The sequence below is a fragment of the Sorghum bicolor genome, chromosome 9, assembly GCF_000003195.3.
Source record: "Sorghum bicolor cultivar BTx623 chromosome 9, Sorghum_bicolor_NCBIv3, whole genome shotgun sequence".
NCBI lineage: Eukaryota > Viridiplantae > Streptophyta > Magnoliopsida > Poales > Poaceae > Sorghum > Sorghum bicolor.
The window spans coordinates 42,976,298-43,048,386 of NC_012878.2; the positions used below are offsets into that span (position 1 = coordinate 42,976,298).

The window sequence follows — 72,089 nt, forward strand, 5'->3', positions numbered from 1 at the left end:
GAACAACCTTGGCTCGATTCTTCCGCAGATTCCTCGAATTCCTCAACCTCCCAAACGGACATCTCCACTTTAATCGCCCATCGGCAACATTACCGTTACAAGGAACTGCCGATGGACTGACTAGGAAATCCCGCACAATGAAATATCTCAACCTCCCAAACGGACATCCTCACTTTATTCGCCCACCGGCAATATTACCGTTACAAGGCACTGCCGATGGACCGACCAGGAAATCCCACACAGTGAAATATCTCTAGATTATGACCGCTTCCTGTCAAATCACCTGCGCAATCTCTTGATCACCGTGCGAACAGTTACCATATCCACCTGTGTACTCTCGGTTTGCACGGATACGGCGAAGAGATAAGTCAGATTTACCCTTGCCTGTTTTGTCCTATAAATAGTCCCTTCTCGGGTACTCCTTCTCCATCTCATCATTCTACAGCCCCAACTCTACTTTTCTGGCGGCGGCGCTGTTCGAGAGCTCCAAGAATTCTGACGAAGACCTTTCTCCACCAACCTTAAAACCCTCGATCATCTTCCATGCGAGGAAATGGCCATCAACTTCACTGTTCCCGAGGTAAGTTTATCACCCTACCTTTTGTGTTTTTACCATACCCTTGTTCATCCGCCATTTATTTTACTGAACATTCCTCTCTTTTTTCTTTTTTTTCTTTTTACCCCAAAAACCATTAGGATCTGTCCAATAAAATTGTCATCCCTACCGATCAGCCACACCTCCAATGTCTCGGTCCGTTAGGGAACCCAGATCCCACCGATCTGATCAACGCGGAAACAAACAGAATCCCCTTTAGAGCCGAGAACTTTTCTCTAGATCTGTGGAAAGATACCTTCCGTTCCTGGCCCAATCCTACCATGGGATGGAACGATTGGTTCTTGAGAGTCAGCCATTCGAATGAGATTCAGTGGGGCGAACAAAAACTGGACCAGTGCATTAGGCTATCTCTTGCCGATATGCATTGGAATGAATCACTGCTGATTGCTGCATCATATTTCTGGTCAGACACACTTAATGCTTTTGTCTTCGGTCATGGCCCTGCTTCTCCCACTCTTGCCGATGTGCTTATGCTCACCGGTTTAGATGTATCACTGCCGATAGTAGTCACATATTTGACACCACACCTAGCGCTAAGGTGGAAACCCGCTCTATCGGCGGCTGGTCTGGGTATATTCAGAAGTACCGTAAAATAGGGCCTGTCAACATAAAAGAACAAACCACCTTTCTGAACATGTGGCTGGACAAATTTGTGTTCTGTGGTCGATCGGCAGGACCAACCTCTGTCTACCTATCGGCAGCAGAGAGATTAGCTAACGGTGGCCGATTTCCCCTCGGCCGATACCTGCTTGGCTCTGCCTACCATCTTCTCCACCAAGTAGTCAGAAAGCTTCTACTCGGCCAACCCATCGGCAACTTAGGGGGTCCCTGGTGGTTCATCAATATGTGGCTTGGCCTCCACATGCATAAGTGTCTTGAATTCGATCTCTTCGCACAGCGCTTCCCCAGGGATATAGCCGAGGATTATGAATTGGATGAAGAAGAATCGGCAACTCGCCCTCCTCTGAACTTTGGCGAGGCTGTCATAGTCCTACCTGGTACAGGTGGCAATGCAGACCAGGTCAGCCGATTCTTCCAGACTCTGTACGAAGGCCTGACCAGAGAACAACGAGCATGGATGCCCTATGAAAATCCAGACACCATGTTCCCCTTGGTCTTTCACCCGTTCAATGACGCCCTCAACAAGGATCACGACGTGATGATGGCACTGATCACCCCCAGGGCTATACCAGTAAACTTCTTTGGCAGTGGGAAAGCCTCCAACTAGACTTATGAGTTTTATAATCCATCAGCACTAGCCCGTCAACTAGCTTTCGGTCAGCTGCCGATTGCACTCTGTTATGCCGATGTGATAAAACCCAGGGAAACCATCACTAGTCTCCTCGAGTGGACCCGAGTAGCCCAACTGCCACCAAATGCTGATACAGATGCAGATCTATCAGAGTGGATTCCGGCCCTCTTCATTACGCAGGCGTACAAACGATGGTGGGAAGAATGGAAGGAACATTTATTCTGCAAATCGGTTCTTACGTACCGCGGCATGATCGACCCCCAGTACAAAGTTCTCGATAACACTGTAAGTATTTCCAAACCGATGCCTCAATCCTTTGACTTTTATTTCCATTGGTAACTCACTTTCTGTGTTATATTACAGGTTGATAACATTCCCCCATCGGTCAGTAGGAGTGGCAAGCTGATCGATCTTTTTCCATCAGGTCCAATCTCTTCGATCGGCACTAACGCTCCCACCTTGGCTGCTATAATGCATCGGGGTGTACGTCTCAAGAAAGTCACTACCAAGCGGGCAAAAACATCTCCATCGGTAGCTGCCTCTGCTTTGGCACAAGCCTTCAAGGTAAATCTTCAAATTTCTTTACTGACTTCATTCTTACATCTATTACACTTGTACTCACGAATTCTCATTCTTGGTACAGCACACCGGCGCATCGGCAAGAACCAGAAGCACAGGTGCCGATGCCCCCCAGTCCAGCCAGGTGAAGAGGAAAGGCTCCAAGAGCACCAGATCACCAGCAAAGCGTCAGAGGACAGCAACACCTCCCCCTCCCCTAGTGTCTCCAATTCCAGTGGAATCTTCTCCTTCCTCTCCAGAAGTCCAGATGCAACAAGCACCATCTCCTCCCTAGCCGCAGGAAGAAGCTCACGCAGAAGAACTCCAGCTAGAGGGACCTCAGCCAGAAGATACATCGGCTGACATACACGAGCAAACTACCGATCCAGCAAGTTCAATCATAGCATCGGTAGTCTCCTCCATCCAAACAAATACTGCTCCCCCTCAAGGTAATATACCTTTTATGAAATTATTGCCGATGAACTTATTTTTCCTGTCCTATAATTACTTCAGTTAATCTTTCAGCTGACATAGTTCCATCGGTAGCCTCAACCGATCAGCCCGTGGTTCCATCGGCACTATCTAGTCAGAGGCGAGAGATTGCCCTGAAACAAGTAAGTTACCCAATCTTCATCTGTATTCATCAATACCGGACCATAGAATAACTTATTCCATTTCCTTTTCAGGAACAGGACTCTCCTGACAGTTTGTTCTCCTTTGGCATCGACATCTCTGAAGATGAAGGTGAGGAGGCAAGCTCTTCTCGAGCAGTTGGAGTCACATCGGCAGAAATCAGGGCGAAGTTGGAAGAATTATCGGCCCTCCTTCATCAAGACACAGCCCAATTGGTTGATGATTCCGATCCGACCAAGGCTTTGTTCAGGACCCTCAGAGGCCAAATTCCTACCGATGCTGAAGAAGTTCTTTTTCAAGCTGCACATCTAGAGAGCCGTCAACTGCAGTACCAGAGGGCTGCCCAACGTCTTGCCGATAGAACAGCTCATGCTCTGCTCTCTGAGGAGATGATGAAGGTAAAACTCCTTGCCGATGAGAAACACAAGAGCATCGGCATCCTGACATCCTTAGGAGATGTATTGAAACAAAAGATTTCTGATCTATCGGCGAGAAGAGAAGTTCTGTTGGCAGAACTCAAACAGGTAGAAGAAGCCTTGTCCCAAGCCCGACAAGAAGAAAACCAACTGCCTGAGACAATCAAGCTTCTTGAGCAAGATCGAAATATCCAAGCCCAAACGGCACTGCAGATGAAGAAGAAGCTGAAGCCAGTGGAAGGCTTTGCCGATGATGATGTGAAATTAATAGAAGAAGCCAACCAGATCCGTCTGCATGCTATATCGGCGATCCAGGCGCTGTTAAACATGTGAACTCTTCATCGGCAACATAATTGATCCTCTCTTTTGAACACTCCTAATGTGTTGGTCTAGCCGATAGGATTGTTATCGGCACCTTTTAAAACATTAAGCCTGCCCCCAGATACATTTTGATCCAGCCGATAGGAATGTTATCGGCACTTAACTCTTATGCATCGACCCATATGCTTGGGTAATACTTCTTTAGATATTTGCCATTCAATGCTTTGGGAAATTCAACTCCTTCAAGAGTTTCTAAAATATAGGCGTTCCCAGGAGCCGATCGACTTATCCGATAGGGACCCTCCCAATTGGGAGACCACTTCCCAAATTTTGCACTGTTAGTCCCGATTGGTAAGATTAGTTTCCATACTAAGTCTCCATCGGCAAACTCCTTAGCCTTCACTTTCTTATCATACCATCTGGCTACTCTCTTCTTATTCTCTTCTATATTCATTAAGGCCCTTAGCCGATGCCCTGCTAGATCATCCAACTCATCTGTCATCAAAGTAGCATAATCATCGGCAGCCAATTGATCTTGAAAAGATAATCGCCTAGACCCAGTCTTAATTTCCCAAGGTAACACTGCATCATGACCATATACCAACTGATAGGGTGAAACCTTAGTCGATCCATGACAAGCCATCCGGTATGACCATAAAGCCTCATTTAACAATGTGTGCCACCTCCTAGGGTTTTTTTCAATCTTCCGCTTAATAAGCTTGATAATTCCTTTATTAGATGTCTCGGCCTGCCCATTAGCTTGAGCATAATAATGAGAAGAGTTTAATACTTTAATTCCCATACCGATTGCAAATTCATCAAACTCCCCTGATGTGAACATAGTACCCTGATCGGTAGTAATTGTTTGAGGAATTCCAAATCGGTAAATAATATGCTCTTTCACAAAATCAATTATATTGGCCGATGTAACTTTCTTCAAAGGAATAGCTTCAACCCACTTAGTAAAATAATCGGTGGCAACCAAGATGAATTTATGTCATTTGCTGGATGGCAGATAAATCTGGCCGATCAAGTCAATAGCCCATCCTCGGAACGGCCAAGGTTTGATGATAGGATTCATGGCCGATGCGGGTGCTCTTTGAACATTGCCAAATTTCTGACATCCTTGACACCCTTTGAAATACTTAAAGCAATCCTCCAGTATAGTCGGCCAATAATTCCCATTTCTTCTAATCATCCACTTCATCTTAAAGGCCGACTGATGTGCTCCACACACTCCTTCATGGATTTCTCCCATCAAATTTCTAGCCTCATCATCACCTAAACACTTGAGAAGAATTCCATCAATGGTTCGATAATATAATTCATCTTCGAGGAGCACATACTTGGTGGCTTGAAACCGAACACGCCTCTCTACTTTCTTGGATGGATCCCTTAAATAATCAATGATTTCTTTCCTCCAATCATCGGCACCGATCGCCGATATTGCATTTATCATGGGCTGATATCCCGAGGCATGCTGAGCCAACCGATTGGCCTCTTCATTATGCAATCGAGAAACATGCTCTAATCAGAAATCCTTGAATTCCTTTAACAGTTGCATACTCCTTTCGTGATAAGTTATGAGGACTTCACTTCGGCATTCATAGCTTCCAGCCAATTGATTTATAACTAGCATAGAATCCCCGAAGATTTCAACAGCATCAGCATGAACTTCCCTTAGTAATTCCAACCCATTTATCAGAGCTTGATACTCAGCTTGATTATTTGTCAACGTGGCAACAATCGGCAAGAAGAATTCATACTTCCTTCCCTGAGGGGAAATTAACACGATGCCGATCCCTGCCCCCCGGTCACACGTGGATCCATCAAAGAAGAGCGTCCAAGGTACAATTTACAAAGCCTCCACTGAACCGCAATGTTGAGTTACAAAATCGGCCATAATTTGTCCCTTAACCGCCTTAGCCGATTCATAACGCAAATCGAACTCTGACAGTGCCAAAATCCATTTGCCGATTCTACCACTCATAATCGGCATAGACAGCATATATCGGACCACATCATCTTTGCATATGACAGTGCATTCGGCCGATAACAAATAATGTCTCAACTTAATACATGAGAAATAGAGACATAAACATAACTTTTCAATGGCCGAATACCTGGTCTCAGCATCTATCAATCTCCTACTTAAATAGTAAATCACACGTTCTTTCCCTTCAAATTCTTGAATTAAAGCCGAACCGATGACCATCCCATCGGTAGATAAATACAACCTGAAGGGTTTCCCTTGCTGAGGTGGAATCAGAACTGGAGGATTTACCAAATAATTCTTGATTTCATCCAATGCCAATTGCTACTCTTTCCCCTAGACAAACCCTTGATCGGCTTTCAACTTAAGTAAAGGACTGAAAGCACGAATTTTACCAGATAAATTAGATATAAATCTCCTGATAAAATTTACCTTGCCGATCAAGGATTGGAGCTCAGTCTTGTTGGTAGGGGCAACTATCTTGTTGATAGCATCAATGGATCTCCGACTAATTTCAATTTCTCTTTGATGCACCATGAAACCAAGAAATTGCCCTGCCGATACACCAAATGCACACTTGTTGGGATTCATCTTTAAACCATGCTTCCTTGTGCATTCCAATACTTTTCGCAAATCGGCAAGATGTCTTGCAAAATCTCCAGACTTGACCACCACATCATCAATATAAATTTCTACCAACTTGCCGATGAACTCGTGAAAGATAAAATTCATAGCCCTTTGATAAGTAGCACCAGCATTCTTCAAGCCAAAGGTCATGACTATCCATTCAAACAGTCCAACATGACCAGGACATCTAAATGCAGTCTTTGGAATATCCTCTTCAGCCATGAATATTTGATTGTACCCTGCATTACATCCATGAAACTGATGATCTGATGCCCAGCCGCAGCGTCAACCAGCAGATCGGCAACTGGCATTGGGTAGCCATTCATCGGTGTAGCTTTATTAAGATTTCTGAAATCAATGCAAACCCGAAGCTTCCCATTTTTCTTATAGACTGGAACAACATTGGAAATCCATTCGGCATACTAACACTGCCGAATAAATTTAGCCTCGATAAGTTTAGTTATTTCGGCCTTAATGTCAGGAAGAATATTAGGATTACATCGGCGAGCTGGTTGTTGATGTGGCCGAAATCCAGACTTGATAGGCAACCGATGTTCAACAATTGATCGGTCTAAACCAGGCATCTCAGTATAATCCCAAGCAAAGCAATCTTTATATTCCTTTAACAGATCAGTCAACTGTTGCTTACACTCAGAATTCAACTTAGCACTAATAAAAGTAGGTCTAGGTTTATCACCACTACCTATATCTACTTCTACTAAATCATCGGCCGATGTGAATCCCTGGCCTAATATCCATCATCGGCGAACCTATCCATTAAAAACCTTCATCAGAACCGACTGCTTGGATCGGTGGAATTTCATAATCGGCAACTTTGAGAAAATCCTTTTCCCAAACTTCTCCTGAAATACACCTAGTCCTTTCATAGGTGTCTTCTTCTGCCGATGCAATGACATATGAAGAATCCCCCGGGACACTCTCAATCTTGTCCCATACCCACTGGACCAAGCACTGGTGCATTGTAGACGGGATGCAACAATTGGCATGAATCCAATCTCTTCCTAACAACAAGTTATAAGCACCTTTTTCACTGGTCACGAAGAAGGTTGTCGGCAAGGTTTTGCTGCCGATGGTCAACTCAACGCATATCGCTCCCTTAACCGAAGACACGTTGCCTTAGAAGTCTTTTAACATCATATCGGTCTTGGTCAAATCTTGATCCCCTTTTCCAAGCTTCCGATACACTGCATATGGCATGATGTTGATAGCAGCTCCACCATCAATTAGAATCTTGGTCATTGGCTGACCATCCACTTTTCCTTTGACAAACAGAGCCTTGAGATGTTGCCTTTCATCATCGGTGGGCTTTTCAAAGATGGCTGTCATCGGGTCCAGAGCCAACTGAGCTATCTGGTCGGAAAACTCCAACTCATCGTCACTGGACGGCGCAAGGAATTCCATCGGCAACATAAATACCATGTTAACATCTGTCGATGGCCCTTTCCCTTTAGGATCTCATTGTTGTTGATTCTCAGATTGGCCAGAGTTCTCGCCCTTGCTCAACTCTTCCCGTCTCTCGCGCTGCAGCCTCCTTTTCTGTGTAATAGTCAACCCCTCTAGACACCATGGAGGAAGCTGTTGCTGCCTTACCGATAGACGACGATTTTCCCTTGACTCCACCCGATAAGTATTGGCGTCCCTGCAAAATATGAACTCATTGGGAACCCGTGCATTAGCCATCTCCTCCAGTTCTTCTTGGTTCCTGGGAAAGTATTCAACACGGTCACCAAGCCTATCATGCATGCTGAGCCTGCCCCCCAGCCGATCATGAACCGACGCTCTCCCCCTAATCGGCCCATCAAACCGGCGGTTATTGTTCTGATACCGCCGATTTGATCTGTCATACCGATCATAACCATTACATTCTGGGCAGTCTCTGACAGTAGGGAGCTTGATATTTTCCTCCCAACAATGAATCAAGAACGGACAATTCCAGTGATCCCTATGCCGATTCCACTCTTGTCGGCGTCTTTCTTCTTCCCGACGATAGTCTTCTTGCTGGCGCCGATACTGATCCTCACGTTGCTGCCAAGTTTCCCGAGGTCTTCTGTGAGTTATTACAATACCAGCTCGGGGAGGCCTTCCTGAGTTAGTTCCCTCCTGGATCAAGCCTTTTCCTTTTGCATCAGCAGTAGTGATCTGATGCTGAGGATCTACCGATGCACTTCTTTCAGCTGCTTCCGATGTTAAGACCTTGGCCTTTCCCTTAGCATCTAGAATGTTTGTTGGGAAATGATGTTGATCAATCTTCATTGGCTTCTGAGCTTTGGAACTGTCAAATTTAATTCTTCCAGATTCTATAGCCGATTGCAGCTGTTGTCTAAAAACTTTGCACTCATTGGTGTTATGAGAAGTCGCATTGTGCCATTTGCAGTACTTCATCTTTTTCAACTCTTCAGCCGATGGGATTACATGATTGGGTGACAATTTGATCTGACCTTCCTGATGTAGAAAGTCAAATATCCTATCGGCTTTAGTGATATCAAATGCGAACTTCTCCGGTTCTTTGTGCCCAAAAGGACAAGACATCGGCTTCCTATCCTTTACCCACTCTGCCAAACCGATGACAGGTTCCTCATTAGAGTCCGAGCTTGCTGCTTCATCCACAAATGATACCTTTTTGTTCCATGCTCTCTTGGGCTCAAAAGGCTTGATATCTTGATCAGAAATCCTCGGCACCAAATGACTTAAGCTTCCAAACTCTTGAGATGCATACTTGTCCCTGATATGTGGCAACAAACCCTAGAAAGCCAAATCGGCTAGCTGCCGATCATCCAAAACCAGGCTATAGCATTTGTTCTTGACTTCCCGTATTCTCTGCACGAAACTTTCAACCGATTCATTATTGCGTTGCTTCAATTTGACCAAATCGGTGATCTTCTTCTCATGGATTCCAGAAAAGAAATATTTGTGAAACTGCTTTTCTAGATCGGCCCAAGTAATCACTGAATTAGGAGGTAATGATATAAACCAGGTGAATGCCGATCCATACAATGACGATGAGAACAACCGAACCCTTAACTCGTCCCTGTTAGCAGCTTCTCCACACTGAATGATTAACCTGTTAACATGCTCCATGGTCGATGTATCATCCTGCCCAGAAAATTTAGTAAAATCTGGCACTTTGTACCGATTTGGAAGTGGGATTAAATCATACGCAGGAGGATACGGTGTCCGATAAGAGTAAGTACTGACTTTGGGTTTTATTCCAAATTGGTCTCTCATGACTTCAGCAATCTTATCGGCCCAATAAGCATCGACATCTTGCCGATGAGGCGGTTATGGCTGTGGCACCTGCTGATAGGCTTCCACGTGTCTGTGCGGTGCGCGGTCTGCATGGAACATTAGGTTAATCATCTGGCCACCAACATGCTGACCGCCAATCTGTTGACCATCAAACTGCTGACCACCGATCTGCTGACCATCGACCTGTTGACCGAGATTCATCGGCTGATTGACCAACCCCTGATTCTGGAATCCAGGATAGATCTGGCCTTGTTGAAACCCTATAGTCTGATGATTCTGTTGGGGCATTTGTGGAAAGACTTGCTGCTTAGGCCATCCACTATTAGGATTCATCGGCATAGGTCTTGCCGATGTCTGGTAATTGGGCATCATCATTGAATTGACATACCCTGACTGAGTCATAAACCTTTGTTGCATCGGCATTGAATCTGCCGATACGTTAGGCATCTGGAACGTTGGAACTTGAGAATTCCCAGTGTAAGGTCTTGCAGTAGTAGTTGTCGTATACTGGGGACTCTGATTCATCGGCATATTTGGAGGTGCCGATGCCATAGGAGCCTTGCCTCTCACATCAGCCGTCTGGGATGTACTAGGTGTCTTCAATGTCAGCTCTGGGGGCATACCATAACCCCACCAGTTAGGAGGAGGGACTGATCCCGACATTGCCGATGCCAACAGATCTGTAGCCAGCTTAATCTGCCCATCTGAAGTTGATGGATTGTTCATCATCGGCGTAGATTGCGCGTTATTGACTCCTAACGTGCTTGGAGGAACGGTAGTTTCTGTACCCGCAGCGGCTGTAACAGCCGATAGAGCTGTGACCACCGGTGATCCTGGCTGATGATGAGCAGGGCCCATATAATTGGGTGGCAATGGTCCTTCCTTGAAAGTTCTAGCCACGGCATTGAAAATCGTATTGGACAGCACACCAGCTTGATTGATCAAAGCACGGTTAATAGCATTATCAACCATGTCTTGAAGTTTACCAGGATTGGCGTCAAAAGTAACCTGCCGAGGCATCGGCAGTGCTTCCTTCTGGATCACCTCACCACTCCTGTTTATGCTGAAGGATCTCAATCATTGTTGCTTGTAGTCTTCCATGGCTTTCGCAATAGCTTGCTTCTGCTCATCCTTGAGATTGGCTTCCGTCACGGGGATGACGTTCTCCTGATCGAACTCAGTAGTCGACATGTCGATCTTGATACTGATTTCAGGGTCCCACTGGGCGTGCCAAAAGATGTGTTGATGCAAAAGCTGGATCTGCAAACACAAAGGGCTAATACCCGATCTAAACGTTAAGGCGTGCCACCCGATTTGACCTTACTATCGGCGAAGGTGATAACTCGAATACTTTGGTCCCGACAACAGCGATGCGCCTGGATGCCACGGCCAAGAGGTATTGACGCGGAACTTGAGAATACGCCGAGCTTAAGTCGACGAACTCCTAAGAACTCGTAGCGAAAAGGAAAAAGTATGACGAAGACATCGAAAAAAATAAATGCTGGAATATGAGTAAAAACTTATGTTTGATTGATTGATAGATAGATCTTACAAAGCCCCAGGGTCTACATTTATACCCTGCTCAAAGAGCTACAATCAGACACGACTTAGAACTTGAATTCCAAATTAAACAGAATACGTATACAAAACGATTTAAATAACTAAGGAAAACATAAAACTATCCTCCCGTGACAAACTGGGACACCACCACGGGCTGATCGGCAACCTTCAGGTTCTTCTTCCTAATCATCGGCAGACCCCTCATCGTAGCCATCGGTACAGGTTAATGCTGATCATCGGCATAAACACATCACCACCCATGGACTTAGTCACATTCAGCTGCCCCTTCATCGGCAACCACCCTCATCGGCAACTCTCCTGCAGATCAGTTACTGTTGCCTTATCTTACCGATATACACTCTACCGATCCTGGGTACGTGTCCAAAAACGGTGTCAACATATAGATTAAAAGGGCATTTAGTTAGACATTAATCATTTTATATTTATGGTGAAAACCTAAATGGTCACACGAGGCAACTATTATTACTAAGGCATAGTTTACATCGATACGAACCTAACGCGATAAGAACGGGCTCAATCGGAGTTAAAAACTATGTCAGTGGCAAAACTGTGAATAAGCAGGATTATTTTTCGTATTTTAAATAATTAAAACTGATTTTTAAAATCATTTTGGACTTAATCTTTAAATACCGACGGCTACAGGAGTTAAACTGCTAAAATCAAGACCTAAATCTAAATACTTTTGAACTGACGTGGACTGTGGGTTGATTTCATCAAAACACAAGGGCTTTTCTGCAAAGTTGCCAAGGTCAACGGGGGCGACCGGCTCGGCCGGCCACGCGGCGCAGCGGGGTTGGCCAGGTCCACGGCCCGCGCGGTGGACCGAGGGGCAGGGCGCGGTCCACCGGTCCATGGTGGACCGGGCCGGGACATCGGGTGCGCGCGGCGGCAGCACGCTAGGCCGCGGCGGCGCGCCATGGCCGGCTCCTGTGAGCTCGCCGCGGCGGCACTACAAGGCACGGGAAGCCATGCCGAGGGCACGGGCGTGGTCGGTGCGTCGAGGCGAATGCAGCGCAAGCATCGGCCGCGGCGGGGAAAGGCCGGAGCGAGGAGGTCACACGACGACGGCGGCGAGCACCTCCGACGAGGCCTTGCGACGCGCAGGGAGGGCGAGAGATCAAACCGGAAGCACCTATGAGTTCGTCGCACCTTCACGAGTTCAGAGAGTGCCTCACCTTGGCGGATGAGGCAGTGGTGGGGCGAGCTCGTCGACAGCCGGATTCGCGGACGGAGTGGCGGGGCTTCAAGCTCGGTCCAGGGCTTCTTGGCGGCGTTTGGAGGCGACTAGGGTTCCTAGGGAGGCGCACGGCGGCTGCAGGGTGCTATATATAGGGGGCAGGGATCTTGGGAAGGCGCACTCGGCTCGGAAGCCGAGGCGGAGCGGCGGTGGACTCTCCCATCCGAATCGGCGGGAGGTTGGGGGTGACCCCTGACGGGTGGGCCCCGCGTGTCGGTGGAAAAACGCGGGCACAGGGGCAGGTGGAGCTGGGTGTTGACGGTCCTTAATGCTCACATTTAACCGTCAACTAATCATGAAAAAGGATCCAAATGCAACTGACACCTAGACTTAGGGTTTCATCTGACAGATTTCCACGAGTTTTGGTGTTTGTCTATTTCTGCAGGGGGTTATCAGGAAATACGAAGGAAAGGCCCACACGTCGGGTTTACATAGAGAATTAATGTGTGCGGTAATTTTCCATAATCAGGAAGACTCTAGAAGCAACTCGACCGAAGCGGAGCCGAGACGGGCTTGGGACCAGGGCACCCGCCCTTGATCCTTGGGCGCCCGCCCTGGTACAAGCACCAATCACAGAATGGAGTACACCATTACAAAGATCTCGTCGAGCTGATCGAAATGCATATATTATTTGCTATATTTGGAGTTCGGAATCAAGAGATATTAATAAAAGAAGGACTCCATATAAAAGAACTGCGGGATTAATTAGACCCAAATCAGATTTTTGTCCATTAAGGCCTATGTGCATTTTAATGAGATATGGTGGAAAGTTTAGTACCACATCGCCTGCTGAACCAAAAATGCACAAAGGAGGAGGACTATATAAGCAAGGCCCCTGGCCCCTGGAGGAGAACATATCATTATAGAGTTGAGAGGTGCCCTCGAAGGATAACCTTTCCTCTATAGAGAATTAGGGCTAGACATTCCAATGTAGTAGATTAGTCCTAGTCGGGAGTTAGGGAGAGCGGAGCTGTGCTTCGGTTCTGGAAAAGTCTTCAGAGTTTTGGTATGTCTTTATATTTATTGTAAGACTTATGCTTTAATATATTTATCTTCTCTATTTACTTTTATGTCTTTATTATTATCGAGTAGTGTAGTTGTTATATTTTGGCATAGGATCTCCGTTCGAATCGAGTGCTCTAGTTATTCATGGTAATTAGAGTAGTAATCGTTAGTGTAGACGTGGTGTCTATACTAGAGGTTACCTGAGGTTGCACCTAGTCCTGCGGATTGTTGTGGTAGCCCTAGGGTAGTGACAGCCCTAACGGTCGACGTATTCCACCTCGTTCGGATCGGTGTTTGTAGGACCGTAGTAAGAGCTTTCCAGTCCCCTTCTCATCTCTTTCTGTGGTTGGTGTTCTGATATCCCAAAGTGCTAATATGTTATTGCTATATCTATTCATTCTTTGTTATCATAGAACTGAAGTAATAGAGAAGTATACAGGAACCTAGATCTCTCCCGTTGTCCTCCCGCAATGGCTATCTACGCATTTATCATAGAATTCTCACCTTTATATTATTACCTATCATATATCATTTACCTCTACTTTAGTCTAGTTGGTTTATTAAATTAGTAGATGCATGATAGTAAGTTATCAGTTTCTTTGACCTTAGCTTCCCAGTGGTAAAATATAAATAACGATACTTGGAATACTCCCGGTAAAATGCTATACGATAATGTTCTGTGCGCTTGCGGAATTTTTCTTATTCTTATTGCACCTAACGAATGTCAACACTGGGCTCGGCCTGCTGCGGTGCGGGGGTGCGGGATGGGCCGCGGCCCACGCGGGCCGCTGCACGCGAGAGGGGGGGAGTTGGGCCAGTTGCTGCGCGTTGCTGGGCCAGAAAGAAATGGTGCAAGCCCAAGAGAAAGGAAAAGTCTTTTTTTTATTCAAAAGGGTTTAAACCAAATTTGTCAACATCTTTATAAACCAAAATTTAATTTCTTAATTTAAGATTATCTTTAGGACTTATTTTCTTCACTACCTTTGGAAACAAAACATATTTTCTTAATAACGCATTTTTAAATTGTTTTTCAACTTAAATATAAATTAGTTTTTTTGAATATGACTTGGAGTTTTATTTTTTGAAAACCGAAAGGACCTAAACGTGCTCTAGAAATTTTGAAATTCATTTTTCATACACAAGCCAAACAAAGCTAGGGCACAAAGCATATAACAAAACAAAACACCCTTCACTTAACTTTAATAAAAGTTTTAAAATTCCACATTTTTCTCTCCTTTTGAATTCAATAATTAAATAAATCTTGGAATATTTTAGAAAAATTTTAAATTCTTATTTAATTTAGTGTTTTCTAATAACAATCCAAAATTAAAAAATTTGGAGTGTTATATTCGTAAAGCTCAATCAAATCATCTTTTTTTTGGTTTGGGAGATCATATCATTGAGCAAGGCATTGTTGTCTTACAGTATGCTGATGATACTATTATTTGCCTAAAACATGATACTATGGGAGCCAGAAATATGAAATTACTGCTTTACTTGTATGAATTGATGGCTGGTTTAAAAATAAACTTTTCCAAGAGTGAAGTTATAACAATCAATGATGAAGATAACTAGGATAGAAAATATGCAGATATTTTTAACTGTTAGGTGGGGACTTTTCCTATTAAGTATCTAGGTGTACCTGTCAGACCCAGTATACTTCATGTCAGTGACTGGATGCCCCTCATTGATAAGAGCATGAAAAAATTGGACATATGGAAAGGAAATATGTCCATTGCGGGCAGGTCCACATTGATTAGCTCGAGTTTGAATAATGCACCAATATATCATATGTCAATTTACTTGTTGCCAAAATATGTTATAGGTAGATTAGATAAGATTCATAGAACTTTCTTTTGGCAAGGTGGGAGTACTAAACGAAAGTGTCATCTGATTAAATGGATAAAGATTTGTAGAAGTAAGAAGAAAGGAGGCATTGGATTAAGGATATCAGAAAAATGAATGTAAGTTTACTGGTTAAATGGTGGTGGAAATTAGATAATGAAGAAGATGTGTGGCAAAAAATTATCAAGCACAAATATCTTAAATCTGATTCAATTCTTGATGTGTCTCATAAACAATCTGACTCTGCTATTTGGGCTGATCTCTTAAAGGTTAAAGATATATACTTACAGGGAAGGAAAAAGGTGGTAAGGGATGGTAAGACTACTTTTTTGGAAGGATAATTGGCTTTATGAGAAGCCTCTTTGCATTCTATACCCTGTTGTTGACGGTCCTTAAGTATCAAATTTAATTATCAAATAAATAAAGAAAATGATCCAAATGAAATCAACATCTAGACTTCGGGTTTTATCTGACAGAATTCCACGAGTTTTGGTGTTTGTCTATTTCTACAGGGGGTTATCAGGAAATACGGAAGAAAGGCCCACACGTCGGGATTACATAGAGATATTAACGTGCCGCGCAATTATCTTACATCTAGAAGACGCCAGAAGCCACGGGAAGAAAGCGGAGGCCGAACGGGGCCAGAGGCAGGGCGCCCGCCCTCCTTCCCTGGGCGCCCGCCCTGACTTGGAGTCCAATCAGGACTCTGTTTCGTGGGAGATCTCCACCGACCTAAAGGATCAAGGATAACCGTTCAATCAATGTCGGTTTGATCCAACGGCCCATATTCACTTGAAGGGACTATAAAACCAGACCCCCTGGCCCATGGAGGAGAGAGCCTCTCAACCCTAATTCATTATTCCTCAAGGGAGAAGAAGCCCCTGATCAAGATTAGAGCCACCACATCAATTAGACATCTAGATTAGCATAGCTACATAGGATTAGAACTAGAAGGAGTCAATCTTCGATTGGTTTCCGGATCGGTCAAGAGGATTCTTGGTAATTCTCTAATTGTGCTTCTAATTGCTTTCTAATCATCTTTGTTCTTCAATATTATGAATATGACTTTGTTCTACTTCAATATATTGTTTATGACTTTGCTCTACTTGTTTATATTCAAGATTATATTGTTCTTAGTTTATCATAGTTATGTACTTGGCTTAGTTAGATTGGATCTATATACATGCTTAGGATCGTATAGCGTTTATCCATCGGATCCATGGGTAAATGATAGATATTGTGTAGGCGTGGTGCTTATACCGTATTTATCTGCGATTGTACCCAATATGCCAGATCGTGGGGTAGTTCGTGATAGTGACAGCTTCATTGATTCTTATATAGTCCCCCTCTCGTGTATTGGGCTGGCAGAGCAATATTATTACAGGGGAGTGATTGCTATGTTTCTCATTTACCTTGCTAATATCACTATACATGGGCGTAGTCTTGTCTCGCAATGATTGCTAAGTATGCTTGCACTAACTATGATAATGCTAGACTATATAGTTGAGAATAACTTAGAAAATATTCTTGTAGTTCGTTCTAATTCCATGCTAATGACTTTCTAGAGTATCTAATTGAGGTGCTTATCATATTTATTATGTGGCTAGTTATGATCAGATTAATTATCTTTGTCACTATTCATTACTTCATATATCTTTTATGTGACACTTATCCCTGTATGAAAGAGTTAGATAAATGTTCTCAATTATACATGCAATGATAGATACTCAATCTCATATTCTATTCTGTAATCAATATTGATGGTTACTAATCCCTTCCCAGTGGTAAAAATATAAATAACGATACCTGGAATACTTCCCGGTTAAAATGCTACATCGGTATTAATCTGTGCGCTTGCAGATCCCATTCATTATTTATTTAGAAGAGCAATTGCATATTTCAATACCGCGTCTCTCATGTCATGCTGGGGATGACAACTTGGCTTAAGTGGTATGAGGGATAGGTTTGGCATTTTTGGCACCGTTGCTAGAATTAGAAAACTGTCTACTTTTGGTAATGATGTTAAGAATACCCAACACCTGTGTTGTTCAAATTTTGTCAACAGCAAAATATTCTGGTGAACCAGGTTAGAGACAATTATTAGAATATCTCTTTTACTAGGTTGTTGATAGATGATTTGCTATATGATTGGCAAAAAATCTTGAGTGATATGAGGAAAGTTAATTTTACTCCTGATCATGATTAAGTTTTTTGAAAAGTTGGAATTGTTGGGCGTTTCAGTGTGAAATCAGTTTATAATGCTATGACATCTAATGACTGTGGCCCTTCTCATAGTAAAATTTGGAAAAGCAAAATACCTGCTAAAATCAAGATTTTCCTCTGGCTTCTTCTTAATGATGCGATTTTAACGAAGGATAACTTGATAAAAAGAAAATGGGTTGGTGACCCAACATGTTACTTTTGTAATCAGGATGAAAGTGTTTCTCATTTTTTTTCCACTGTAGTATAGCTAAGGCAGTGTGGGCTATTGTTGCTCATTGCATTGGTGCTAACAATATACCTAATTCTCTTAACCAATGCTGGACTTGGTGTGAGCGTTGGTTACCTTTTAGCAAGCAGTTTCATACTATGGGCATTGTTGCCATTTGCTGGGCAATTTGGAAAACTAGAAACAAATGTTGTTTTGAAGGAAAGAAAAAATTCTGCTGAGATTATTTGTTATGCATGTGCCCTCATGACATATTGGGCAGGTTTGTTCCCGGAGATGGACAAGGAGACGCTTCAAGCTGGAGTGACCACAATGTTGCAGATCGCCAAGCTGATGATCAGGTCGAAGCAGGGAGATGGTAACCTATTCGTGAAGGAGAGATCGGATGACAATTCTTAGAACTGAGTTGTTTTGATGTTCGAAAGATTGTTACCATAATTGTGTGTGATACCTTCTTTTGGAGTCTGTATGTTATGGATGTTTGCTTGGCTGTCTTTAGATACGTGGTTTCAGGGTAAACTTTCTTAGGTTAAGCAGAAGTTGTGAGTGGCCTTGTTCTGGTTTTATCTAGCTCTCTTGTGTTCCTGCAACAGTCTTGAATGAACTGATGTATTTCTGTTGCACTTAATGGAAATGGGGGTTACCTCCGGTTCGAAAAATTAATTCATCATTAGCATATGTATTATTTTAGCAATTAGTGTCTAATTATAGACTAATTAGACTTAAAAATGTCTCGCAAATTACTCTCTAGCTATATTTTTTGTTTTATAAATAATCTATATTTAATACTTCATGGTTATGGCCAAACATTCGATGTGATATAGGTACTAAAGTTTAACAGATGGAACCAAACAAAACAGGACCTTAGCTGCATTCGTATGGCTATTAGCTGATATTAGCTGCAGTGACTAGTCCAGTTAGGCTGAAGTGAAGAAATAATGTCCGGGAGCGGGTCCATCTATTAGCTGCTATTAGCTGCATTCGTTCAACTAGTAAGATATTGGCTATTTGAGCATTTAGCTAACAATTAGCTAGTATGTTATCTACAATGGTTTAGATTTAAAAAGATAATTATTAGCAGATGACTAATATCTCCAGGATCAAACAGGACCACACCAGTTTGTATCATCAACACGTAATTACTCTGGACTGCAGTGACTTGTAACTGATCTGGCCCCAGCCATCGGTCCGATCTGTCGTGGAGCGGAGTCGCGCCGAATTCAAACCCAGGAGGCGAAAACAAAAACAAGAACGAAATCTATCGCGCCGGATGTGTCGAGTCATCCGAGTCACGGACCTCACTCCTCCCCATAAAACGCGATCCTTTTTATCGGGGCGCCCGGGCGGGCGTCTTTTGGCACATCCGGCGAGCGCGAGCGGCGCGGATCGTGACCCCCCGGGTCCAATCGATCGATGGACGGTCACGCGGCCGTCCATGAGCCGCTGCTCCCGTCGCCGCCGCTGCAGGGCAAGGCGGCGTCGGCGGAGTCGAAGCGGCTGATGCGGCTGGCGGGGCCGATCGTCGCCAGCTGCGTGCTGCAGAACGTCGTCAACATGGCCTCCGTCATGTTCGTTGGCCACCTCGGCGAGCTCCCCCTCGCCGGCGCTTCCCTCGCCACCTCCCTCGCCAATGTCACGGGCTACAGCCTTCTCGTACGCCACGCCGATCGATCCCATATTTTTTTTCTTGGGTTTCCCTTCTCCTCTCTCCCTGTCCCCATCTACTAATTCTGATCGACATGATGGCTGGCTGGCGGGCGACCGCACGCGCAGACCGGCATGGCGACGGCGCTGGACACGCTGTGCGGCCAGGCGTTCGGCGCGCGGCAGCACCGCCTCCTCGGCGTCTACAAGCAGCGCGCGATGGTCGTGCTCGGGCTCGCCTGCGTCCCCATCGCGCTCGTCTGGGCGTGCGCCGGCCGGATCCTGCTCTTCCTCGGCCAGGACCCGGAGATCGCCGCGGAGGCCGGCGCGTACGCGCGCTGGCTCATCCCGTCGCTCGCCGCCTACGTGCCGCTGCAGTGCCACGTCCGATTCCTGCAGACGCAGAGCGTCGTCCTGCCCGTCACGGCCAGCTCCGGCGCCACGGCGCTCTGCCACTTGCTCGTCTGCTGGGCGCTGGTGTACAGGGCCGGCATGGGCAGCAAGGGCGCCGCGCTCAGCAACGCCGTCTCCTACGCCATCAACCTCGTCATACTGGCGCTCTATGTGAGGCTGTCGGACGCGTGCAAGGAGACATGGAATGGCTTCTCATGGGAGGCGTTCAAGGACCTGTGGAGGTTCACCGAGCTTGCCTGGCCGTCTGCCATCATGATCTGGTTTGTTTGAAAAACTTGTTACTTTAATTAAGGTTATTTAATTAATACTTTACTGGTTCCAGTTATACCATTTCATAGAAATACTATGATACTCTTCCTTGCTGCAGCTTGGAGTGGTGGTCGTTTGAAGTCCTTGTGCTGCTGTCCGGTCTTCTGCCAAATCCTCAGCTGGAAACTTCAGTCCTGTCAATTTGGTATGCACGGTGCTCTAATCATGTGTGTAGCTTCGCAAATGACAAGATTTTGCAGTTTGCACTTCATATACACCTTTTCCCTACTTTGCTGTTTCTATTCTCTAATTATTTTTTTTAATTTCCCTATTCTACAGCCTAAACACAGGGGCTCTGCTCTACATGATACCATTGGGGCTCACTTATTCCATAAGGTGCCCTTCCTCACATAGCAATTCACAATCGCTTTTTTTTCCTTGTGGTCTTGTCCACGTTCTTTCCTGTCGACATAATAACAATTGACAGATTCTAATGCTTCTTTTCCACAGTACACGTGTCTCCAACGAGCTTGGCGCCGGGCAGCCTCAGGCAGCAAAAATGGCAACAAAGGTAGTCATGTACATGGCCTTATCTGAAGGATTGGTTATATCCTTGACCATGACCCTGCTGCGCAATATATGGGGATATATGTACAGCAATGAGAAGGAAATTGTGACGTACATCGCTAAAATGTTGCCGATCCTCGGGATATCTTTCTTCATAGATGGGCTTCATAGCTCTCTTTCAGGTGGGTTTCACTGATCAACTCATATTGTGAATCTAAATTCTGCAAAGCACAATGTGTAACTCTGAACTTGTGTTGTGAGTGCTAATATGAATGACTGCTCTGGACTTGCCAGGGGTGCTCACAGGCTGCGGAAAGCAAAAGATTGGCGCAGCCGTTAATCTCGGCGCGTTCTACTTGTTAGGCATCCCAATGTCTGTACTGCTTGCATTCATCTTCCATCTGAATGGAATGGTACTACAATAACATCTCTGCTAAGCTTTCTCTCTGCTAACTTGCACATAACTTCAGTGAAAACCTCCACGTGACATCTCTGAACTCTAAAACTGATGTTCTGTCACTAGGGCCTCTGGCTTGGCATCGTCTGCGGTAGCGTCACCAAGCTGGTTTTTCTTTTGTTTGTAACATGTTCCATCGACTGGGATAATGAGGTAAGCAAGAGGCCAAACTCTACCAGGATGATTGCTCAAACTTTTTTACTTTTTTTTTTTTGCAGTTTACTCCAGAGTGATATGTATATCCTTTTTGGTCCTTTCATATTTCAGGCAGTCAAGGCGAAGTACAGAGTGCTAAGCTCATCTCTCCCATTAGTATGAAAAATGATAGTGTTACATGGAAATTTGAAGGCTGTTGACCACAACTCAGCAAAAGAAGTGTGGATCGGATCTGTGTGGAAAACTTTCTACAGTTCGGAAAACTGACCGACATCTCAAAGTCATCAAACTATGGGAAGACAAGAAGAACCAGATCCAGTAACTTTGGATTCATCTTCATTGGCAACAAGTGATAGGACAGAGCACTCTCTATGTAGGGAGTGTTAAGTTTTGTAACACTGTAATGGTTTTCCGGAAATATACTTAGCTTGATTGAGTCAAATGACAGTGGTGCATGATAGTTTTTCACGTTCTGACAAAAGATATGTGATAGCTACGAATGGTCCAATTGGAGTTTTGTGTGTATACTAAACGTCATCATTCATCTTATGGTGTCAGATATGACGTCAGAGTTTATGGCACTAGATAGAACTATTTTTGACATGTAAAAATCCAATTCAGAAGCTGAAAATTATTTTAATAGCTTGAGAAATCTAAGTGTACAGAAAAATGAGGAAAACATTGGAAAATTGGAAATGAATCAAGATATTAAATTACAATAATGATTTTGAGAAGTTACAGTGTTTAAGCAGTGGAACCTCTATGATGAATAGAGACACAATCATATCATATCCCTGATGATAAGGATATTTAATAACAGGATCTTTTTACTAGCTAACATGTTACGTTAGAGAACATATAAGAACCCTAATGTCTCTCAATTGGGAAGGTAGTGTAGCAGAAGTCGTGGTGGTGTTATGTCCAGTTGCACATAACTCTATCATGCTATGGGAAGAGTTGAACTGAACACTGTTTCTTTTGCCTTGATTGCCTGAAAAAAAAAAATTGTTGAAAAACAAGATTAAGCATCACATATTCACATTTGACTGTCCAAATAAAATATTCTGATACTTTCATAGTATACTTTACCTCTTTCTCCCAGTTTATCCGCAGTGTGATCCACAACAGCAGCACAAGCTTGGTGAGGCTGCCACAAACAATGCCAAGCCACAGACCCTAGTAGCAAACAAAAGGAACAACACCTTTTTCAGTCTTTAAGGAGGTATATATTTGCTTACATGCTGATTTCGCTGCAAATTTGTCAAAATTGTTCAGAGGGTTCCCAAGAATTTACCATTCCATTCAGATGGAGGACAAATGCAAGGAACACGGCCATGGGAATGCCGGCCAAGTAGTACGCACTGAGATTAACGCGTGCACCGATCTTCTGCTCACCACACCCAGTCACCACTCCTGAATAGTTTTACAGAATCATCAATCATGCAACATTGTGCCACTTCATTTAGTTTTCTTAACTGCTTATAAACTGAAGAGAGTGAATTATTCAGATGTAAGATGATGAGGCTAACCTGATAGACAACTATGGAGCCCATCTGTGAAGAACGATATCGCAAGAACTGGTATCATTCTAGCAATGTATGTGACAACTTCAGGTTCGTTGCTGTACATGTAACCCAGAAATTGCGTAGCAGAATCATGGTAGAGCCGAGCAGCAAGCCTGTAGACAAGGCGATACACATGACCACTCGAGTTGCTAGCTTCGCTGCTTGTGGCTCACCGGCACCAAGTTCATTTGAAACACGTGTGCTGCAGAGGGGGATAAAAAGCAAATATGAATACACCAATAATATACAAGAAGGAAGAACATATTTAGGAAAATATGTCTCTATTCATATATATAACCTCGTACCTTATGGCTGTACAAAGACCAAATGGTACCATGAACAGCAAAGCACCAGTGTTTAGACTGCAGAATTCATGAACAAAGTAATGATCAGAAACATGAAGAAGGTAAATAAGGTTCATTGGAGAATTGACATTTAGTAATTACCATATTGACAGTACTGAGGTTTCAAGCTTAGGATTGGGCAGCAGACCAGAGAGAAGCACAAGCAGTTCAAAGGACCACCACTCCAAGCTGCATGCGCAGAAGGGAACAGGTCAATCAATATGGAATGGAAGACTGAATTTCTGAAATAAAAAAAATGAGAAAGATGTAGGAGCTAGTTGTCTCACCAGACCATCATCGCCGATGGGATGGCGAGTTCAGTGAACCGGTGTAGATCTTTGAAAGCCTCCGTGGAGAATCCAGTCCATGTCCTCTTGCACGCGCTGGAGAACCTCACGTAGAGAGCTAGCATGGCCAGGTTGAAGGAGTAGGAAATGGCAATGCTCAGCGCGGCGCCTTTGCTGCCCATGCCGGCCTTGAACACCAGCGCCCAGCACACCACGGCGTGGCCCAGCGCGGTGACGCCGGAGCTGACCATGACCGGCACGACGACGCTCTGCGTCTGCAGGAACCGGATGTGGCACGCGAGCGGGACGTAGGGGACGAGGCCCAGTATGAGCCACCGGGAGTAGGCGCCGGCCTCCGCGGCGATGTCGCGGTCCTGGCCGAGGAGCACGAGGATCCGGCCGGCGTTGGCCCAGACGACGGCGATCGGGAGGCAGGCGAGCGCGAGCACCAGCATGGCGCGCTGCTTGTAGACACCAAGGAGGCCGTACTGCCTCGCCCCGAAGGCCTGCCCGCACAGCGTGTCCAGCGCGCTCGCCATGCCGGCGAGCAGGCTGAAGCCGGTGACGTTGGCGAGCGAGCTGGCCAGGGAGGCACCGGCGAGGGGCAGCTCGCCGAGGTGGCCGACGAACATGACGGACACGAGCTGGACCACGTTCTGCAGGATGCAGCTGGCCACCAGCGGCCCCGCCAGGCTCAGCAGCCGCTTGGCCTCCGACGTGGCCGTGTGCTCGGGCCGCGGCACGAGCAGGGGCTCCTCCGTAGCTGCCTTGTTGTCCATGATGATCAGGGTTCACAAGCTTGTGATCCGAATTCCGAAGGGATAAATAAATATGGGGAGCAGAGTGCAGAGAAGCAAGGATGAGTGGAGGATTTATATACATGATGTATGAGCAAGATCATACATATAGACAAGTTAGACCCCTTTTTTATTAAATTATTATGCATGGAGGGAGCCCGTTTAGTTATGCAGGTGCCGTGGCTGCCAAGAACTAGTATTATTAGAAGCAGTCACCGGTCAAAGTATAGCTTATGTAATAGGCACATGCTGATTACAGGTAAACAAATTAAAACCCCAAACAAACACAAGGGCTATCACACGAAGCTCAGTGCAATATGGTACTCCAATTTTTTTTCTTTTTGATATATGTTAAGGCTTTATTTAGATGCGCATATATTAGTTCCCACCAAAATTCAAAAAGTTTTCAAGATTTCTCGTTACATCGAATCTTGCGCATGAAGCACTAAATATAGACGAAAACAAAAATTAATTACACAGTTTGCCTATAAATCGTGAGACGAATCTTTCGACCCTAGTTAGTCTATGATTGGATAATATTTGCCACAAACAAACAAAAGTGCTACAGTAGCGAAATCCAAAAAAATTTCACATCTAAACAAGGCCTTGTTAGAATGGATTCGAAAATTAACTTCAACATATATGGATTGAAGTAAATACATATGTATCAAACAAGACCTAAGAGTGTGCGGAACATGTACTGTGTGGATAAGAGTTTGCTTGGTGAAATTTGGTCCTCTCCTTCCGTATAAAATTTTCACACATGAGACCGACAACGTATGAACTTCTTTATCAAGACTGACCGGATAGTGTGTGATGCAGAAATGAATTCATTTCTGATTCTATGTATTGGAAATGAATCCGTATTAACCTTATGCAAACAACATATTTAGTATTAAATATAGATGAAAATAAAAACTAAGTGCACATTTTAGTCGGAATTGACGAGACAAATCTTTTAAGTCTAATTAGTCCATAGTTAGACAATAATTACAATAAACAAACAAAAGTGCTACAGTGTCACGAAAATTTTTCTTAAGAAACTAAACACGGCCTAACTAAAATCCAAAAACATCATGTGTTTGCTTATTAAATAGCGGCAGCAGTTGCAGCTTTTGCTTTTTCTTTCCCTCTAGTAGCAGCGGCTGCTAGCTGCAGCAGCCGGCTGCCGAACACCCTCGCATCAACGGGATAATTAATTGCAAGGATACAAAACACAGTACTTCCTCCATCTCAAATTAATTATTATTTTTTATTTTTTATCATAAATTTAACTTGATTTATAAAAATATGTATAATACTTATATCTTAAAATAAATTTGTTAAAAACTAGATTTAAAGATCTTTCCAATAATATTAATTATGCAACATAAATATTAATATTTTTTAATATATATATTTAATTAAAAATTATTTCTAAAAAAATAAGGATGACAGGTATTTTAGGACCAAGGGAGTTTGCTGCTAGGCCTCCTTTCCAATCAACTTCTCAAAGTGATTGAGGCCTTGTTTAATTTGCAAAATTTTTTAGGTTTGGCTATTTAGCGCTTTCATTTGTATTTAATAATTATTGTATAACCATGAACTAACTAGAATCAAAAGATTCGTCTCGCAAATTACAAACAAACTATACAATTAAATATTGTTTATCTATATTTAATATTTTATGCATGCGTCCAAAGATTTGATGTGATGAAAATTTTTTAAAAATTTTAGAAACTAAACAAGGCTTGAATCCTCCACTCAAAACTATGGATAGAGACCGCTGACTCTGTGAAAGGAGTAGATAGAAGAGAGAAAAAGAACTCATGTAAATAGTGAATGCGTTATAGATGCTAAAGCTGGTGGAAGCTCTGACAAACAGGCCTACAACATGGCCTTGTTTAGTTCACCCTAAAAACCAAAAAGTTTTCAAGATTTCCCGTCACATCGAATCTTGTGGCACATGCATGAAACATTAAATATAGACGAAAACAAAAACTAATTACACAGTTTAGCTGTAAATCACGAGACGAATCTTTTGATCCTAGTTAGTCCATAATTAAATAATATTTGTCACAAACAAACAAAAATGCTACAGTACCGAAAACTTTTTACTTTTCGGAACTAAACAAGGCCTTGGCATTCAAGTGCTTCTCCGGTGGAAGCTCATCTTTAGCGTCTGGCCAGCTAGGATGGAGACGGATGGGATTCACATGGAAATGGATTTGGATATTATCTTTTACCATATTTTAATTCAAATAGAAAATAGATTCAGATATTTTTTAATACGAATACAAAATGGATTTTTCGGATTCGGATTTCTATTCAAATATTTACTCAAGTTAACTCAATATATATATTGTTAAATTTAACATGCATGAATAAAATTTAAATACTAAGTACATCGTTAACCAAAGGAAACTAAAAGAAAGTACACTTCTAATAACCTACAATATCGAAGTAAATAAAATTATAATGGATACTATTGAATAAAATAGTAGATCAAAAGAACAAATTCAAATAAAAATGGTAGAAAACAAATAGCCATTATATTTTATCAATAGTATTATAATTACAAAATCATCACACAAGTAGAGATTAAAGCATTTGTGTGTACAACATAAACAAAAATATCACATAAAATAATATAGTTATCAATAAATATTTAATAATTAGATATATCATTTAATCAATTAATATTATATTTTATAAATATTTATCATGAAACTATAAAATTTATATAAAATAATTTTTGTTATGTTAAGGGTTACTATGTGGATAAGAGTTTGTTCGGTGCAATTTGATCCTTTCCTTTCCTTAATATAAAATTTTCACACATGAGAAGACACTGGATGAAGTTCTTTATCAAGACTGACTGGATAGCGTGTGATGCAGAAATAAATTCAGTTCTTATTCGTCTATGTATTGGAAATGAATCCGTGCTAACCTTGTGCGCACAACAGATGAATGCACTACATAGAAAAGTTCAACCTCAATCGTGTTAATTAAGGTTTCGTTTGGAACGGTTTCTTCACTAGCTCCTAAAGCTATTTGGAGCCATTTTATACCAGATGGGTTAAAATCAAATAGCTTTACTCAAAATGTTTCTTAAATTGTACTCTCGCAAAGGATACGTGGAGAGTGGAGCTGAATATAGTAGCTTCACCTAGCTTCACTCGTCCTGATGGGTTCTGCATGTGATTCTCTAAGAGCAAGTTTTAAAAATCTCTATATGTAAAGTTCTTTTACCAAACTGTTCACCAAAACATTTCTAGCTTTACCGATAAAGCTATTCACGGAGTTTTAAAAAAACTTTAGTGATGAAGTGATGCCAAATGGGACCCGATAGAGAGGTTATGTATAAGGAAAAAACTTAGATTAAACTGAGGTAAAGTGTGCCATTTGTACTGCTTGTCAGCCACCGTAGGCTGGCGGCATAAAAATAAACAAAACAAAAAGACAGCATCAACTAGATAGTTAAACGCAAGGATACACAACCAGTTGCGAGGGCCCTTTCCTGTCATCTTCCCGAACCCGTCCACGTCACAACCCTCCACTCAGAATTGGTACAGTAAATTTTATATGCGGATGCGGCTACATAGCCGTTGTCCCATTGAGAAATTGAGTTCCGGACTTGCAGTCCAAGGAACAAAGACTGTTTTAGATTCCTTCGTTCAAGTTCAAAATTGCTAACTGGCTTCTGACCAAATTAGACCTTGAGGTGCACATATTAGAAAAACACTAGTAAATATATGCCCGTGCGTTGCAACGGGAGAAAAACATCAAATGACCTTAGAAAGTGATGTATAATGTTACATATCTATTTATATTTATCCTTTTTATAAAATTTAAAGTCCATAATTTATTTTATTGATAACCATAACATCTATGGTATTAGATAGTTAATATTTATAATATATGTAGCTTGAAGACATATTTATTTAATAATAAAAATAAAAAATAGTTAAACCTTATCTCACTCTAATATTACCTCTTAATATACCTCAGTATTATATTAAAACATGAGAAGTTTGATGCTAGCATTATTTTTTATTTAGATTAGGATTGCTATGAAATATGAATCAAGCATCACATTAAATAGGCTACTATAAATTTTTTATAATAATTGGAGCAAGATAAATACAATTTTAATTTTACACTAAAAAGCATAGGCAAGTATTTCCAACAAAAAAGTGTACTAAAATTTGTGATTGTGATACCCGATTTAAAGGACAAAACCAGATATGCACCATATGTGAGTTTTAGAAGTCAAATCTCACATATAGCTACAAATAAGGGGTAATATCAAAAGACAATGCATAAATTATATAACATACTTAGTATAAAAGAAATAACCTTTGATAGCAAACAGCGGATAGACAACTCCAAATTCGGGTATTAACTTCTCTCTACAGGATCCAACTGACTGGTTGATCACAAGCCCAAAACTTCTCCTCAGGTGTGGGGGAAATTGCAAGAGTGAGCACATATCGTACTCAACAAGTAAAACCAGGGGTTCAGGCTCAAATAGCTGACACTAGTTTGACTGCATTTAGCTTTTAATAGTGGATAACATGTTTAATCATTGGATAGCAAATATCAAGGTAGCATAAATAATCCCATAACCACATGATCAATTGTATACAAGAATTAAGAATAACACATATAAACAACATAATAAACCATCATTTATCATCATTAATCATGTTACAAGATCATGGATTATAATCAAGCACTAGCAAGAACTACCCAAATGCATATCCAAAATAGGTAACAAGGAATTCAGGATAACAATCATCTATGATTTTGCTAAGGTCATCAAGGTGGACACATGCATATGATATATATGTGTAGTTATAAGTAAATAGGTAACAAGGATGATCCCAAGTTATACTTGTCTTGATCAAAGCTCTCTTGAGCCTACTGCTGATCTTCAAAAGCTTGACCTTGATCACCAACGTATCGCTCACCGTCTATATCCGATCAACAATCAACAACACACAATCCAATATAGGCAATCATACACGAAGCAAACAAGCTGTAATTAGAACAATACACCAAACAATGGTAAAACAAATATAAAAGTTTATGAAAATATTCTACGCAGCGCTACGATCACACAAACGTAAAGATCACGAAAATCGGAATTAAAACGGAGAAGTTATGAATTTTCTAAGATTTCATATAGAAAAATAATTAATTAAATAATATCACGAAAATAACAAGTTTCAAAACAGTGAGGTAATATTTTTAACATGTAGAGCTCGTAAATACGAACCTAACGAAATTTGAATGGACCAAATCGGAATTAAAATAAGCATGTTATAAGCAATTTAAATCTGGTGGCAAAACTGTAAATACTGAAAAGCGTATTTTGAACTCAGCCGGGTCGTTTTACGTTTTCAGAATCGAGAAGACGTTTTCTAGGCTTTACGCAAAGGACTGCGGGTTACATAATGAAAAAGGTCGGGGTTTCTTTAGCAAAACTGCCAGGCCGAAGGGGTATCGGCCTCTATGGGCCATCGGATTAGAAACGGATGGCGCAGATTAGATCGGGAAGGGAGAGAGAGAGAGCTCCGGCCGGCTACAGTGACCCCGGCATCCTCGCCGGAGTTAGCGAAATCAGCGATTCTTGGCACCCTAGGGCAAAAGGAAACCACTGGGAGGAAGAGACGACAAACGCAAACTCACCTATGCCGAAAATAAAGTCGAGGAAGACGCGGGGGCGATGTAGCGCTCGGTATGGCGGCGATGGAGCTCCTGCTCCACTCCGGCGGCGGCTATGACTCCAAAGAGACCGGTAGAGAGCAAAGACAACGGCTCGGTGGCTTCGTAGAGGTGATGCGAAGCTCGGCACGTGTTTGTAGGCGAGAATTGAGCACTCCGGAGCATAAACCACGGCGGCGGCTTCCCTAACCTCTCGGCGAGATCCGAAATAGGGCCCGGCGTTCTCGCGATGACCGAGAGAGCAAAAATAAACGGGAAGGGGAGACTGGGGAACTTTATAGAGGCAAGGGAGATCTTCTCGCAGGGATAATCCCGTGGGAATCGGGATTCGGCTCCCGTTCGCTCGGGCCGTGTCCTGCTTGGACACGCGAAGAAGAAGAAGAAGGGAAAGGGGAAGGAGTCACTGACGTCTTGGCCCCACTGGTCAGCGACACAAGGAGTGGGGTCGGCCTGTCGGTGGGAAGGGCGCTGGCTGCCTGCTGCGGCGCATGGGCCGGGTGCTAACTGGGCCGCACGTGGGGGAGAGGGGGAAAGGAAGGGCGTGGGCTGGGGAGTTGGAGAGAGGGGGAGAAAGTTTGGTTGGGCCTCTAGGGCCAAAACAGATGGAGAGAGAGTTTTTGTTCTTCCTTTTTCTTTTCTTTTCTTTTCTTTTGTTTTCTTTTGTTTCTTTTTATTTAAAAAGCCATTTGAAACTCATTAAAAATCCTTTTGAGATACTTTTGAACTTTACTCAAGGTCACACAGTACAAAAATATAAATGCTCCAGCATGAGTGCACATACATGTTTCTAAATCCTATATTGAATTTTAATTTAATGAAAATATTATTTTCCTATGATTCATGAGCACCAAAATACAAAATTAAATCATTTTTCGCCTATTTCAAAAGTTGTAAATTTTTGGGTGTTACAGTGATATTTTTTGTTTACTGCATGGATATACATATGTGGAGCTGAAAAAATTTTGTTTTATAATTTTTAGATTTTTCTATGAATTTGGAGCAAGATAACTACAATTTTAATTTTATACTAAGAAGCATAAGCAAGCATTTCCAACAAAAAAAAGTATACTAAAATTTGTGATATTTTTTATTTACTGCATAGATCTACGTATGTGGAGCTGAACAAAATTTGTTTATAATTTTTAGATTTTTCTATGAATTAATATGTATTTATCAATTTTCAGCCGATTTAAAAGATAAAAGAAAAGTAAATTAAAGATTTTACATTGAGACCCTAGAAAAATTTTTATTCTTTTTTCTCTCTTCCTACCGATTCCGGAGGGGCTGTCTGCGCCGACAGACAACAGAGGCTATGGGAAAAGTAAATGGATATTTTACATTGAGAATCCTAGAATGTTTTTTATTTTGTTTTTACCCTTCTACAAAGGTTGGACGGAGAAGGCGACAGATTAGGCAAACCGAACGTGAACCGGAGCAAACGAAAGAAAATATATAGGAGACTGAAATTTTGGCTCTTTATAAATAGGTATAGATATAACTATAGGTTGCGTGCTAGATAAAAATTACCAAGTTTAACCAAATTTTTAGTAAATAATTTATTTAATGTTAAAAGTATTTATAGATTTTTATCTACAATAATTAGTCAAAGATGATATATTAATAAAATATGATAATATGGTGAATTGTAGGTTATCCTGAACGAAGGAAATACGCGGCCGAGGCCGAGGCCGGCGCGTACGCGCGGTGGCTGATACCGTCGCTCGCCGCGTTCGTGCCACTGACCTGCCACACACCAGGTTCCTGCAGGCGCAGAGCGTCGTGGTGCCGGTCATGGCCAGCTCCGCCGTCACGGCGCTCGCCCATGTCCCCCGTGTGCTACGCGCTCTCGTGTACAGGGTGGGCATGGGGAGCAAGGGCGCCGCGCTCAGCGCCGCCGTCTCCTACGGCGTCAACTTGACCATACTTGCGCTTTACGTCAGGCTGTCCGGCGCTTGCAATGCGACGTGGACAGGGTTCTCCACTGACGCCTTGCCTCTCTCTGGCCTCCGGGAATTCGATTCGCAAAGCTCGCCGTCCCGTCGGCGATGATGGTTTGGTAAGCAACTCCTCTTTAATTTAATAATTTGTCATTTGTTAAAAGGAAGATTAGAATGCCTATTGTTAACTACTGACGGCTGCGATGTCCGGGATAGGGTCATGCTTGTTTAGTAGGCTGACGACTGGTGCGTGCCTTCATTCTTTAAACTCGACCTCCGTCTTGTCAATTTGGTAATGATGATAATTGGACAAAGATAATCTGTTACTCTACTTTTCAAGATATATATTGCTTAACTAACTGCTGAATTCGTAGCATCAAAACCGCTACTCCGCTGTATATGGTACCGCTTGGCCTTGGCACTTCTACAAGGTGTTCTCTTTTCATCCTCTCTCTCTCTCTCTCTCTCCTCCAGATAGCATTTGCTGTAATGTAGTTATGCAGTTTATCTTTTCATTTGCTAACTGATTTGGTACATATACTTGTTTTCTCCTATCTATCTAGTACATGCGTCTCCAATGAACTCGGTGCAGGGCAGCCTGGAGCAGCGAGGCTGGCAGCGCGAGTCGTGGTGGTGTGTATGACCTTGTCTCAAGGGGTGGTGTTGGCAACCATCATGATTCTCCTGCGCAACGTTTGGGGATACGCGTACAGCAGCGACACAAGGAGGTGGTGACATACATTGCGAGAATGCTTCCCATCCTTGCTCTTTCCTTCTTGGTCGATGGCCTTAACGGTTCTCTTTCAGGTAAATTAAAGCTCTTGTCTGAAAACGAATTCAATGGTTGATGATATCTTTGGAGACATCATCTAATACTGTACTTCTCCGGTCAAAAAAGATTGTCGTTTAGGACACAGTTTCGTCAAATCCTAGAAACAACTAATATCAACGACTCCTACTACACCATACAATTTAAACCAGTGTTTTTTCCTAAACTTTAAATGGTACCTATAGTTTAACTATAGTTTTTCGAACTAAACAGCCATTTAAAAAGGCTACAGAATTTTGTGGCGAGTTCTTTTTTAAAATTTTTTGTAAGATTCTATGGTTCATTCTTTTTTTCTAGCATGAGTAAGATCATTTAATCAGAAACTTTAGAGAAATATATGAATTTATGAGTATTATTAATTTTTTGGTAACTTCCCAGGGGTAATCACAGGATGTGGCAAACAGAAAATTGGTGCTCTCGGATTAAGGCTAGCTGCTCTCGGATCTCTTCAGTCTTGGAACCCTAATACTTGGTCATGCAGATCCTATCAGGTAGAGTAATTCTGTAGTTACGAATTCAGAAAGTAGATATATCTATAGAAATGCAAAACATTAATTTTTTTTGTTTCATATCAACTTAATACTGGAGTATGACCACTATGGCAAAAATAATTTACTACTTATTCGCCTGAGCTTATTTACCAAATTTATCCATCATTCACAGCCAAACGATCAGGCTGTGTTGGATATGCAAGAAATTTCAGATGGAATGTTCAGAAGTGGAGCAGCCAATGGGCCTGAATCAGCCGAAACTAGTTACTATTTGGGCTACAAATGGCCTAAATTAGTTGGAGCTATCTAGATAGCTACTAAGGCCCTGTTTAGATTGGAGATGAAATTTTTTGGATGTCACATCAGATGTGTCGGAAGAATGTCGGGAGGGATTTTTAGAAAACTAATAAAAAAACAAATTATATAGCCCGTTTGGAAACTGCAAGACAAATCTATTAAGCATAATTAATCTGTCATTAGTACATGTGGGTTACTGTAGCACTTAAGACTAATCATAGACTAACTAGGCTTAAAAGATTTATCTCGTGATTATCAACCAAACTGTGTAATTAGTTTATTTTTTTATCTATATTTAATGTTCCATGCATGTGTCCAAAGATTCGATGGGATGGATGAAAATTTTTTAGGTGGGACCTAATAAGACCTAATAACTAGTTAAGCTTGGCTAAAAAATTAGCTCATTTATTAGCTCTTCTATTTGGATACGCTAGAGAAAATTTTAGCTAAATTTTAGCTAACTAAGAGCATCTTTAGGAGCTTGATATAATTTACATGCTAAACTAATCAATTTATAACAAGTTAACGAAAAAATACAACATTGATTTTTATTTTCTACAACAGTCTCGTGTAACCTCTATATCTCCATCTCTCCAACAACTAAAAAGACTAGAAGATGGACTTTTTCTTCGTGCGGCGATAGCTTTCGTCCGTCTGCCGTCTGAGCCGTGCGTCCGCGCGTCTGCGTACCCAGTCTGGCCCCCGTGATTCCCTCCCCGATCCCCTCCCCCTTTCCTATCGCATCCGCGCGAGTGCCACCGATCCACGCGCTCCAATCCGTTCGCGAGAGCGCCCCAATCCGTCAGCGAGGGCGTCCGCGCGAGCGCCCCGATCGCCTCCTCCTCTCTCGCGGTCATCCCGTGCGTCGGATTCGTCGCCATCCAGGCGCTGCTCCATCCTCCCCCACCGATGCCGCCCTGTCCCTGCAGTGCCTCTCCTTCCCTCCTATGACACCGCCAACTACGACGGCGAGGATCGAGATGGCGGCAGGGATCCATGCCGCGCAGTTTCCAGCGAAGCCCGACTCCCCTTACGGCACGGTGCAGCCGAGCACCTCCGGTGGCCGCGGCCGCAACTGCCCGCCCAGCGCCGCTCGCGCCTCGCCTCTACCGAGGTCACCACGCCGCTGCCACGTGCGACGATGGCCGCCGCCCCGTTCCCCATCAAGGTCGCGAGGCACGCAGATCCGTGCTTCATCCACGAAATCTGGGCAGTACATATTTCTTTTTGCATTTCATTTGTTTCGATCATTTGCTTTAGAAGTCACCAATTGAATCTAGGCTATCAATTTTGATGCACGTTATATGATTGGATGAGATCTTGGCAAAATTCTACTTCATTCCCGTACATGAACTCAACTGAGACAGCCTAAGGTAAGGGAGGTGGAAGAAAGAAAGGGACTGTTGCAAAAAATAGTTTTCCATTCTATGATTGAAGGGTTAACCATTTGCATTTAGTTTTGTGGTTTTTGTCAACCTGTGAGTTAGTAGAAATTATGGAAGGACCACTTTTGTAGTGTTAGAAGAGAATTTCAGACACCTACATGCTTTATTTACATGCTGTGTTTGTTATGTAAAGCTTTAAGATTAGGTACTTTATCATATATAGATTTTGCTCGTGTCATGTAAAAATGCAAAATAATAACAATAATATTATTGTGCTTTTTAGTTGTAGGAGATTTTGTATTAACTTTGTGATGTGAATAACCTTCTACAAAAATAAAGGTTATAAGGATCAGTTGCTTATTAACACGCCATCACCACTCCTACTGGGAGAAGTTAGTAGGTAAGTCATACATGTCAGAATTCTTCCACTATGCAAGTTTCTCATATGTTTTATCTACTGTCTTTGTGTGCTGAAAAAATTGTCTCAGTTCTACATTGCTGATTTTTCAATTTCGTATGAGTATGCAAAGAATTGGATGAACAAGATTTGCAATTATTAATCACATAGGATTAGATAGCTTTTAGGATGATGATGAACCAAAGCAAGTGGAAGAGCACTCAGAGGAGACAATTTTGATTTTACATAGTGACGAGGAAGAGCCGATGCAAGTGGATCCACTTTGTTTATTGTACCTTTGAGCAGTCTGCAGTACAAAATCCACTTCTGCAGAAATGTATATATATCTTTTTTATTGCTGCAGAGGTGCATGTACAAATATCAACAGTTGTAGTTTTTGTTATTTGCATTATGCTAATTAAACCCCTGTGAATTTCATCCACTTTTCAGATAACAAATGAGCTTCTGTTGAATTCTTTTCTCAAAGCATATGGGTTCTTGGAGTGTGCTATCCAGCATGGTATTCCTAGGATATTTCCAGAAAATAGGTGAGTACAGGACTACATGTACCATGTTAATCCATGTGAATGGTTTATACAGGATGCTTATTAACTTGCTTGTGACATGGGTATATTCCCTAGCTCATAGATTGCAACAGGTCAATTGCCATCTCAGCTGTATAATTAAACATAACACTTAACATTATTCAAGCTTAGCAATAATTAAACATAACACTTAACATTATTCAAGCTTAGCACCTAGACTTTATATGCACAACTTGTTGTTAGCCTGACGGTTTTTACTGCTAATGAGGATCACGTTGGGCTTGTGAAGCATAATCACTATCCTCTGATTTTGGAATCTCAGGCGCGGCAAGCTGCTGACTTTTTTCTAGGATGGATCTGTTATTTTACTCGAGAAATGTAAACGACCAGTTTCTGGAGTGCTAAGTGCTAACTGCTGATGAGTGCACTCCTACAGGCACACACATTTTGCTTAATACTGACAATCCTTTTTGCAAAACTACTAAATATGAAAGGGGCAGCATTTTCATGAAACATATTGGGTGGCTTAAGGGTGCTCTCTAGGGTGCAATTACTACTTAAGTGCGAATAGTATCAGTTTCCTGAAAAAAGGAAGGAATTTCAAGCTCTTCTCATCCTGTTCTGTCATTCTCTTATGCCATTGTGTACATCACCTTTTTCATATCCTAGCTGTCTAATGATCTTGTGGTACAATTGTAAGTAACATTATGTGTAACATTATGTGTGCCTGATCCTATTTTGAAGGAATTATTCAGAAGACAAGGACAATCATGGAGTGTTTGCACCGGATTATAGTACAGATAAATCAATGTGGCTTGGGTATGGTTCCATAAGTTCAATGGTTTAGGGTTGGTTGGCATATACAAATTAATTGGTGACTGACTACGCCTAAGAAACACTTACTGCAGTTTTGATGCTCTCCTGTACTTAGGCTGCTACTTTTTTTACAATTTCATTATTTTCATTCTGCTTATAACAACTAGATGTAGAATTGCATTTTAATCGATGTGCTGTGTTTTTCATGTTACATTTCATTCGTCAAACAACTACACAACCGCTTCTGAGGAGAGACTTGGGCAGCTCATTCAGAAGTTGAAAAAGGAAGATGTTAATACTAAGTAGTGGAGACATGGATATCACCCAAATGTATATTCCCCCACATTTGTGTTCATAGTTCTTGAGTCATGACTGTTACTATTTTCTGTATTTCACAAGACACTGATTGTCATAAAAGAGTAAACAATAAAGCATTTCATTCTGTAGACACTAAACTGTGGATGTAGGTACTCTTCACAAAAAGTTAGGGATCATAGACAAATAAATACCTGAATCTTAGCCCTATTCCTTTCACAGTGACTATTATCCATAATTGTTTTTTTTTGTGTTTGCAGTCCCGTTTAAGCTAGAACATTACTGAGATCAGGTTTTCTGATAACCAATCTTTCTTTGTAGCATATGCGAGAGGAGCCACCTTTATTACTGTAAGCATCATGCCTTTGACGATAAATATGTATCCTATGCTTTATATGAGAATAATCAAGTTAATAAACCCTTCATATTCTATATTCTGTGAGCTACTGCACCGACAGCGAGAAAATTAAAAAATAAAATATTCTGATGGATTGCATAACTACTAACTAATTTGGTTGGCCACATTTACTACAACAGTAGTGTTCAATTTATGTTTAAATTCGCACAAGGTAGTCACCAGATAAGTGACAGTTTGGTTTGTACTCCGCATTGCACAAGGAGTGGGCAGCTCAGTGCTAGATAGAAAACTGCATGCTATTGGAGTTCTAAAGAATATTGTGAGCTCAACATAAGTTCATTCTGTCTAGCATTTTTTCTGATCCAGTAATTTTTTTGTAATGATTTTGTTGTTAGCATGCTCTGATCCTAAACATTCTTTCTAAACCTGAATATTTGGAGACATGCTTTGTTGTTTTGTCGAACTAGCCTTTTAGGACACCGAATCCTATTATTCTAGCATAGCTGACATAATTCATATGCCTGAACCAGGTGATTACCAGTACAGAGAGCTGAGTTCAGGACCTCAGTTCAGGCAAGCACATCGGCACCAGTATTGCATCAGTTGAACATGTAAGTACCTAATCAGCTAGCCTATATCTTCTTTGTTCAAGTTGCAGTAAATAGATCAGTACTGGTTCTCCCTTGGTGTTAATTCATCACCTAGATAAAGGCGCGAGTCCCTTGGTGTCAATACCTATGAGTTTATTCACCCATAGTTGTAGCAGTAATAGTTCTTGATGGGTTGGATCTTATCTCTAAAGAATATAAGAGATGTGTATAGTTGCAGCATCTCTTTGTGAGTACAAGGAAGGTCAGCTGCTGGCTTGTGTGAATTTATATCTTAGCAGTAATAGTTGCCGAGTTGTCATGTGACCTGAAAAATACCGGCCAGTGATTTCCGGCTGGTTCAAACATGGAAAATGTTTTAGTCAGGATCAAACATCACTGCAGACATTAGAAGTTCAGTGTGTCAGTGACATTGATATGGTGTAAGCAACTAGCCAAAGAGTGATGACGTCTTCCATTTTCTATTATTATGTTTTATGTCTTTAATAGCTAAAGGGAGGACCGAAATAATTACTTAAATTTGTATATCTGGTGTTTCCCTTAGATGCTACTGCAATTTTGGAACGGAGTCTTGTGGTCTGACATAAATATCCCCCCTCCCCAATTATTCAAATATATAATGAGAGTTTGTCCAATTCTTTTAATATAATGGCATGTTTCTCGGCCTCAATGGGGAAAATGGTATGCTTTACTGTTATAGTTACATTCAAACTGTCCATGCTAAATCAGCTTATATCTATGCACGTCTTCATAGAACCTGTAAATTTTTTTCTTTTCTGTTCCTTATTTCTTACTCGCTTGCTCAATAAGCATGGTATCATTGGAAACAACTTTGCCAGTTCTGTAAATCCCAGGAGTTGAAGTCCAAGTAAATGATCTAAAAATGCATTATTAAAATTAAATAAATCACTGAATCTGGAAGGGATCAAATCACTGAATCACAGCATGACCTGCTGTTGCATTTGTGTGGATTGATATGCATGTTTTCGTTGTTCCTTGAGGTTGTGAAAGCCCTAATGTGTAAGCCTTTTGAATAATGCCACTGTAATTCGAGGATGACTGTGGCATGGTTTCGAATTTGACTGGTATTTTTAGGGTGCTTCATTCACTCATGATGTAAGTTAGACCTAAATTCTATGGCATGTCCATTATTGATGCAGTGAAAGTTAAAATCTGGGAAAAATATATGGTCTCATGATGTAAGTTTTTTTTTGAAACTCTCATGATGCAAGTTAGTCCATCCTAGGAGTTATTGGTTTATGTTTAACTCGGTTGCAACATCTATGTTGGTTGCAATAAAAGTTTGTCTCGTCATTTTTTAAAAAAAATTGTTCATATGTTCTGATGGAGACTTGAAAATATCAGGTGCAGGCCATATCAATTTGTTCGAATTTTTATTTTTCCCTTGCTATGAAGTAATTCACAAGCCACTGACTTTTTGGGTTTCCAAACATATTTCCTGGCTTTGTTCTGCATGATTTGTATTGCTTTATTTAATTTATTCATTCTCTGATTGGCAATGTTTTCTCTTCTATGCATGTTTGAATTACATGTTTCCACATAGTTGCATTGCATCATGCAGTCCAGCTATATTCAGAAATTTCTGATTTACAGCATCACTCATTGTCACACTCATCAAAGGTTATGGTGACAGTGGCTATTGAGAAGGACAGCCATGCTGCTGAGATGGGATCCACGGAGAGAGCTACGGGCGATGAGAGAAAAGTGACAGAGAATGGTGCTTGATATTTTCAGCTCTCACCCGAATGCTCGCATTGGTCGAGAATCATGAAGCGAAGGGTTACAACAGATTATACTTTTAGGAATGAAAAAATGTGGAATTTGTTTTTATCTCTTGATTATAGTCAGATGCTTTCTCTTGGGAGAAATGGTGCGCATTGTATATTGTTTTGTTATATATATATATATATATATATATATATATATATATATATATTCGACTTGTGTAAGGATAGTATAGAGATATGATATGAAATTATTTGTGGATTTATTGACGTACGAACGAAATAGATATCAGAGATTTCTTCTTGGTGGTATAAAACATTATCTTAACCGCATCACAGAAAAGATCTATATAATAGAGTTTGTGAGCCTATGATGTCTCGCTCTTCGTAATTGCGTTATTTCACAAACTTTGCCTTTAGGATCTGTAACTGGGTCTAAAAAATCACTTTAACTTTAATATTTAACTAAGTAAATGTCCGTGCGTTGCTACGGGGATCTTAAAATTTTCAACATAATTTTACACAATAAAAATAAGAAAAAATAGCAGGTTACGAGCTCAAAGTTTCAACACAGTAAGAGTATCAAAAAGTAGTGGGTTGAAATGAAGACAAATAAATTTTAACTTGGCTTAACAACATAATGTTTCGAGCCATATTCAAATAAATAAGCGTCAAATTTAGTAACAATATCAAAATAAGTGCATGAAAGATAAGTCCTCCACGACTATCTCTTTCATTATCTTATGCCCGTGATGCGGCTAAGATATTCTCGTGTGAATAGAGGAATCATACAACACCGTGAATTCACATCATATACCAATAGATCGATCACAAATTTTTTCCGTAGTCTTTGACCATCCTGAGCACAAGACAAACATAAATTATAAGTTCAAGACACGGTGTGTGTGTGTCTTGTCTTGTGCTCAGGATGGTCAAAGACTACAGAAAAAATTTGTGATCGATCTATTGGCGTATGATGGGAATTCACGGTGTGTGTCTATATATATATATAATTTATATTTTTAATATATTACTAAAATGCCACTATTATATTATATACAATAAGTATAACCACATACTCTATGTATACATGCATACTTAACATATATATCACCCTAGATGGTCTAGTACGATTATATACTTTGTCTATATACATTTTGTTCGGTTATATACACTTTAAATCTAGAGATATAGACATGAGTAACTACACTCGTGTGTAGAAAAAGCGCGTCCTATATAGAAAAAATTATATATGACCACGCACATAAAAGAATTGTGGTCACCGTGGAGATTGTTATGAGTTTTCCATTGTTCCATGCAGACATGAATTGCAGAAAGACGAAGGCATCTAAATCACTATTGCACAATAAATGATTAATTTATTTACAAAAAATAAACATTGACAACTTCGGCGATGTAGTTGTTCATGAGAGCACGCATCAGGGTCACATCACGGGCGAGCACGTCGAGTATACGTAACAGGCCTCGCGCACGTTCCCTTGCCGCTCGTGACTGCCGGGACGCCTGAGCGCCAGTGCAGGGCGGCTCGACGAAGCCACGCGCGGCCACCGCTACACCCGAGCTCTGGCGAGTGGCCTGGAGGCAGGCGTGGGTCAGCTTGCCATGCAAAGTCCCATCAGTGGGAAGACACGATACACTAAAGCACTCTTTGGGTTGTAATTGACAACCCATATATTAAAAAAAAAATACATCTGAAATTGTTCGCGCAATTGCAATTTCACTTAACGGTTCTCACAGATTAGCCTACATAAATGTTTGTAGTCGAAACTACAATGCAGCAGACTGCAAGGGTCAATATTGCCACCTCGGACATATTAGTTCGCTAAACGTTTCATACGAGTTCCCAAAGGCCAAAGCAATCTCATCAGCTCATCACATAGTCTAAATTTGCCTAGATATCCTGCTCGAACTTAAAAGCTACAATGTACAAGTGGAAATGTGGGAATGGAAAAAGGAGGTTGCAGATCTGAACACGTAAACATTTCCATCTCCAAAGAAAAGATATGAACATGTATTCATCTAATCATCTCCAAGAAGCAATTAGAAGAATGGTGACCTACTGCCAGCTAAAAAAACTCTGTTAGATCACTAAAAAACAGTAAGTAACTACAAGTGTGCAGCTGCTAGCTTTGGGTGCTGATGTCCAATAATAGCTCAAATATTTTTCACATTTCCTAATAAACTATGTCACAGAACATACTTGATTTTTGTATAAGCAAAGCAGAATAATGGAGTCATGCGTTGTGTTCTGCAACCACAGAATATGACTATTCATTAAGCTTCATTTTTTAGAAAATAATAGCTACTATGCATAAGAGAATAATACTTGGGCGCTGCACAAGTTGTGTTATGGGGAACTTGTCGTCGCTGGCCTGCTGTTTCGATTCGGGTCTTTAGGTCCTGAGAGCAGCCGCATTGCTGTAGGATCAGGATGGGCGATGTCCTTGTTGCGGCCTCTGACGGTAGCAATCCTGAGAACACGACAAAACTTTGCTTAAAAAGGACCAAATCAATAATTTACAAAGCACAGTGCCTTTAACCAGTATTCAATCAATAATAGTATGAAAAGTAGGCTGCATGCTTCTAACATCTGATATTGTCATAACATGGTCTGCACAGTGGGGATGTACACTGCCTTTAACTTACTAATCTGTCAACTACTTCTATTTTTATTATCAAGAATTTTAGAAAATATAGCCATGGTCAAAGCTAACTTAAACAGGAGCATGTGGGAGCAAGGAAAGTAGGTAACTACACCATAATTAAAATCGTTGCTGCATGTCTAAAAAATTTCATCAACCTAGATTGGTGCTACAAAAATATGAAGTTGCAGATATCTTTAATCAAGTTTGCTACACATTCAAGTCTGCAGATATCTTTTATTTGCAAGGTACTGATGCAGTTTAGATTAAATAATGATTGTGCTCATTTATATGCCGGCTCAATAAAAACAGGACACTCTCCTTTGCTGCACCAACAAACAAACAGCGGGAGGAGCTCAAACAGCAGGAAATCTGAATGTAAATGACTCAACAATATCAAAGCATTTTCTTAAAGCATTCCACAGATGGAAGAACATCTGCAAGACTCGATGAATAGTCCATGTGGCACAGGTTGTTCCTCTTATCAAGAATATGGATTCCTCAAGAACATTGATATAGGATGCTTTACAGTCAAAACCTGTCTCGTGTTTGTGCCATAGACAGGCCTCATTTGGCATCTAGCTCTATTCAACCATGCAATGGAAGCTGCCCTTTTCCCTGTATTCCTTTATTCTCTCCTCCTATAGGGCTTTCTGAATATCTTTAAAATACTTTCCAAATTATTTGCCTGATGACCCTTATTATAGAAAAAAATATCCAGGTCACAGTCCCTAGAGGTGGTACTTGAAAGAATGGTGTAGGTGACCTCGTTAGCTTCCCAGGAACTCATGCAAAATTCATTTTGAGTAAACACAAAATTCATATTAGACAGGAGAACTATCAAATATTTCTCATGTGAGGGCTTATGACTGAATGTATACTAAGATGTTGGGTAACTTGGCACTCATCAGATTGTTCAGAATTGTACGAACTGAAACCTATGACTTATGGGAATCATGCCTGCAGTTTTTATAACCACAGTTTATTACATAGTAATGCTTATTTTGCATGAATTTTATCTTTTCTGGACTTCAGTTTGGTGCTATTCAAGATTTGCCAAGCTGATTCATTGGTGCTATTCAAGAGCTATAACCAACCAAATTAACGTACATGTATAGTCAGTGTCCTATCTAACATTTATACCCATACCGTGATTCTTAATTTCTATGCTCATGATGCCAGCCTTACATATGGAGGTTTTTGGCATTCTGAATCAAATGTTAGGATTGTAGGACATGGATGTGTCTATTACACTGAAGCACATGTAATGATGCAAACTTAAATTATTATGGTAAGTTAAAGGACCAAGGTGCATCATACCACTGGGTTACCAACTATGCCGCTGTGCAAACGTGCATATTCTCTAGCTGACCATGAGTCCTATAACCATCTATTCTGCTTTGCTATTTTCATGAAAATAGCTTGTGTTTAATTAATGTGTGATTATTAATTGATTTCTACCTTTGTGTAGTAATGCTGCAGGATGTAATCATATTTGTTCTGTTAAATTAGTTGCGCCCTTCTAATATATCTGTTGTGATTAACTTACATGAATTCCAACGACACTCCAAAAATAACATAAGCAAACATTATTTCTCCAGCTGTTGTGGTTTCAGAAACTTTTAAGTTTTAAGCTAATAAAAACATTCCACGGAATTAATATTGTAAGAGGTTGTGCTTTTGATAATGCTTTATGATTTCGAGAGTAGCAAAAAAATATATTATGTAACATTTTAGCCAGCAATATTTCCTTACTGAAAATTATAAATGTTTTGAGAGAAATTCACATTATTATGTTAGTGAACTTTCTAGCGGAAAGCCACTGCAAGCAGGGTTGGGCCCAAAGGATATGCCAGGACATTCTCTGTGGCAGCTCAGCGCTCACTCATCATGGTAGTATAATAACAAATGAACAAATTTGCATCTATACTCAAAGTTCACTGATTTGCATCCCAGTCGCCCAATCACGGTAGCTTTAGTACAACAACGCGAGGCTGGCACATGGATTGACATATTTGCATCCTATTTATCGTTTCACACTCGTAGTGACATTCCCACAAACACCACCCATGCACCCTCCCTGCCCACACCCCTACAGGATAGTAAGTCTATCCACTACGTGTGCTGGAGGGAAAGCGGGGACACTACGTACCAGCTTGACTCGCGGGTCGACGGAATGAAGGAAGGTGCGCGGGTCCTGGCGACGTAGTCCTCAGGCAGATGCAGAGGGCGAAGCGTCGAGCTGGATGTACGAGGCGTCCTCCGGTTGCTGCTGCTGCTCGACGGGATGCGGCTGCTCCTCGTCGGCCAACCTTGGACGAAGGATGAGCGGGCCCTAGGGTTCCGGCCAAGGCCCGAGGCTTCGTGGGCGGTGGCCGCCCACGGTTCGGCGGTGGCTCGCTGGCTGGGGCAGGGACGGAGGTGGGCGTCGACGGCGGCACAGGGCGTGCACGGGCAACGGCGGCGCAGGGCGTTGCAACGGGAGATGCTCGGCCCCTCCCGCTCAACCGGCGGCGGCGGCACACACAATACCCTCCCTCTACGGTGGGGCTGCTAGCAGCGAGTGCTCGGTCATCTCTCGGATGGCACTCGTCTCCTCAACCCTGATGGAGTTGCTCGAACCATGGCTCCCAGTCAACAGCAAAGGAGATGACCGAGCTGTGGGGATGAGGACAGGCACGAGCTGGAGAACGGGAGGTAGGAAAGCTCTGATTGGAGAGGGCAAGCACCACCAGATCGATGATGCGGGCCAAGGATTGGGCAAGGAGATAGGCGCGGTATGACCAGCAGAACTGCAGAACTGCAGACACAGGGAAGTGGGGGCGAGCCTAGATCGCTGCTGCAGACACAGGGTACAGGCGGCGAGTGCTTCACCACGGTTTCATCCTGAAATGGTAGACGGGTCCTGGTGACGTTTTTTTTAGTAGGAGAGATTGTCTTATCATACGATCCATGTATTTTTAAAGTTTAGCTGTTCCGAAAAACAATCATTCACAAGACTCTCCTCGCTCCGCATCAGCGGCCACCCTTGACTCCCCTCGCCAAAACAAGCCGCGTGCTCCCCACCCTCCTGGCCAACGAACCTACCACCCAGCGTTGCCGAACGCCCTCGACACCGCCGCCTGGACGCCAGACCTCGAGCCTCGCAAGGAACACTAGGTCCCGCTCTAGGGGTGGACGGCGAGGAGCGGCCGCATCCCAGAGTGAAGCATGAACCAGAGCAGGGAGGGTGTACCGGCCGGCCGGCACGCGGCGGCGTAGCTCCCCTGCTCGGTTTCCCCCCACGCGGCAGCGCGGCGAGGCCACCGACCGGCCGGCACGCGGCGGCGTGGCTCCACTGCTCCCCACACGAAAGCGCGGTGAGCCCACCAACCCCCTCCATGCGGCGGCGCAGTCGGCAGGTGCTGCCTCTTCTTCTCCTCCACCGAACGCGCTCCCCCGCCCACTGGATCCCAGCGCGGCGCCCAGTCCCTTGCAGCAGCCATCGCCGCCTCGCGTCCATCCGCTGGTGATAGATCGGTGTTGAGTGGAGCAAGAATTGGACTAGACTCAGGTCAAATTCGTGCTCACCTTCTCGTTTTTGCTGGTAATGATCTCCAAAACGTTGCATGCTGTTGAGTTCCCTGTTCGACTTGGGGCTTCTGCGGTTTCCAAATTCTTTGCCGGAGTAGGTGATCTGACCCATCGACTCCAGATCGTTATATTGTTGATCTATTTAGTTCAGGATAAGTTCTTGTGTTCTAAATATTTGGATGTGCAGTCACAACTCACAAGTACAATTTTGGCAATGTAATTGCACTTCCACTCATCTCATTATATAGGGAAAAAACACACTTGTCAAAAAAAAACACACTTGCAGACCTGTGCTAACACCCATATAAAAATCACACAAGCATTCTCTAAAAATAAATAAAACAAATTCTCATAAGTATTGCTTGGTGCCATATAGGAAGTGAGTTCATGCAGTAAAACATTTGCATACCCAAATGTGAATAGAACTATTGAGAAACATCTGCCAGAAAGGAAAATCTAACTGATAGAGAATACTCACATAAAGCTACATGTAACAGCACAAGACATACAAAGATGGCTACTATAGAAATCTGTGTTGTTAGAGAATATACACACCCATACAAAGATTCCATGTGAGAGCCTAAAGTGACATGCCTCTTATGTAACTACATCTCAATGTTCAGTTAACTATTTAGGCACCTCATAAATAGTTGAACTATCTGTGCTCAGTGAACTCTGTTCGGTGAACTCAATGCCTCAATGCTTTCTTAATTGGCATCAGCTTTCATCATGAATATTCAATATATCTGACAAAAAAATTCTGACTAACTGAAAATTTAGTGAATCATTCTGACTAATTAGATTAAGTAAATCATCTATCCTTTATTGTGGGAGTCAGAGAGGGAGACAATGTTGGGGAGATCAAAACACTGCTAGAGTTGTGGGGCTTGTCTTGACTAACTGTGAGGCTCTGATTTTTTTTCCTCACACGCAGGAGAAATATTTGTGTATCCAATTAGCCTGCAGATGCATAAAGTTTGCTTTCAGTAGGTCGATTTATGAATTTGTGATGAGCCAATGAAATTTATGTATAAGATAGATGACAAAAGCTCTTTTTTAATAGTAGGTCAACCCAAATAGCTTGTGCCCTTATTACATGTTAGTTTTGTTTTACGATTTTGGTCAAGGGTGCCAGCCTTCAGTTAATGACTTATCTGTTTATCTTCAATCAAAACGATCAGACTCCTAAGTGGTATTAGTACGTAGTTAGCAGCAAATGCAGGAGCATGCACTTGAGATTGCAATGCACAACTTATTTGTATTCAGATCCAACTACAGTGTGACCGCTGCTTATTAGATAGCTTGTTTAGTGAGAAAGTTTGTAGATTTCCCTTTCACTTATTTGACTACAACTTCTCTGAAAACTCAGTCAGGTCTGCACATAGCTAAATTCTTATTTTTGGCTTGTCAGTTACTATTTATACATTTGCACATGTAGGTTTCAATGATTGGTTGCATACCTTACTTTGGCAAGGCATTATGCATCTGCAGAGCTATACTATATTTTTCCTCCTAGCAGTTATATGATCAATTGAAGCATATAAGTTTTTAGGCTTCAACATCAGATAGGCTATCTGCCGTCGTCCACAGCTATCATCTTCAGACTTCAATCAGATAAAGATATGCAGTGTCGTTGCCAAGCCTATGTGGGACAATGTCATTGCCAAAGCTACGAAAGAAAGTTCAGAATTGTCTGGCGTGAAATACATTATGAGTTCTGTGAGATTCTTGTCTACTGAGTTATGAAGAAGATATTTAGCCATAACTTGGAATTTTAGTTTCAAAAGAACAACTTGTTTATTCATATTGCAGTTTTAAGCATTCACTTCGTAACAGAAGATTATAACCTGAATATAGTTCAGCACTGCAGAAGTGAGAAGACATCTATGATCTAACTGGTATAGATATGTTGCAGCTTTGGATTGATAAATTGTTCAGCTCTGCAGAGAAGACACCTAAGTATTGTAGGATTATCTGCACTATGGATTTCAGTGAACCTTAGTCAGGTACATTCCAAAAGATATGTTGTTGCTTTCAATCCTAATAGAAGAGCATTTTTCCACAAAGCCATATGAGATTAAGGGCTCTTTTGGTTCATTACTTGGTTTGCCAAGCCGCAGTTACGGTTGCGCCGCAAGTCTGGTGCTGGATTTGCTTGCCACAAGTTAGGCAAGAAAAATGCATGCAAAGCAGTAGCAGATGGCATGCCGAAACTGTGGAAGTGAATCAAACCATAGCCTAAGTGAGTGAACATGCTGAACTTTAGGTTTGGTGAGTTCTAGCTATGAGCCAAACGTGCCCTAACATGTTCATGTTTCAGTTCCTATAGTTTGTATCATAATTAAGCTAATCAGATTTTAATGAATCTCCAATGAATACTTAGTCTATTTGTAATTGCTAAAATCAACATACAGGCAATGGAAATATCAGTGAACAATGACGACAACAATGTGATCACAATAAGACGTCATTGCTGGACAAATATAACAAGGTAACCATCAATGACTAAAATTGTTGCTTTTTTGAATTTGATAATATCTGCTCTAGCTGTCTTGTTTTCTAAACTTTCCAACAACTATTTTAAATTAGTGTCTCTGATCCTTCAGTTTGATATTACTCTAGGTGTATGTTGTTCCTTACAGTAAATAATAGGACAATTTAAATATGGAGACATTTTAATTGGGTGAGAGAGATCATAATCAACCACAACTTTGTAGAAGTTCTACAATTTTTGGAAAAGTACTTTGGTACTTTCAGGTACTTCTTTTTTTTCTTATTTTCAATAGGCAATTAATCGGGAAAGATTATTTGTTAAATGTAATTTTATTTGGGGAGTATATTGGTGATTATTCTTTTGACCCTTAGCACGTTGCATTCACCTTATTATCTTCTTTAACCAACAACATGAATAAACAAACAAAGGTTACTGTTACCAATGGATCATGTACTAATGAAACTACAGATAGTAGCTGCGGGTACTCACTAGAGGAGCATCTTAAGGTTGACATAATTTTTTGCCAATATGCTCGAGACAAGAAATGGTTTTCAATGATGAATACAAGCCAGTCGGCAAGGCGATCAAGAAAGTTGGGGCAGTGCGTGTGTGTTTCCAATGTACAACCTTGACATATATTTAATTTGGATAACTTGAGCTTTAATTTGTAACCTTCTTCAGCATGTTAGTCAAAATATAGTGACCTTTTTGTTCATTTTTAGTACAAATAGTTCTGTAAGTGCTTAACCATCTCATAAGCTCCACTCCATGAACATTTTCTATCACACCGTAAGTCAACTCTTCAAAAATGCGATGAACCATATTCATGTTTCTTACACGGGAGGTTGTGTACTTGATGATATCCCTAATTCCCTATTTCCAGGGGTTAATTGTATGGAATATTTATTTTATCTACGAGGACTAAGAGGAAATAATGTTTTGGAGTTAGCATTCCTCTCATTCCAGTTATAATAGCATTGAAAATTTTCGATTCATTGTAAGTTTGTAAGAAATATAAAATCCATGTCCTCTAATTGTAGCATACTTATTCCTTTTTCATTTTTCACACAACTATCACGATGAGGAACTATCACGATGAGGAAATAAAAAAATGCCTGAGCTGCACTTAGGCCTTTGTCTGTCAGTGAGCTCTGTTTAGTTTCCCACCCAAAAATTTTTCATCCATCTCATCGAATCTTTGGACACATGCATGGAACATTAAATGTAAATAAAAAAATAAACTAATTACACAGTTTAGTTGAGAATCGCGAGATGAATCTTTTAAGTCTAGTTACTCCATGATTAGCCTTAAGTGCTACAGTAACCCACATATGCTAATGACAGATTAATTATGCTTAATAAATTTGTCTTGCAGTTTTCTAACGAGCTATGTAATTTGTTTTTTATTAGTTTCTAAAACCTCTCCCGACATCCTTCCGACACATCCGATGTGACACCCAAAAAATTTTCATCCCCAATCTAAACAGACCCTTAGTATAACATGCTTTATAAGATAGAAGTGAAGTCAACAAATATGTTGAAGGAAAATCTCAAGTGGAGATTCAAACACTCATTGCAACGCACGAGTATTTACCTAATAACTTTCTAAAAATTAAAATTGCATCTACTCTCAGAACCATACTGACGCAAGCACCGATCCGATCCCAACATTTGGCTCGGCCAGCTGCGTGCGGCTGACAATATGTGCTTAGCTCCCTGCCTTCCGACCAAGCGGTGAGCACATGGAAAGATAGCAGGCCATGCATACATTAAGGCAGCAAGCTATACCTTCCAACTAGATATCAATAAACACTGGTTGAGGCAAAGCACTGGGCAGCGATGTTGACCTGCTGGGCGCCGACGAAGGAGGCAGGTGCATACCAACGGCGGCCGGACCAAAGGGCAGCGGAGAAACAGATCACACCATATATCTCAAAGTAAAAAGAAACTCTCATGCGATAAGTATGGTGAAAACAGGTCCACGATGGAAAGATAGTGAGTTCTCTTGACTTTGAAAAATATATAAGTTGAGAAGGATATTTGATAATTTTTTAATTTTAAGAAGCTTTTTTTTATCAAACTAGACTTTTTACTAAAAGAATCTACCCTAATAATGCACCAAGTTTTTCTTTCCTACCTCTACACCAAAAAACGTCCCCCACTGAGGAGCCACCTCTTCATCCACCCAAAAAAGTGTACCCAGAAATACAAGGTCTTCAAAATAGACTGTCTAGATTTAATCTGAGTATTCTCTCTCCTTACTCACTCAAATCCAAGGGCTAAGATTAATTGTGTCAACCTCCTCAGCCTCTACCGCCCGCCCCCAACAAAAACAGAAACACCTGGAGCCGCCGCTGATCACGTCCATCGCGACTCCGGACTCCTGCTGCTCGCCGTAAAATCTTCAACGCTGCGGCGGAACTGCCCGACGGACTCCTGCTGCTCACCGTGAAATCTGGAGTGCTGGATCGGACCTTCTTCAAAGGATTCAAAGGATTCAACCATGAGGCCGAGCGACGGTTCCAACGCCCCAATGCGTGCCCCCAGACTCAACTGCTCTTCTTTTGGTCAATCTCGACATACCAGGTACTATGGCATGCAGCTGCCTTCAACCGCATGATGTGGGATGAATTTTTACTGTAGGTTGAATACGTTCAGTGGATGAGGCAGAGGTGTAGGAGAAATAATTGCCTAGATTTCATGCACACAACACATTTTTCTTTTGGATTGCAACATAGTCTGTTGATCTCGTGTGATGTGCTATAAAGTAATCTGATACTTAATCGTTGCCCAACTCTGAATGCCTTCAGGTTCTGAAGACTACCCTGCAGGTTCTGAACACTCTGAATGCCTTCAGGTTCTGTCATCGTTTAACACATCCGCCATTGGAACTTGATCATTTTTGCCTTATATCTATGGTATGATTCCTTTCTTGGTCATAGACATCGTCTGGTCCATATGCTCATATGTACAGTGATAACCAAGAATATATATAATGAATGACTAAATTGGGTGTACATACGATCCAAGTTATATATATATTGCATTATTAGGGTAGATAAAAAATAGGATATCATCATGTTTCTTTTTCCAGTGATGCTTTGTTGTCATTACTCAGTCCTCACTCTATTCTCTGACCGAGTAACATATAATATGATTTTTACATTATTATTTACCAGTCCTACACAGAAAAATGGGAACGCCAAGAGAGGGACGGATTTCGCTCAGCGATGTAACAAACATAAATACTCCAGGTATAAGCATATACACATATTGCAATGATAATATATACAACGCCGAAAATAATAAATAAGAAACCTCCATGTCCACAGCTTGCAGCGAAGAACAACTCAAGAGAGAGGAAAGGAATAGGAAACAACGTGAGTACCGTGCTAGAAAAAGGGCTCAAGAAACGGACGAGGAACGGGAAGAAAGGAATAAGAGGCAGCGTGAGTACCGTGCTCGCCGAAAGGCTGAAACAAGTGCACTTTCAAATATACTGGATCAACCAGGTGCATGATCTTCGCTATTCTTGTGTGGTATAAGGATTATGTTTATTTTTGTTCATGTATTATAAACAAACTATGTTGTAGGAACACATTCAACTTATGGGACACCTTCCTCGGCCGTCCTGCAGCCATTGTGCGAGGGATGCATTGTAACCCCCAACATGAACATTGTTGACATGGATATGGCAGGAACCTTGGCCGGAGTAGGTCAAGCATCACCATCACATACCTTGGATTCTGAAATCTTTACTGGGCCACCATCAGTTCAAGACAAAGAAAACCAAAGCCCATGTCATTCTCCAATATGGTTGCATCGAAACAATAACTATGTCAGAGTGAGGCATCAGGTGTTTGGAGATAATGCATCTCAGCAATCTTCTCAAATAGTTCAGGATCCAGGTGTGTGTCATTTAGTGAAATTTATACACATAGTGAAGGATCTAGATGTGTGTGCCTTTTATTGAAATTTTTACACTAACTAATTTTTATATGCCACCATAACAACAAATTGTTCATCAGTTTCCAGTTCAATTGTCAACAAGCTATTGAGAAGAGAGAAATACAACAATATGGAAGCCTCAAAAAAGCAGACATTATTGGAGAAAAAAAGGGACTACGCAAGGGAAAAGAGAATGAGTACACATGAGGCCATGCACCGTACTCCAAACTGCAATGCACAACGGACAGGTTGTCTCATAGCTTTTTGCCCTTGTGCCATATTTTTAAAATCAGGCATACTGATAGCACAACTTTTTTTAAGCAGATATATCACCGCCTCTCCAGACATTAAATGGATCCATCGAGCCGGAACATGAATATGATGCTAGCTTGTTCCAACCTGCACACCCTGATTTACAAGAATATGATGAAGAAGAAGGTGGGTTTATTTATAATTCATATATCAATTACTTTTTTTACCAATGCTGATGCCATCCTGCCATGCACCATGTAACAGATCACCTGGAAGACATGGAAGATGAGATTGAGGACGATGAAACTAGGCAATTTTGTGGGGAAGGTACCTCTTTCGTAAATTGTACCCGGAATCATCGTGTCTTAAAATTTTAGTAAAATTTACTATGTGTATTCAAAGAAATTTCATACCTTTCATGCAGAAGAAGGGTTCGAGTCATACCGTATATATGCCAATGGCACTGCTGATAATGACACGGATGATCCTTACGACCACGTCTACCAGAATTTACCAGATCAGCACCATGTTTTGAAAAAAAGTACCTAATTGCAGGCATTGTGGGGCCATACGGTTCGAATATGAACCACCCGGATTTTGTTGCAGAAATGGAAAGGTTCATGTGCATATTCCTGAAGTGTCAACTGAATTAAAAAGGTTATTTACCAGTCAGATAGATAATGATGCAAAATATTTTAGAAAACACATACGGTACTTCAACTCTCATTTTTCGTTCACGACCCTTGGTGTTACCTTGGATCGGCGAGTTGCCACCGCAGCAGGCACTGGTATCTATACATTCCGGGTGCAAGGTTCATTGTACCATCGACTCGACCATTTGGTGCCTGGTTCCAAAGGACTGCGACACATGCAGCTCTACTTTTATGATACAGTAGATGACACATTATTACATAGAGCGCGGAGATCTCCTGACCTTGATATCAACCTCATAAGAAATGTTCTTAAGATATTAGAGGACAACCCTTATGTTCACACCTTCAAGAGGGTTGGAGCCATACCAAATCTTGATGACTATGTAATTGAACTAAACACCAATGTCACACCGGACCAACGGAGGTACCTTGTCTAACACACTACCTGAGTTTTTATTGTAATTTTTGACATTGCTACCTTAGCTTATAAATCTAATGGGTTCTTGTTTCTCTTATCGCTATGTCTACAATACAAAGGTACAATGCACCGACATCGTCACAGGTTGCTGCTATCTGGACCGAAGGAAATGACCCTCAGAGATGTTTTGATAGGAGTGTGCTGGTGTATGCAAGAGGAGATCGCCCATTGTATATCAAAGCATATCATGGTTGTTATGATCCATTGTCATATCCTTTGTTTAGTCCTAAAGGAGAAACTGGTTGGAATAAATTTATGCCATATAGTGGATTATCTACCGTTCAAGCTACTACTACTCCTGTTGAGCCTACAGGTTTAATAATATCCTTGTATTATTAAGGTACATAAATTGAAAAATATATCTTAGTCGGTATTATGTTTCTAATATTTTTTTTACTATACACAGATGAGGCTGAAAATGATGCTGACATACAACAAGGTGAATACTTAAGTAGCCTTGTCGAGGAAAATCAATCTGGAAAATTTGTGACAGCACGAGAATATTATTGTTTCTTAATGCAAGTTAGAAAGGGTCTTTTTAACATCTTGTTATTCGGAGGACGACTTTTCCAGCAGTGGGCTGTCGACATGTATATCAAGATTGAGTCTATGAGGCTTGATTGGTATTCTAACCCGGCAAACCAGAAACTTATACGAGCTGAATTATATCAGGTGAGGCAAATGTGTTCTTTGCAAAATTATTTAAGGGTGCAATAATATATCATCATCAAATTTAAATCACTATAAAAATGGATTTATTGTGTTGGTTCATGTAGGGTCTGGTTGATGTAGTTTCTAATGGAGAGACTAGAGCTTCTGAAGTTGGCAAGAGAATTGTGTTGCCACGGTCATTCCTGGGTGGTGATCGTGACATGATGCGACGGTACCTTAATGCAATGGCCATTGTGCAGCGTTTTGGCAAACCAGATTATTTCATCACGATGACATGCAATCCGCACTGGCAGGAGATAATAGAAAATCTAGAGCCCGGGCAACAACCACAAGACAGACCAGACCTGGTTTCAAGAGTATACAGGGCCAAGTTACGATCATTGATGGATTTATTAGTCAAGAAAAGATACTTTGGAGATGTTGCAGCCTATGTGCACGTCACTGAATTTCAGAAAAGGGGTTTGCCCCATGAACACATCCTATTGATTATGCACTCGAGAAGTAAGTTGACAAACCCTGATGCATATGACAAACATATTTGTGCAGAGATACCAGATAAGGACAAGTACCCTGTGGGGGTATAAACCCCTATACCCTTACGGCTAGACTTCAGCCAGGAAGCTTGGTCCACTACGAGACGAGTTCAAGGCTTGATCCGACAGCCCGAGTTTCGCGCAAGGAAACAAAACGTGGAGATCAAGCAGGATTCTAGTCGGTTAGAATAGGAATTGATATCGAATTATCTATGGCAATTGTAACCGGCCAGGATTAGTTTCTAGATCTGTAACCCTGCCCTCCAGACTATATAAGGAGGGGCAAGGGGACCCCCTAGGACAGATCATATTCTCTCAGCACAAATCAATACAACCAGACGCAGGACGTAGGTATTACGCCAACTCGGCGGCCGAACCTGGATAAAAAGCTTGTCCGTGTCTTGCGTCACCATCGAGTTCGTAGTTTGCGCACCGTCTACCGATAAACTACTACCGTGGGTATACCCCAAGGTAGACTGCCGACTAGCTTTCGTCGACAGTGGCGCGCCAGGTAGGGGGTGTGCGTGCAACTTTTCCGGCGAACAAGATGGTCACGATCCCAGCTTCCGCGACCGTGCCCGAAGGCCTCACGTTCACCGTCGGCCAGATCACATGGACGACGTGCAGCGGCGGCTTCGCGAACACGGTTCCGAAAGAGATCCAGATCCAATCTGAGATCACGCCGTCTCCGACCACACGTATGGCGGCACCAAGCTCCCGACCACCGTTCCCGCTCTACAAGGGAAAGGAGATCGACTGCTCGGACCTCCTCCAAGCGCTCGATCGCGCTGACTCCAAGCTACTCGAAGTCTCCCAACTAATAGATGGAGTTCTGCGCCAGCCCGACCAAGCCGCTCGAGCGGATTTTTCGAAATTCCGCCGGCCAACTCGTGTCGCCACACACGAACGGCTAGGAACGTCCCTGACGATAACCTCAACCCCCGCAGGACGATCCGTCGAGCTCAAAAAGGAAGACTATCCTTGTGGCCTGAACAACTCGGCCTCTGTTTACTCACAGCATGTCCAATCCGTTTTCAGCAAAGCGGGCTGGTCGCCGACAAGGAACAATCGTCACCACGTTAACATGGTGACCATCCGAGAGCTACGGGACGGCCAGGTGTCCAGCACCAACTCAAGCACCGGCTCCGTTCCCACCGAGGTTGTGAACACCGAAGACGAGGACTACGACCTAGATTTCCCTTCACACCCTCCGGATTTCGACCGGTTCCCGATATTCCCCCCCGGCGAGGGGATATTGTATTCAATGTCAGCGCCGACGAACCGGTTGTTGACGGAGAAACAGACGACCAGAGGCAACTCCGCGAACAGCGTAACGCCGATCGCGCCCGACGGCGTGCGGACGGGCAACAACAGACGCCACCAGGTAACCTCAACGATGCCTTTGACATGGTCGGGGACCAGCCGGTCTACAAAACGCCAAGCGCCAACGTGGCTGTCGCCATGGCCAACCTGGATCGGCTTCCTGACACACCCGAATGCCAGGGAGTCCGAACCAGTATCCGAGCACACCTGATCGCCGCGATGGGACAGACAGCGACTCTGCTCAAAAGAGTCCAGGACGTCTCTTATACGGAAGCCGCCTCCGACCAGACTCATCGTAGCCGGGCCTCGCCCAGCAGGCGTCGCCGCAGCCGCTCCCCCGACAACCGTCGAGGGGACTCACGGCGCGACGATGGTGGCCGAGACGCCGATGACCGCCGCCAGCAGAACCGCGTACGCGGCCAGGAAGAAGAAGATCAACACAGGGATCTCCGCCACAACATCCCTCCCAAAGATGCCCGGGACCGCATCAACAGGCGCGCCGCAGAGAGAGCAGTCCACGAAAACCTGCGCCGCATCGAGTACGATGCGACCCATGGTCCCCCGGGCCTAAGGCAGTTCTCCTCACACCTCCGCCAGGTCGTGTGGCCCCGCAATTTCAAGCTCGAAAAACTTAAAAAATACGACGGCAAGGAAAATCCAGAGAACTGGATCACCCTCTACGAAATCGCCGTCCGATCAGCGGCGGGAGATGAGCACGTCATGGCTAACTACTTTCCCGTAGTCCTCGACCAGGCTGGTCATCAGTGGCTCCTCGGCTTGCCCGAGGACTCCTTCGACTCTTGGGAAGAGCTACGACAGGCTTTCATTGACAACTTCATCGCCACATGCGAGCAGCCCGGAAACAAGTATGACCTTGAAAGGATAAGAGACAGGAAGAATGAACCTCTGCGCGATTACATCCGACGATTCTCGGATATGCGTCTCAAAATCCCGAAGATTTCTCATGACGAGGCCATATCAGCCTTTATCAAGGGCTTACGTTTCCATGAAGCGCTGAGGAACAAGCTGTTGCGTAAGCGTCCATCAACGGTAGCAGAGCTCCTCGCCACGGCTAAAAATTATGCCGATGCCGATGACGCAGAAAAACTAATCCGAGACGATGCGAGAGGCACCGACCAGCCCTCCCGGCGAGATGACGGTCGTGGCCGCTACGACAACAGAAATCACCGCCGCTTCGACAACCGCGATCACCGAGAGGGTTGGGATCGGCGGCGCGACAGCCGCGACGTCTTCAGAGGAAAGCGCCCTCGCGAATACGACCACGAAGTAAACACGGTCAAACGTCCCAATGGACGACGGGACTACCAAGACGACTACAACAAAACGTTGAAGGGACCGTGCCAGCTACACCCAAAGTCTAACCATACCATGGAAGAGTGCCGCGTCCTCAAAAATATCTATACACGGCGGGCCGCCCAAGAAGACACCGCCAAGAAAAGTAACAAACGCGACGGGCACGACCACGAAGATGAGGATGAGGACCAAGACAGGGACCCCCGACACCAATACGTCAACCCCACCGACGTGGTCCACTCCATTTTCGGGGGCAAGGTCTCCACTGAGTCCAAGCGAGAAAGAAAGCTGTTAAAAAGAGCCTGCCTCAACATAGACAGCACGGACGGGATGATCGCAGATCCGAAATTTCCCGCCTGGTCCCACAGGGAGATCGCGTTCAGCAGGAAGGACCAGTGGGCCGCTATCCCAGAGCCGGGTCGTTTCCCACTAATTCTTGATCCCTGCATCAATAGCATCAGATTCGAGCGCGTGCTCGTGGACGGGGGAAGCTCCATTGACATCCTCTTCCGCAACAGCCTGCCCGCCCTCAAGATATCACCGGCGCAACTAAAACCTTACGACGCCCAATTCTTGGGGGTTCTGCCAGGTCAAAGTTCGGTGCCCCTCGGACAGATAACGTTGCCTGTCCAATTCGGCACACCTGATCACTTCCGGACGGAGTTCATCAACTTCGTAGTCGCGGACTTCGACGGGACCTACCACGCCATACTGGGCCGCCCATCGCTGACAAAGTTCATGGCAGTCCCGCACTACTCATACCTAGTGCTTAAGATGCCCACGGAGAAGGGTGTCCTGACCGTCAGAGGCAACGTCTACACTGCGTACACCTGCGAAGAAGAAAGTTTCAAGATCACCGAGGCACTTGACCTCTCAATCCGCATGGCGGAAACAGCAAACCAAGCTGCACAGCTGCCCCCCGACCAGCTCCGATTACCTGAGCAGGAGACAGCCAGAAAGAATTCGAAATCCAAGGAGTACAAAGAAGTGCAGCTGGTCGAAGGCAACCCCGAGAAGACAGCCCTCATCGGGGCCAACCTGGATCCAAAATAGGAAGACGCGCTCGTCAGGTTTTTAAGGGACAACGTGAGCGTTTTCGCATGGAAACCCGCAGACATGCCCGGCGTCCCACGAAACCTGATCGAGCACTCCTTAAACGTCTCGAAGACCGCAAGACCAATCAAGCAAAAACTGCGACGGTTCGCTCGTGACAAAAAGGAGGCTATTAGGACAGAAATAACACGGCTTCTAGCAGCCGGATTCATAAAAGAAGTGTATCATCCCGATTGGCTCGCCAATCCGGTTCTTGTACGCAAAAAGAATAATGAATGGAGAATGTGCGTTGATTACACCGATCTCAACAAACACTGTCCTAAAGATCCTTTTGGTCTTCCTCGCATCGACGAGGTGGTCGACTCAACGGCCGGATGCGAACTCCTCTCCTTTCTAGATTGCTACTCTGGTTATCACCAGATCTCGTTAAAAGAAGAAGATCAAATCAAAACATCCTTCATCACACCCTTCGGCGCATACTGTTACACCACCATGTCCTTCGGACTCAAAAACGCCGGGGCCACTTATCAAAGGGCCATCCAGCAATGCCTCCAGGACGAGATTCGCGATGACCTCGTCGAGGCCTATGTGGACGACGTGGTCGTAAAAACAAGGGACGCGAGCATCCTAATCGACAACTTAGACCGAACCTTCAAGGCACTCAATAGGTACAAGTGGAAGCTCAACCCCAAGAAATGCATTTTCGGCGTTCCTTCCGGTCTACTGCTCGGCAACGTCGTCAGTTGCGACGGCATACGACCAAACCCTTCAAAAGTCAAAGCCGTACTCGACATGCGACCACCGAAGAACGTCAAGGATATTCAGAAGCTAACCGGATGCATGGCCGCCCTCAGTCGTTTCATCTCAAGGCTGGGGGAAAAAGGCCTCCCCTTTTTCAAACTATTGAAAGCGTCAGAAAAATTCTCCTGGACAGAAGAAGCCGACGCTGCGTTCACTCAGCTTAAGACCTTCCTCACTTCACCGCCTGTCCTCACAGCGCCTCAGCCCAATGAAGACCTGCTCCTTTACATTGCTGCAACCGACAGGGTTGTTTCCACGGCAATAGTGGTCGAGCGAGATGAACCAGATCACGTCTTCAAGGTCCAGAGACCCGTTTACTTCATAAGCGAAGTTTTAAACGAATCCAAGGCCAGGTACCCACAAATACAGAAGCTCATATACGCCATCCTGATAACGTCAAGAAAGCTGAAGCACTACTTCGACGGCCATCGAGTCCTGGTGACAACCAGCTTTCCTCTCGGGGACATCCTGCGCAATAAAGACGCCAATGGCAGAATCGTAAAATGGGCAATGGAATTATGTCCATTTTCCCTAGAGTTCCAGAGTCGCACCACTGTCAAGTCTCAAGCCATGGTCGATTTCATTGCCGAATGGACGGATCTCAACGAGCCTTCTGTTCCAGATGTCTCAGACCACTGGTCAATGTTCTTTGATGGGTCCTTGAACATCAACGGTGCAGGCGCTGGAGTAGTGTTCGTATCACCAAACAAGGACAAACTCCGCTACGTCCTTCGGATCCTTTTTCCGGCGTCAAACAATGTCGCCGAATACGAAGCCTGCTTACATGGCGTACGACTAGCCGTCGAGCTGGGGGTTAAACGCCTCTATGTCCACGGCGACTCCGCTTTGGTCATCAACCAGCTCAACAAGGAGTGGGACGCAACCCACGAGAAGATGGATCTCTACTGCAAAGAAATTCGCAAATGGGAAACTAACTTCTATGGCATAGAGTACATCCACGTGGTCCGGGATAAGAACCAAGCAGCAGATGCGTTGTCAAAGTTAGGCTCGTCTCGGGCCCAAATCCCGCGGGGTATTTTCGTCCAGGACATCCACGAGCCGAGCGTAAGCTCCCCCCTGGTCGACAAGCAACCCACCGAGGCAATGCTCATAGATGATGCCATTCCGACAACCGGTGGGCGCGACTGGCGTATTCCGTTCATCAAATACATCTCAGACGGGACAGGTTTTCAGGACAAAACAGAGAACGAGCGTCTCATCCGACGATCAAAGAACTACATTCTGGTCGACGGAAAACTCATGCGGAAAAACGCAAGCTCCGAGGTACTGCTCAAGTGCATACCCCAAGACGATGGTATCAAACTCTTGGAGGACATACACGCCGGATCCTGCGGCAACCACGCCGCATCTAGAACGCTGGTCGGAAAGGCTTTCCGAGCAGGTTTTTATTGGCCAACCGCGGTCAGCGACGCAGAAAAACTGGTTCGGCATTGCGAAGGATGTCAGTTTTTCGCTAAGAGGACCCACGTACCTGCCCATGAAATTCAAACCATCCCGTCGTCTTGGCCCTTCGCTTGCTGGGGGCTTGACATGATCGGACCATTTAAACCAGCCCCGGGCAACTTCAAGTTTGTCTTCGTGTTAATCGACAAGTTCTCCAAGTGGATTGAATACATGCCCCTGGTCAAGGCAACTTCCGAGAAGGCTGTGGAGTTCCTCAATCAAATCATACACAGATTCGGCATCCCGAACAGCATAATCACCGACCTGGGCACTCAGTTTACTGGCGCCACTTTTTGGGATTTCTGCGATGACAGAGGCATAGTCATAAAATATGTGTCAGTGGCACATCCACGTGCCAACGGTCAAGTTGAACGTGCTAACGGAATGATCGTCGACGCCCTAAAGAAAAGATTGTACACCGAGAACGACAGAGCACCCGGTCGATGGATGAAAGAATTGCCGGCAGTGGTCTGGGGCCTCCGAACTCAGACTAGTCGAAACACATGGGTGTCTCCCTATTTCATGGTGTACGGCGCAGAGGCGGTTTTGCCGTCCGACATACACTTCGGATCTCCTAGAATCGAGCACTTCGACCAGGCGACTGCTGACAACGCCAGAGAACTCGAAATCAATTGCATGGAGGAAAAACGTTTAGTTTCATGTCTCCGAACAGCAAAATATCTCGCGGCAGTCAGGCGATACTACAACAGGAACGTCAAGGACCGTTCCTTCATGGTCGGTGATCTGGTGCTTCGATGGAAAACAAGCCAGGAGGGAATGCACAAGTTATCTACTCCCTGGGAAGGACCCTTCGTGGTGACCGAGGTCACACGACCTACGTCCTACAGATTGGCATACCCAGACGGAACACGAGTACCTAACTCTTGGCACATCGACAAACTGCGACGTTTCTATCCATAAAGTTTTAACAACTTTCTTTTATAAGTGCCTTATAATTTTTGACAATAAAATTCTCTATTTTTCGTCTGTACCTTGTCATACACAGCACTCGGCAAAACTCCTGCAATGGATGCTCTTGGCGACAACCAAGACAAACACGGTGACACGTCACTCAGACATTTTTACAGCGCTCAAAACAACAGTCATGACAAAAAGAAAACTTTATTACAAACTTTACATACAAAGTTTACAATAAATACCCTGACGGGCAGATACTAGTCTATTCCTACAGACTACTTTATTGGCCTAGCTGCTCGGGCTGATCACCCGCTTGGCCCTCCTGCCCGGACGAAGGGGTCGGGGCCACCGGCGCCTGGCTGGTCGAGACCGCAGGCGTCGACCGCCCATCTCCAGCAAAGGACGCGCCCGACAACTCCCTGGCCGACCTATCTGAGCTCGGCTGGTCTGGAGGAGTGGCCGTTCCGCACAGGTTGATGTCGCCGATCACTGTCGACGACAAGTCCAGCAGACTACCCCGAAGTTCGTCCGCTTCCTGTGGGCCGACTTCCTTCGGGTACCCCTTCTCCAGCCTGCTCAAGTCGACCAGGGGGTAGTGGGCGCGTACCATGCTGAGGACGTGCGCGCCGGCAAACTCCCCGGCGTCCTTCACAAACTGCTGGAGCCAGTCCCACGCCCGTTGCGCCTTTTGGACCGGGGTCAACTGCGGCGCGCGGGGCTGGCTCTCCGGGAGCTCGGGACTGATCAGGTCCAGGACCGGGGACACTCCCTTCCAGATCCTGCAACAGTTGACCTTCCAGGAGTCCCGATCCTTGACCAGCTCATCCAGGTGTTTTTTGGCGTTCACCTTGAGCACTGCAAACGAAACGAAACGTTACTTTCGGCATACCAGACAAGCAAAGGGACAGGTAGCAACCAACAAGGCGGCACCCATTACCAGCTAACTCCCGATCTTTTCGACTTAATTCCTCTTCCGCTCGCCGTCCGGACTCCTGTGCACTGGCGAGCTGTTGGCCGAGCTGCTCCTTCTCTTGTTGGAGGCTCGCCACCTCCTCCTCCAAGTCTGCGTGAATCCTAAACTGGTCAGCGAAGCAAACTATACAAATATGCGAAACTGCTCGGAGCATGTGACTAACCTTCCTGCAGCCGGTACTGGTCGGCCAGGCGACGAGCGAGGTCGAGACGACGCTCCTTTTCGGTGCTCATCTCGACCACCTTCTCTCCGACCTCCGCCCGCAACCGGTCTACCTCCGCGGCAAGGGCCTTGTTCTCGGCCATGACGCCTTCTATCTGGTCAAAGCACCGTTTCCGGTACTTCGCCGTTTTCATAACGTCCTACAAAGCAAGCATATAACAATGCGCAGAAGACAAGGCAAAAGAATGCGCGGCAGCTCAAAACGCCGCTTACCTTGACTTCGTCGACAAGGCGCTTGGCCGCGCGCTCCACCCTGGCGGCCTCTTCGGACTCGGCAAGCTCCTCATGACCGATAAAGTGATCCCCGCGTTGGCGCCACACATACACGTGTTGGCGGCCATCACGGGGATGACCCTCGATCTCTTCTACCTCGTCGTCGGAGGCCGCCCTGGTTTCCTCCTCCTGGGCTGCGTCACCCCCGGTGGTGGTCCCAGGCGTCACCGTCCCTTGGACCAGACCTGGGGAGCCCGCAGCCGGAGAGGCTCCTGCTCGGGGCGGCGGGGGGACTTCACTCCCCCCGGCAGGAGGAGCGGTCGGAGACCTTCCCTTCTCCGAGGAGTCAGTTGGGGGAGCCTCCCCAGCCCTGGTCGGGCTGCTTGTTGTAGTCGGCGCCGCGCTCGGGATCTCCTCGGTGCTCCCAGGCGCGACTGCAGCAGTCGGCTGTTCTGTGGTCTGGGGGGCCGCATCCCCAGAACCACGGGCAGGCTCGCCCGTTCCCTGGCCGGCAGTTTGGCCAGGGTCGACATCCGATGCCGCACTATAGGAACAAAAGTTAAAAAAAAAAAGAAGGAGTCCAAAATACGTAAGTTGAACACTTACAGGTCTGACCGGCGATGGGTCGCGGTGAACCTCCTCCTCGCCCGGCTGGTCGGCGCCTGTGCCCCCACCTCGGCAACTTGCGGGGCAGCTGCGCCGCTGGCCACTCGATCAGTGACGACCGGTGCAGCGTCTGGGCGGCCCCGAGGCCGTCGGACCAACGACGGCGCAGCCTCCTCGTCGTCGTCGTCGTCGTCGACGATCCGCACGAGCCGACGACGCTTCGGCGCTTGGCTGCTCTCCGCCGGTAGGTCTGCCGGAAGCTCCGGCGTCGACAGGGGATCCACCGGCAATGGCCTTTTCCCCGCCACCCTCTCCTCGGAGGTCGGGACGGGGCGGGCTCGGTCCTCCTCTGGCGGGACCTCTCCCACAGGATCTTCCATCCCTGGTGCCAGTGATACGTACACTACGCACCGGTCGACATCACCGACCTGCAAAAGTAACAGAGATGAGCCAACTACAGACGACATACGAATGATCAAACGGAGTCTGCTACATACCTTTGGTGCTGGTCGGCCTAACTTGAAGGCTTGCACCCGATCGCTGCTACGGGTGAAGCCCCCATCCGCGAAGTTAAACAGCTCGTTCAGCAGCTGTTGTACCTCCGCCTTCTCCAGGATCTCCGACCGCATCCTGGTCGGGTCTGTGCTTCCGGCATACTCATACGCCGAGTGCACCCTCTTCTGGCAGGGCATCACCCGGCGGCAAATGAAGTTGCCGACCACGCTAAGCCCATCCAAGCGCGACCAGTCGATCAGCTTCATCAGATCCGCCACTTGACCGTCGAAATCTGGGCGGTCAGTCCAGCTCGCCCTCTTCTCGGGAACGTACCCCACGTCGCAGAACGTGGAGCTGCCCGGTTCCTCCCTGACGTAGAACCACTTCCTGTACCATTCGGTCAAGGAGGTGTTCCATGGGCAGTGCAGGTAGCGATTCTTCATCCCATCACGAAGGTTGAGGTATACTCCACCTGCAACCTTGGAGCCTCCAACTGCTCCCTTCTTCCTCAGACAGAAAAGGTACCGGAAAAGATCAAAGTGCGGCTCTATGCCAACATAGGCCTCGCACAGATGGATGAAAGTGGAAATAAGGAGAATTGAGTTCGGGTGCAGATTGCAAATCCCGATCTCATAGTACAAAAGAAGACCTTGAAGAAAGGGATGAACAGGAACACCAAAGCCTCTCTTGACGAAATCCTCAAAAACGACGATCTCACCAGCGCGAGGGTCGGGGTAGCTCTCCCCTTCCGGTGCCCTCCAGCCGCCGAGCTCTGCGCCGTGCAGAAGCCCCATGTCGACGAGGTCACCAAGAGACTTTGTGGTGCTGCGAGACTTTTTCCACTCCTTGGCCATCAACTCGGCCCTCTTCCTGGAATCGCTCTTTGCCATTAGAGGTGCGAAAGTGAGCTGGAGCCAGGAAAATGCAGGAGATTGGAGAAGATGAGAGCGGAAGATTTGAAGGCAATGGCAGAAGAAGCGGTACAGGCGGTCCTATTAGGCCCTTATAAACCCGCGACCCCACCTCTCCCACTTCCTGTATTCTCGGGAAGTGGGCAGGCCATGCGGCGGACGCGGCGTTTCGGTTTACAATGATTATAGGCAATTAATGCGGCGGAGTTTTCGTACCAATTGATGGGTTCCTTTTCTCAAACCATGCAAAGAGCGGTTGTACAGTTGCCAGGCACAGCTTTTCATGCATCCGTCTGACATATCGCCAGGAGACCCCGTCACGTCAACTTTAAATTTGAAAGACCTTTTCAAAAGTAAGAAGACACATACGCCAGTGAATCAGCTCGGAACTTCAAGGACTGCACCGACCACCGAGCACTCGACGCTCGGGGACTGGTCGCCCAGTCTATTAGCTCGGAATTTCAAGGACTGCACCGACCACCGAGCACTCGACGCTCGGGGACTGGTCGCCCAGTCTATTAGCTCGGAATTTCAAGGACTGCACCGACCACCGAGCACTCGACGCTCGGGGACTGGTCGCCCAGTCTATTAGCTCGGAACTTCAAGGACTGCACCGACCAACGAGCACTCGACGCTCGGGGACTGGTCGCCCAGTCTATTAGCTCGGAATTTCAAGGACTTCACCGACCACCGAGCACTCGACGCTCGGGGACCGGTTGCCCAGTCTATCAACTCAGAACTTCAAGGACTGCACCGACCACCGAGCACTCGACACTCGGGGACTGGTCGCTCAGTCTATCAGATCAAAACTTTAAAGCATGCTTAGGAAACTGAGCACTCGGTGCTCGGGGACTGGTCGATTGTTCTTTTCGATCACAGACGAGCATGACATGCTCGGGGACTGGTCGATTGTTCTTTTCGATCACAGACGAGCATGACATGCTCGGGGACTGGTAAATTCAATTTTTTAGACCTTGCTACAAGGCACATACTTCGCCTTCCAGCAAGCTCGGGGACTACATCGGTACGATGCATCTCGCGATGCATCTCAGTCTCAAAACTACTTTGGGGAATTTTCCTTTGACCCTGGCACCACGTGCCTACGCCACCTACTACCAGGCTCGGGGACTAAGTGGGCACACTTCACCTAGCGGTGAATTTGCTTGCTTTTTGAATACTTCTACCTTTCATAAAGGCAAAGTGGGCACACTTCACCAGGAAAGAAATTTTTTTTTAGAGCACCATGCATTCTTCGAACAACCTGCTTCTTCGATGTCAACGTTGACCAACTGTCTTTTGAGTTGGACAAGGAACCGTTGCAACTGCTTGGGCGCTTTCCCCGCTTATTGAAGACGACAAGCTTCGCTGATCGAAGAAGCTCAAGACGGCGTGTTGCATCACAATACATGGCGCTCGGGGACTAGCTGTGGGGGTATAAACCCCTATACCCTTACGGCTAGACTTCAGCCAGGAAGCTTGGTCCACTACGAGACGAGTTCAAGGCTTGATCCGACAGCCCGAGTTTCGCGCAAGGAAACAAAACGTGGAGATCAAGCAGGATTCTAGTCGGTTAGAATAGGAATTGATATCGAATTATCTATGGCAATTGTAACCGGCCAGGATTAGTTTCTAGATCTGTAACCCTGCCCTCCAGACTATATAAGGAGGGGCAAGGGGACCCCCTAGGACAGATCATATTCTCTCAGCACAAATCAATACAACCAGACGCAGGACGTAGGTATTACGCCAACTCGGCGGCCGAACCTGGATAAAAAGCTTGTCCGTGTCTTGCGTCACCATCGAGTTCGTAGTTTGCGCACCGTCTACCGATAAACTACTACCGTGGGTATACCCCAAGGTAGACTGCCGACTAGCTTTCGTCGACATACCCTGTGTTGCACAAACTTGTGATGAATTCCTATTTTTTAATAATTATTCAATAAAATTTTTCTGTCATGATCAATTTTTTTGCATTCAAGAAAATTGACATTTTATTACTTTTCTGTGAAATAGTTCAATTTTCTAATGACATGATGAGAGAGGTCAGAGAGGAGCTTTCCATACAAGTAGACCAAGAACATTTGGATATATATAAATCTCTTAACAAGGAGCAACAAGCTGGATTTGATGAAATCATACATCATGTATTGAATAACAAGAGCCAAGTGTTCTTCGTTGATGGTCCAGGAGGAACAGGCAAGACATTCTTATACAAGGCAATTCTTGCTAGAGTGCGCTCAGAGGGATTAATAGGAATTGCTACTGCAACTTCTGGCATAGCAGCATCAATATTGCCTGGAGGACGCACGGCACACTCAAGATTCAAAGTCCCAATTACACTTGCTGAGAATAGCACATGCAGCTTCGGAAAGCAAAGCGGCACCGCAGAGTTACTCCGTAGGGCGTCCTTGATTATATGGGATGAGGCTGCTATGACAAGGCGCCAAGCAGTTGAGTGTCTTGATAGGACTCTGCAAGATATTATGAACTGTTCATTGCCATTCGGGGGTAAAGTTATGGTGTTTGGAGGAGATTTTAGACAAGTGCTTCCTGTGGTTCCACGTGGAACTAGAGCACAAGTAACTGATGCGTCATTGCAGAGATCTTATTTATGGGATAATATAAGGAAGATAAGACTGACACGTAATATGAGGGCTCAAACTGACCCATGGTTTTCAAGTTACCTTCTTAGAATTGGGAATGGAACTGAAGAAACCATAGAAAATAATTATGTTCGCCTGCCAGAAGATATTGTGATTGGTTATACAGATGACAATGAAGATTCCATAAACACACTCATTCAGCATGTTTTTCCATCACTTGAGGAAAATGCGAGATCAGCGGAGTATATGAGTACACGTGCCATCCTCTCAACAAAAAATGAGCATCTCGATCAACTAAACACAAAGATGATTACCATGTTTCCAGGTGAGGAGAAGGTTTATCATAGCTTTGACTCTGCTGATGATGATTCAAGAAACAACTACCCAATTGAGTTTCTGAATTCCATCACTCCAAATGGTCTCCCTCCACATGTACTAATAGTAAAAATCAACTGCCCTGTCATCCTACTCCGTAATCTTGATCCTAATAATGGCTTGTGCAATGGAACAAGACTAATGGTAAGAGCATTCCAAGACAATGCGATTGACGCAGAAATCGTTGGTGGCCAACATCAAGGAAAGAGGGTGTTCATAACTAGGATCCCTATGTCTCCATCAGATGATATTTCTCTCCCTTTCAAATTAAAGAGGAAACAATTCCCAATTCGGTTGAGTTTTGCAATGACCATCAATAAAGCTCAAGGGCAAACCATCCCAAATGTTGGGATCTATCTTCCAGAACCTGTGTTCTCACATGGACAACTCTATGTTGCATTGTCGAGGGGTGTGTCAAGATCAACAACAAGAGTTTTGGCTAAACCAAATCAGGAATTGGATGGCACGGGGAACACCACCAAGAATATTGTTTACAAAGACATCCTAAATTGTTGATTAATGGTGGGATACTTACTCAAAAAAATTATTTTTTGTCCTTCATCATTTTTTTGTTATTGAATTTAATTTATATGTACAAAAAAAATTCAAAGAATATCCTCTTATTTTCTCATCTATTGTAATGCAAAGGCAAATCGTATCTTATTTTAATATATATGTACTTTGGCATGACTTAATGCCCTGTGTTCTGAAAGCTCCATCACGATTAAGTTTAGCAAATCCTTCTGGTGGTTACTCTGCTTTTATCTTGTCGGACGAGAAACAGGTTCTCATCTGAATTTTTCAAACACTGAACATTTTTCAAACACTGAACGTTCTGGTCATTTGTGCCATGTATGTGCACTTCTCGGTAGCAAATCCTATATGGAACGACAATATTTTTCTCTGGCGTCGTGAATTAAAAAAAAACATCCAAGAAGCAAGGACTGGTAAAAAGTTATTTTAATTTTATTTTCTTTCTTATCAAATAGTCATTTAATTTTATCTACAACAAACAAACACGTTCTCTCTTGTTCTATAGGAAATTGACAGGCTTTCTTGTATACAACTTCATAAAGTCATGGAACGGTGAAAGACTGATGTTTATCGACACTATAAGCTTATATATATAATTTATATGTATATCTTGAAGCCTATATAGAAAATTAACTTATTATATCTATCATTCACAGAGGTCACGTTCACTGAGGACTGAATTCATAGTGAATATTTTGAAGAGCAGCACAAATGAATGTACAGATAATATCCCTGGAGAACTCCTACTTCAACAAATAAATTAGCTAAAATATACGAGATATGATTTTATTTTGTCTTGTTATACATTAGCATTTTCCATAATTGAATGTGATTTAAACTATTGAACAATATTGTTGTTTTGTTCTTTCTAATTACACCCTAGAATGAAACTGTGGCGTGCCACGGACACTATACTAGTTAAGATAGGAGTTATCTTACCAAACTTCTAGAGATGCTCAGCAGGGTTCACGGTGCAGTGGCAAAGAGCTCCCGTCCAGGGTTTAATCCCTATTCTTATAACAACCTAAATCAAAAAACCTCCTTTAAAGAGTAGAAGAATCCTTCTTAGATAAAGCAGACTGAAGATAAATAAGAGCAACTCCTTCAAAGAAAATGAGAAGGGCCTCTTGAAATGCCTATATATAAAAGAAGGAAATTTGTAACTATTTACAAGAATTAGCTGCGTCAGGTGCATGCAATAGTCTTTTAGTAAGAAAGAACGACGGGGTTTCTTGGAAAGCTGGAAGTATTTCACTCTGTGCTACACAATTGTGGGGGAAAAAACGCTCGCCATGCCTCCCCGCTATAGACATCCCAGCTTTGTAGGCTTGTAGCGATAGCGATGCAGCCAAACCAGGGTTCGTTGTGGCAGTGGTCACCGGCCCAGTTATGGTATGTTCCTAGGATGAGATTAAGGTTCACGGATTTTCACGATCGGTGTACAAAGAGGTTCTTCTTTATATAAAAAGCTGTGGGGTGGTCTTCCCCACCAGTCGAGTTTCTTCTTCTTGGGCCCTATTTGATTCGGGAGTTCTAGCGCCCGGACGTCCGGCGCATGAGTGCGTCCGGACGCCGGTCCGTTATGAACCCCGCTCGCCCCCCGCTGTCCCTGTACACGGAAGCGTGTCCGTCCACAGCGTAATGTAGGGAATAGATCGAAATTCATGTCTTCCGCTCCCTAGTCGTGCTTTGTCCCTCGGTCACAACACAGTCCCCTCCCCAACCGTGTCCTTCCCAAAAGAGCATGTCCGTTACAAACCCCCGCTTACCCTCCACTGCCCCTGCGCACGAAAGTGTGTCCGCCCTCTGTGCATCCTAGGGAATAGATTGGAACTCATGTCTTCCACTCCCAATCGTGCCCTGTCCCTCGATCCCAACATAGTCCCCTCCCTGACCGTGCCCTTGTCCCAAAAGAGCATGAAACACTTCAACTGCAACATTGCAAAAAAAAATATGAGAAAAATATGTAGTGCAACATTGGATTGTAAATACTACAACATCGCAAAAATATGTATTGCAATAATGAAAAACATACACTGCAACATCCGAATATATATACTGCAACATACAAAAAAAATATATTGCAACATTCAAAACTATATACTACAACATCAAAAAAAAAATATTGCAACATCGAAAAAATAGGTCTTGCAACATCGAAAAAAACCATGTATTGCAACATAAAAAATTATGTTGCTGCAACATCAAAAAATTACTATTGCAACATCACAAAGCACTGTAATATCGTAAAACACATCTATTGCAATGACCTAAAAATCCTAATGCAACATTCGGAAATCATATGTTACAACATCGCAACAACCCTATTGCAACATGGGAGAAATAAAAAAAATCGTACAAAAACACAACGCCCCTTTAGGCCCATGTGAAGGGAGGACGGAATAAGATCCTAGAGCTCGCCGGAACTCTAAGCACTGCTGCGTCCCTCAGATCTTGAGAAGAAGAAGAAGGAGAAGAAGGCTCAGATTGGAAAGAGGAAGAGGAGAAAGACGAGGAGAAGAGCTCAGATCTAGTGAAAGACTGACCTACCATGCCGAAGTCGCTGCAGAGGTCCTCGTCTCCGGTGAGGGAAGGGAGGAAGGAAACGCAGGAGGCAGAACAAATTGTTTCCCGAGCGCGTTCCTCCCAGGAGCACAAGCAAATCTAGAGGCGCGCACGGTGGTGTAGCAGGAAGTGGATGCAGTGGAGAGCGCAAACGGAAGGGCGCGAGGGAGCAGGAGGGTCGCGGGTACAGAGGAGATTGAGTGTAGACGGAGCGAGCGAGGCCACGAGGGGAGCGGAAGCAGTCACGCAACTGACTGAGATGCGTCCGGCGCCCGAGTCAAGGGACGGACGACCGGTTGATATCATTACCGTATTTGATTGCATGTGTTAAACTTTGTGAGACAATTTTTTTGAGTTTAATTAGTGCATGATTAGACACTAATTGTAAAATAAAATAAAAATACTACAGTACTGATTAAACTTTAACACTCCAAACCAAACACACCTTATTAATATAAGATCCAAACCATTGGACTAACAACTAACTCACTACTTTGTGTCACGGCTAATAATTAGTCTGAATTTGAACAACCCCTCTAAATCGTTTTCATCGCACTAAAAGCAAATACATTGGTATTATCTCATAGATGGTTTCACACAGTGCCATATGATCATGATACGATTGAACATTAATATGTACATAATGGATTATCTTTTAAGTTGCCTTATAGTAATTCAATTATTTTAAATTTAGCAATTAACAAAGAAAAGTTTGTGAGTTGCAAAGCAACATTAAAATCA

The 72,089-nt window shown here is 43.8% G+C and overlaps 2 protein-coding genes, 1 long non-coding RNA gene and 2 pseudogenes across 13 annotated transcripts; 3 read left to right on the forward strand and 2 right to left on the reverse strand.

Moving 5' to 3' along the window:
• Positions 19,153 to 21,729, forward strand: LOC8083763 (protein DETOXIFICATION 16). The gene is made up of 8 exons (XM_021446997.1): positions 19,153 to 19,453; positions 19,574 to 20,118; positions 20,226 to 20,312; positions 20,447 to 20,503; positions 20,618 to 20,856; positions 20,969 to 21,087; positions 21,198 to 21,284; positions 21,399 to 21,729. The coding sequence occupies exons 1-8, from the start codon at positions 19,214 to 19,216 to the stop codon at positions 21,447 to 21,449; spliced, it is 1,425 nt and encodes a 474-aa protein (XP_021302672.1). The 5' UTR covers positions 19,153 to 19,213; the 3' UTR covers positions 21,450 to 21,729.
• Positions 21,749 to 24,308, reverse strand: LOC8061894 (annotated as a pseudogene).
• On the forward strand, positions 30,005 to 33,627 carry LOC8083764 (annotated as a pseudogene).
• LOC110430531 lies at positions 34,153 to 39,978 on the forward strand. 11 transcript variants are annotated; one of them, XR_002447881.1, is made up of 7 exons: positions 34,154 to 35,328; positions 35,576 to 35,691; positions 35,776 to 35,873; positions 36,615 to 37,016; positions 37,262 to 37,351; positions 37,890 to 37,970; positions 39,622 to 39,978. It is a non-coding gene; the product is annotated as an uncharacterized LOC110430531 (long non-coding RNA). The 11 variants fall into 11 exon arrangements; XR_002447879.1 differs by having other exon boundaries at positions 34,155 to 35,328; positions 35,576 to 35,662; XR_002447880.1 differs by having other exon boundaries at positions 34,153 to 34,916; positions 35,212 to 35,873.
• LOC110430453 (atherin-like) lies at positions 40,930 to 45,860 on the reverse strand. The gene is made up of 4 exons (XM_021448135.1): positions 45,611 to 45,860; positions 44,528 to 44,968; positions 42,060 to 42,204; positions 40,930 to 41,981 (listed from the first exon to the last, which is right to left on the reverse strand). The coding sequence occupies exons 1-4, from the start codon at positions 45,858 to 45,860 to the stop codon at positions 41,921 to 41,923; spliced, it is 897 nt and encodes a 298-aa protein (XP_021303810.1). The 3' UTR covers positions 40,930 to 41,920.

Coding starts and splice junctions, on each gene's coding strand:
- LOC8083763 (XM_021446997.1), top strand. CDS start 19,214: ATGGACGGTCACGCGGCCGTCCATGAGCCGCTGCTCCCGTCGCCGCCG. Junction 20,119..20,225: donor CCGTCTGCCATCATGATCTG/GTTTGTTTGAAA, acceptor TCCTTGCTGCAG/CTTGGAGTGGTGGTCGTTTG. Junction 21,088..21,197: donor TCTTCCATCTGAATGGAATG/GTACTACAATAA, acceptor TTCTGTCACTAG/GGCCTCTGGCTTGGCATCGT.
- LOC110430453 (XM_021448135.1), bottom strand. CDS start 45,860: ATGGCTGCTGCAAGGGACTGGGCGCCGCGCTGGGATCCAGTGGGCGGG. Junction 42,205..44,527: donor TCGACCCGCGAGTCAAGCTG/GTACGTAGTGTC, acceptor TCGTGTTCTCAG/GATTGCTACCGTCAGAGGCC. Junction 41,982..42,059: donor ACAACTTGTGCAGCGCCCAA/GTATTATTCTCT, acceptor CTGTGGTTGCAG/AACACAACGCATGACTCCAT.